At 54.1% G+C, this 69,193-nt stretch overlaps 2 protein-coding genes and 2 long non-coding RNA genes across 9 annotated transcripts; 3 read left to right on the top strand and 1 right to left on the bottom strand.

The window, feature by feature from the left end:
• Positions 1-10,126: 10,126 nt before the first annotated feature.
• On the bottom strand, positions 10,127-27,977 carry PARK7 (Parkinsonism associated deglycase). Of its 5 annotated transcripts, XM_089299329.1 has the most exons (8): positions 27,861-27,946; positions 27,154-27,261; positions 25,135-25,240; positions 21,713-21,814; positions 19,617-19,676; positions 18,774-18,843; positions 15,479-15,565; positions 10,127-10,468 (listed from the first exon to the last, which is right to left on the bottom strand). In XM_089299329.1, exons 3-8 carry the CDS (start codon positions 25,222-25,224, stop codon positions 10,308-10,310), a joined length of 570 nt encoding a protein of 189 aa, XP_089155455.1. In that variant the 5' UTR covers positions 25,225-25,240; positions 27,154-27,261; positions 27,861-27,946; the 3' UTR covers positions 10,127-10,307. The 5 variants fall into 5 exon arrangements, with proteins under 5 accessions (XP_089155455.1, XP_008264192.1, XP_002716191.1 ...); XM_008265970.5 differs by lacking the exon at positions 27,154-27,261 and having other exon boundaries at positions 27,914-27,977; XM_002716145.6 differs by lacking the exon at positions 27,154-27,261 and having other exon boundaries at positions 27,903-27,946.
• Positions 27,978-33,854: 5,877 nt separating this feature from the next.
• Positions 33,855-43,396, top strand: LOC149125853 (uncharacterized). Of its 2 annotated transcripts, none has more exons than XR_016210273.1 (3): positions 33,855-33,940; positions 39,054-39,169; positions 43,265-43,396. It is a non-coding gene; the product is annotated as an uncharacterized LOC149125853 (long non-coding RNA). The 2 variants fall into 2 exon arrangements; XR_016210274.1 differs by lacking the exon at positions 43,265-43,396 and adding an exon at positions 39,277-39,627.
• On the top strand, positions 34,156-38,025 carry LOC149125854 (uncharacterized). Its single transcript, XR_016210272.1, has 2 exons — positions 34,156-34,679; positions 35,197-38,025. It is a non-coding gene; the product is annotated as an uncharacterized LOC149125854 (long non-coding RNA).
• A 3,480-nt stretch (positions 43,397-46,876) lies between the features above and the next one.
• On the top strand, positions 46,877-65,312 carry TNFRSF9 (TNF receptor superfamily member 9). Its single transcript, XM_008265973.5, has 8 exons — positions 46,877-47,037; positions 48,202-48,380; positions 49,101-49,208; positions 50,583-50,720; positions 51,148-51,214; positions 53,051-53,169; positions 53,664-53,798; positions 64,023-65,312. The coding sequence occupies exons 2-8, from the start codon at positions 48,266-48,268 to the stop codon at positions 64,109-64,111; spliced, it is 771 nt and encodes a 256-aa protein (XP_008264195.4). The 5' UTR covers positions 46,877-47,037; positions 48,202-48,265; the 3' UTR covers positions 64,112-65,312.
• The last annotated feature ends 3,881 nt before the right edge of the window (positions 65,313-69,193 follow it).

Consider the following 69,193-nt stretch of genomic DNA (forward strand, 5'->3'; position numbering starts at 1 on the left):
GAGGCTGGGGAATGGGCGAGTGGCGCACTTACCTTTCTTTGGACCCAGTCCATCCTCATTTGGGTGGACTAAGACCCAGCAGAGGGGAGAGAGAGATCTTCCATCTACTGGTTCACTCCCCAAATGGCCACAGCAGCTGGGACTGGTCCAGGCTGAAGCCAGGAGCCTGGATCGCCATCTGGGTCGTCCGCATGGGTGTCAGGAACAGAAGCATTCAGGCCATCGCCCATTGCTCCCCCAGCCGCATCAGCAATCCGGCACTCATATGGGATGCCAGTGTTGCAGGAGGCAGCTTAACCTGCTGTGCCACAACACCGGCCCTTCCGTGAACTTTTTGAAGTATCCCGTATACCCCCCAAATAAAGAGAAATTTAAATCTACACCAAATGTTACATTTTGCTTCCTTAAAATCTTGCATGACATGAAGTATCTACTGTGGCTCCTGTATTTAACATCGTGCTAGGGATCCGAACCAGGATAGAATGGCAAGAGAAATAAAACTGCTTGGAAAGAGAGAAGCAAACTGTATCAGTTACAGATATGAGTATCTCCATAAAAAGGTCAAACTATTCTGTAACTAAATTATGGTAGAGAGTTTTTAAAGACTGGATACACGATTAATATATAAAAGCATCTGCATTTCCACATGTCAGAAACACTCAGAAAGCAGTAGTTTAAAGGTATGGACAATATTAGAAGGAGCCGGTGTTGTGGCGTAGCAGGTTAAGCCGCCACCTGTGATGCCAGCATCCCATAAGGGCCCAGGTTCAAGTCCTGGCTGCTCCACTTCTGATCCAGTTCCTTGCTAATGCACCTAGGAAAGCTACAGAAGATGACCCCAGTGCTTGGGCCCCTACACCCGTGTGAGAAGCAGCTCTGGTTCCTGGCTTCAGCCTGGCCCAGCCCTGCCCATTGCAGCCATTTGGGAAGTGAACCAGCAGATGGAAAATATTCATTCTCTCTCTCTCCCTCCCTCCCTCCCTCCCTCCCTCCCTTCTTCCCTCCTTCCCTCTTTCCCTCCTTCTCTCTTTGTATTTCTGACTTTCAAATAAAAACAAATCTTTAACAATAATAAAAAATACATAAGAAGAGAGAGAAAGCAAGGAAGGGAAACAGGGGAAGGGGACTTAATACATTGACAACAGATGTGCAAACCCTTGAGGGAGAAATTACAGATTTTATTGGAGGACAGTGGGTATTAAAGAACAGGTAAATGAATGGAGGGTATTCTCTATTCCTGGACAAGTTAGCTATCAGAAAAACATCACTGTTATCCAAATTCGCCTGCAGATGCAATGCAATCCCAATGAAAACCCCAGCAGTGTGTTCTGGTAAGGTTTGATAAGGCTACTCTAACTTTCCTCTGTAGGAGCTGAGGCCGGGAACCGCCAGCCGCTCCCTGAGGTGCCTCCAGCAGCTCTCGAAATCCGACTGCGCAGCGTTGCACCTTGCACAGCTTGAAAATCATAATCCAAAAGCCGATTCCCTCCACTGCAGTGAATTCATGGGAGAGGTCACCTCGGGGATCAGGCAGAAGGAAACCCAGCCAGTGCAGTCCTGGCGAACAACCTTGACCTTCAATGCCCAGCCGCGTTTTCACCAGATCTTCACACACTGTTTCACATTAAAGATTTTTCAGCAACAATTTAAAAGCTGAGACAGGTGTTTGGCCTAGCAGTGAAGCTGCTGAGCGGGACGCCCATGTCCCCCATCCAAGTCCCTAAATTCCATCCCTGGTGTGGGTCCCAACTCCAGCTTCCTGCTAATGCAGACTCCGGGAGGCAGCGGTGATGGCTCAAGTCGTTGGGTCCCTGCCAAGAACATGGGGCACCTGGGCTGAGTTCCTGGCTCCAGGCTCCTGCTGGCCCAGTCCCAGCCATGATGAGCAATTGGAGAGTGATCCAGCAGACGGGAGTTCCCCTCTCTCTCCCAAGAAGAAGTCAAAAGTCTGACCATAATCAGTATTGTTGACTGGGATGGGGAGCAAACTGAAGCTCAACTTGGTTCTATCAATCAAACATCAAGTGTGCCTGCTCTTTGATCCAAAGAACTCTCTAAAAATATTTACACTTGCAAAAAAAAAGTACATTCAAATTTGTCCCCTAATAGATTGTCCTGAATAGTGCAGCCTGTACAAACAACAATACTCTGTCAATATCAGCAACAACAAAACCCTGATTCAAAAATGGGCAAAGGACTGGGCTGAGCGTTTGTCCAGTGCGGGCACACACACAGCTGACAGCCGCAGGGAACGAAGCTCACCACCAGCAGCCATCAGAGAAACACACACCAAAAACCACAATGACAATGGCCACAGAGTCCTGTGACCCCACTTCCGGGTGTGTGCGTGGAAGAACTGCCAGGGCGGGTCTCGGACAGGTCTGCGTGTCCGTGTTCACTGCGGCATCATTCAAAACAGAAGGTGCAAAGCAAGTGTCTACGGACAAACACAAAGGCAAAATGGGGTTTCAGGGGTCTTCAAAAAGTTGATGGAAAATGCAGATCATGAAAAGAGTATGCATGGATTTCAAACGTTTTCTTTGCACCAAAATAAATCATCTTTAATTCCATTTTTCCAAAAACTTTTTGAAGCCCCCCATTTCCCTGTGCAATTGAATATTATTCAGCTTTGAATGGAAGGAAATCCCGATACATGCTACAACACGGATGGCCTAAAGACAATCAGCCAGTCATAAGAAGTCGAACGCCGCAGAATTCCACCTGACAAGGTGCAAGGGCAGCCGAAGTGGAGCAGAGGCCCTCGTCCGATGCCCGGATGTTGGCTTTAGAAGCCCCAGGCCTTTCCTTGGCTTGCAGCTCCTCTGAGCGAGGGGAGTGACAAAGGTAAGAGACTCTGATCCCAGGAGTCCAAGGGCTCCTGCAGGCGACACCTCCGTGCCAGGCTCTCTTTGAGAGCTTTGCAGGGACCCCCAGGCCCCATCAAACAAAGGCGCACCCAACCCGCCCCAGCCCCAGGCAGACTGGAGCCCACCTTTGCCATTCCAAGGGACAGACACTATGGCTGACCAAAGGCAGGCCACGTGTGCTGGGGACCACGCCCAGGGCCACCCAATCCCCAGCTCTGAACTGTAGGGTCACTGCCTTAGCGCCTCAGGGAGTCGAGGAACGGAACTGTAGCCACTGGCTCCCTGCTCAGCGCCTTGCTGTGCACACCTGCCTTCTGCTCTTGTCCGTGGGCCCTGTGTCACGGGCCCCAGCTGTGGCTGGCTGGGTGAGCGGACCCAGCCACTCCTCCCGCCAGCTTTGGGGGCGTCCCGTAGCAAAAGCAGAGCTGGCTGCCAGGAGCTGGGCAGGGGGAGCCGAGGAGTTCACGGACACAGGGTTGAGAGCTGAGAAGACGGATGATGGTGATGGCATCCATCATGATGTGCTTAAGGTCACTGTACACTCAGCACAGTAAATTGACTCTTATGTGCATTTTACCAGAATTAAAAATAACAATTTTCTTAAAAAAAAGTCATTGAAAAACTTGGATGAAATGCATTAACAGAGGATCAGGCAGGTAAGTGGCCATGCAGCCATGCAGCGGCCTCCTGCCCAGACACCGCGTAGACGCAGGCAGCGTGGCCTGGTCAGAGCTCCAAGCAAACTGTGCCAGAACCACTCGTGCCAGACAATTCCCACAGCTGCTTCCTCGTCATTTATTTTAAAACAACTGGTGAAAGCAGGATGCACAATTTCTGTGTAAGTGCTGTGACCTCATGTGTGCAAACACAGAGAAAACAGACTGGGGGAGGGGCGGCGAAGGGGCTCCTGGGAAAGGAGGAGGGGCTTGGAGGCCGGGCCTTAATGAGAACTTTCCAGGCTTTACCATATTCGTGTATCCTTGGCGTCTTTCCCAATGAGCAGGTACTGACGCATCTGTTGTATGATTAAAATTTCAGATGTGTTTCAGAGCCAGGTAGCACTGAGCGGCGTGCCCCACGGACTCACCGTCTAATGACATGGTATTAGGCCCCGCCGGAGATAATTGACGCTGGCGTAAGCATGCCGGGTGGCTGTCTTTCCCGGATCAGGGATGTGAAAGCCCAACTGAGCATTAGGGAGGAGGGTGCCCTCATCAAGCTTGCGCACCTGGCTCACTGGATTCCTGCACAGGTTTACTGCTCAAGGCCAACCCAGCGGCAGGTCGGAGGCACAGCCATCAGATGATTGCCACCATCCTCAGCCCGTCTAGCAAGCTATCTCTTACAAGCTTCCTCCAGGTGACCTGCTGTCCCCAGTGCCAGCACTAATGGCTGACCACCCATTAGTCAGGGACCCAGGCTGCAGGCCCATCAGCCCGAGGCCTCCAACCTGCACATGGCGAGGGCTGGAAGGATGAACCCCAAGGACACATGTGCACAGGACCAAGGGACAAGTGTGCACAGGACCAAGGACAGGTGTGCACAGGGCCAAGGACAGGTGTGCCCAGGGCCAAGGACAGGTGGGCACAGGACTAAGGACAGGTGTGCCCAGGACCAAGGACAGGTGTGCACAGCACTAAGGACGGGTGGGCAGAGGACCAAGGACTGGTGTCCCCAGGAACAAGGACAGGTGTGCACAGGACCAAGGACAGGTGTGCCCAGGGCCAAGGACAGGTGAGCACAGGGCCAAGGACAGGTGTGCCCAGGGCCAAGGACAGGTGTGCATAGCACCCAGGACAGGTGTGCCCAGGGCCAAGGACAGGTAGGCACAGGACCAAGGACAGGTGGGCACAGGGCCAAGGACAGGTGTGCACAGGACTAAGGACAGGTGTGCACAGGGCCAAGGACAGGTGTGCCCAGGGCCAAGAACAGGTGTGCACAGCACCAAGGACAAGTGTGCACAGCACCAAGGACAGGTGTGCCCAGCACCAAGGACAAGCACAGGGCCAAGGACAGGTGTGCCCAGGACCAAGGACAGGTGTGCACAGGACCAAGGACAGGTGTGCACAGGACCAAGGACAGGTGTGCACAGCACCAAGGACAAGTGTGCCCAGGGCCAAGGACAGGTGTGCCCAGGGCCAAGGACAGGTGTGCACAGGACCAAGGACAGGTGTGCACAGGGCCAAGGACAAGTATGCCCAGGACCAAGGACAGGTGTGCACATGGCCAAGGTCAGGTGTGCACAGGACCAAGGACAGGTGGGCACAGGACTGACAGCGGCCATGTCCTATCCAGGTCCAGAAAGCACAGCTTTCTCTTTAGTGAGCGTTGGGAAGTCATTTTCCCTTGGAAAGAAGAAAGCTGAGCCATGCACGGATCCTGTGGCGTAGGAGGGTCTTCCAAAGAGTTCCTGGAGGGGCTGGCACTGTGGTGTAGCAGGTTAACCACCACCTGAGACGCCAGCATCCCATACGGGCATCAGCTCTATTCCAGCTGCTCCACTACGATCCAGCTTCCTGGAAGTGTGCCTGGGAAAGCAGTGGAAGATGATCCAAGTCCTTGGGCCCCTGCACCTGGAGGAAGCTCCAGTCTCCTGGCTCCAGCCTGGCTCAGCCTTGGCTGTTGCAGCCATTTGGGGAGTGCAGAGGGGTGGACATTTGTCCTAACAGTTAAGATACCTGTGTCCCAAATTGTTCTTTACCAGAGTGCATAGGCTGGATACCCAGTTCCTGACTCCAGTTTCCCGCTGATGCACCCTGGGAGGAAGTGGTGACAGCCTCAGTGATTAGGCTCTGCCACCCACCAGGGAGATGTGGATTGAGTTCTTGGATTGCACTGGCTGTCATCCGGATAGTTAACAAGTGCTCTCTGTCTCTGCTTCTCTGCCTCTCAAATAAATAACATTTTAAAAATTATTAAGTTCACAGAAAAATTAAAAGTTTATTTTGGTGCAAGAATCTTTTTCAAATTTTTAAAAATTTACTTAGGGGCCGGCACTGTGGCATAGCAGGTAAAGCTGCCACCTGTGGTTCTGGCGTCCCACTGGGCACCAATTCAGAGTCCTGGCTGCTCCACTTCTGATCCAGCTCTCTGCTGTGGCCTGGGAAAGCAGTAGAAGACGGCCCAAGTCCTTGGCCCCTGCACCCGTGTGGGAGACCTGGAAGAAGCTCCTGGCTCCTGGTTTCCGATTGGCCCAGCTCTGGCCATTGCAGCCATCTGGGGAGTGAACTGGCTGATGGAAGATCTCTCTCTTTCTCTCTGCCTCTACATAACTCTGCCTTTCAAATAAACATTTTTAAAAAATTTATTTACTTGAGAGTTACAGAAAAGAGGGAGAGACAGAGAGAAAGGTCTCCTATCCACTGGTTCACTCCCCAAACAGCTGCAATGGCCAGAGCTGGGCAGATCCAAAGCCAGGAGCTGGGAACTTCTTCCAGGTCTCCCATGTGGGTGCAGGGGCCAAAGCACCTGGGCCATCTTTCACTGCTTTCCCAGGCCACAGCAGAGAGCTGGATCGGAAGAGGAGCAGCCAGGACACAAACTGGTGCCAATATGGGATGCTGGCACTGCAGGTGGAGGCTTAGCCTACTAGGCCACAGCTTCTGCCCCAAGATTTTTTTTTTTTTTTTAAAGATTCATTTTATTTATTTGAAGGGCAGAGTTACAGAGAGGGAGAAACAGAGAAAGAGAGAATCTTCCATCTGCTGGTTCACTCCCAAACAGCCACAACGACCAGGGCTGGGCCAGGCCAAAGTCAGGAGCCAGGAGCTTCATCCGGCTGTCCCACGTAGGCATAGGGGCCCAAGTACCTGGGCCACCTTCTGCTGCTTTCCCAGGAGCATTAGCAGGGAGCTGGATTGGAAGTGGAGCAGCTGGGACTTGAACCAGCGCCCATATGGGATGCTGGTACTGCAGGCAGTGGCTTAACCTGCTGTATCACAATGCTTGGCTCCCACAAAAAGATGTTTAAATATAAGCATACAAGGGGGTTTCAAAAGTTCATGGGAAATGTATGTTATAAAAAAGCATGGATTTTTGGTGTTTTTGCACCAAAACAAACTTTTAATTGCATTTCCTCACCAACTTCTTGATGTACCCTCGTATTTGCCTTGATTGGCTTTACCAAAGCCTCCCCCCCGGCCCCCCCCCCCCCCCCGGGCAGACACGTGGAGTCGGAGGCGGCCCACCCCCGCCGGCGGCGCTTACAACGCTCAGATGTTATCGCTGTCAACCCCAGGTGTGCGTCTGGAGGCTGCACCTCCGTCACCCACCATGTTGTCATCTTTGACAACAAACTTTCCATCCTCACGATTCTTTTCAGCCGCATAAAAACCTGCAGGGCTGGGCTGAATTAATACACAGAATTCTTTAACCAGGAAAATATGAACGTGTCCACACGCAGAACTGCAAAAACAAGACCGCTGTAAGCACCGAGCCACTGGGGCCCTGCAGGGTCTGGTGACTGCCGTGGGCCCAGGCCCGCCCCTGCGAGGGCAGGAAGTGACGATGGTGACCCTGTTTGCATTCCTTCCTGCGTGCTGGGTCCCACGTGAGCCTCTGGATGGCCCGGGACAGCAAGCACTGGGACCGTGCAGAGTTCACCCAGCTCAGGTGTGACCAACAGCTTCTCACAGACGGAGCCCCGAAGCTGGGAGCCAGGGCTTCCAGGGCGCCAGGGCCCTGCCGCCTCCCCTCACTCAGGACAAAGGGCACTTTCCACAAGAGCGCCCAGAGGACCGTGCAGGCCGAGCTGCTGGAGTTCACGCTCGCCCGGTTCTGAGCGCGTAGAACAGGCACGCACCCAGCCTGCAGGACGGGGCCGGCGGCACGTTCCTGCACGCTCCTGGCATTCCTGCTCCTCATTGGAGAAGCGCTCTTCCCCGGCAGGGCAGGACAGGGGCTGGGTTTTCCTCTTCCCTTCACAGCAAGCGCCACCTCCTCGGGTTGTGGGCCGGGCTAACCTGAGATGACGCAGCCCACACCAGCCCACAGTCTGCGCTCCCTGCTGGAGACAGAGGGGCGGGCTGTGTGATGTCACAGGGTCGCTTCTCTGTCCAGGAGACTGGCCCACCTGGTGAGGCGCTCGGAAGCCAGCAGGGGCTCAGTCGGCCCAGCCCCTTCCCTCTCCTCCCAGAGCAGGCTGGCAGGCGCTTCTCCGCCCGACCCAGCCTCAGCAGACCCTGGGGGGGGGGGGGGGGGGGCTGAGCTGCCCCATCCCGGCCGCCAGCTGCTGGGAGGCGCTGAGCCCTTGTTCCTGCGAGAGGAATTTGCCTGTTTCAGTCAGAGCAAGTTTTCGAGCGGCTGTCCTTGCTGACCGCCAGGAGCTGGGACTAGGGCCCGTCTCCCCCCCAGCCCCCACCACAGCGGGTGCTTTGGATGGCCCCAGGCTAGGAGGCTGCAGGACTCACTCCCAACTCCGAACCACCCCTGCAGTGTAGACAGCAGCCCCCTTCAGTTCCCTGCAGGTGTGGTTAGCCCAGGAAAGAGGCCTCAGACCAGAGCAGGGTGGAGACTTCGTAGAAGTTACCAGGAAAGGCCACAAAAGGCCCACGCCGCCACCCTTGGTGCCCAGGAACTGCCTCTTCCTGTCGTCCTAGGGGCACAGGAATTCCAGGTCTCCCTCCTGTCCCCAGCTCTGCACTGCAGGGCGCGGACTCCGGGGACTCCAGGGGCTGTGCTGGAACTCGGAGCTAATGTGGGAGGCTCACACTCGTCACTGCTCCCAACACGGCTCTCGGATCCACAGCAACCGTCAGCACAGGCCTGCAGACAGCTCCAGGCCACCAACCTCACCTCCAACTCACCCCTCCTCCTTCCACAACCCCGCCTAACCTCGTGCTCAGGCCTGAAGTGTGGGGGAGTCCTTGGCGCCCCTTCCTGCCATGCCCACCCTGAGCCTGGCACCTGTGGTGACAGATCCTGCCCGCCTGCACCCCCCGGGATCCCCAGCACAGCGAGCCTTCAATCACTCTGGCTTCCCCCTCAACCTGGTCCTCACACTTCCAGCAGCTCCTGCCTTGGGGCCTTTGCACTTCCTGTCTGGAATGATCTTAACAGCACTTGCCTCTTTCACACCCAAACTTCTTCTTCAGGTTCCTCTAACCATCATGCACAAAATATTTACCACTGCTTCCCTGCCCACTTCCTTTTTCTCAATGGAACACAAATATAGAATGTGCCACCTCTGTCCCTCTCCCACATCTCTACGTGGTGTGAGGACAAACACTGTGCCTGTCTCTCACCGGCTTATTCCCAGCACCAGGGCCGGGCACACAGCAGGTGCCAGGTACTTAGGGTCTAAGTGTCAATGTCACTCCTCAGAGGCCCATGCCACCTCTACCACACACATCTCACCTGGCATTCTCTGCGGTCTTCCACAGCGCTCGTCAAAACGTGCAATCCTGCCTTGATCATTACAAATTTACATCTCTTGGAGCCAGCGCTGCGGCACAGCGAGTAAAGCCGCCACCTGCAGTGCGGCATCCCACATGGGCGCCAGTTCAATACCCGGCTGCTCCTCTTCCGCTCCAGCTCTCTGCTGTGGCCTGGGATAGCAGTGTGAGATGGCCCAAATCCTTGGGCCCCTGCACCTGCGTGGGAGACCCGGAAGAAGCTCCTGATCAGCCCGGCTCCAGCTGCTGTGGCCACTTGGGGAGTGAGCCAGTGGATGGAAGACCTCTCTGCCTCTCTTTAACTCTTTCAAATAAATCTTTTTTTTAAAAAAAGCATTTATCTCTGCCTTGTCCTGGGACCAGCCAACTACAGCTGTTCTTTCTGCAGTGACCAGACGGCTGCTGACACTCCGGGGTCACAGCGCGGCCTCCTGGCCACGGCAGCCACTGTGCAGACGCCCCGGAACCAAGTCTCAGCCACTGGCTGCTCTCCCCTGGCTGCAGGCAGGCGGTGTGGGGGGCTCTGGGGAGCACAAGGAGTCGGTGCCGTTACCTGAGGAAGGAACAAATGGCTGGGCCAGCCCCGGGCACCTCTCAACTCCACCTGAGGCCTCTTTCCACAACGGAACTGGAGGCGGGGGCTGCCGGGACTCCCCCGCGGCCAGCCTCAGCGGCCTGCCCCGGCGCACTGAGCGGTGGAGGACGGGAGAGCACGGCGAGCTCGTCCATGCTGCCTCTGCCTCCTTCCGTGCCTGCACCGCCCACTGGGCTTTTACTACGCAGCTGCAGCCACAGTGAGAGCTGCAAGCAAGCGGGTAACGAGCTGGGTTCCACAAGACACGCGAGACAGGCGGGGCCCCCAGCAGCTTGCTACGCGCCTTGTTTATTGTGCGAACAGGGCTCAGAAATGTACAGACACAAACTGCAGGCCAAGAAGCCCGTCGGCCGTGACTCCACAATCCACGGCGCTTCTCAGCCTGCATGCGGGCCGGCTGTGGCAGGCGTGAACCCCAGCAGGGGGCGCTCTCGCCCACGCCACTCTACTGCTCTAATCTTTAAGCACGAGGGGAGCCTTCACTTGATCCGCCACCTCCTTGCCACTCAGCGCCTCGACGATGGCCAGAGCGAACTCGAAGCTGGTCCCCGGACCGCGGCTGGTGAGAATCAGGCCATCCCGCTCCACGCGGCTCTCGGAGTAGCTGTAATGACCTGTGACGATGAACGGAAAGGTTACGTCCTCACGGGCTGTGCTGGGTGACACGTCACCACTGGCTGGCTCACATCTCTAGGGGCTGGTGCGGTGGCGTAGCAGGTTCAGCCGCCGCCAGCAAGGCCGGCCTCCCATTGACTGCTGATCGGAGCTGCTCCACTCCCTGTCCAGCCCCTGCTCCTGCGACCGGGAAAGCAGTGGAAGACGGCCCCAGTGCTTGGGCCCTGCACCCGCATGGGAGACCCCCGAGGGAGCTCCAGGCTCCTGGGCTCAGCCTGGTGCAGCTCTGGCTGTTGAGGATACTTGGGCAGTGAACCAGCAGGTGTAGATAAGATCTCTGTCTCTCCCTCTCTCTGTAACTATGCCTTTCAAATAAACAAATAGAAAACAAACAAAACAAAAACACATTTTTAAAAGCTACCCCACTACTAGCTAGCCATCCAGAACATTCCCACGGCTCTTAGAAGCGCTCAGAAGTCCAGGAAGAAGTTGAGGGCTGAGGGCAAGACACTCTGAAATGAAGGTAAAAGCCGCTGGGGAGACGGCACGGGGCAGGGGCAGGGGCTGCAGAGCGCTAAGCACTAACCAGTCACACTTCTACTTTGCAATAAATGTTGAGAGACAGCCCTGTGAATGCAGGGGAGGGGGAAGGAGCTGCCTCACTAACAGGCAGGACCATCACAGCCCACGCGGTGCGAGACCTGCCTGTGGGGGCAGTGGCCAAGCTCGTTTCTCGGGGGCCATTCCCTGGGCACACCCAGCTGGTTACTTTTCTGGCAAACAACTCAGGGATTCTCCCACACCGACCTCCGCAGCTCTCTCCCTCCACTGCAGGCACAAGTGGACTCCACCCAGGGCCAGAGTGCTTTCTGCCTGGCCGCCACCCCTGCCCCACCTGTACCTCTGCTTCCTGCCCCTTCTGCCCCGGAACGTGTCCCGCCCCCCCTCCCCAGGCCCAGCAGCACGGCTGCCCCAGGACACCCGCGACCCCTCCCTACGGCAGGCCCTCAGGACCCCATCAGGGCACTGGCTCTGCCCACTGACAACCTGCAAATGCTGTGTTTCCTTGTCCACTTTCCAACAGGGCAGGGTCTTCCCCTGTCCCAGAACACTGACAACACAGAGGTGCCCTTAGGTGCAGCCTCCCCCTGCACTCGTCGCCGGCTGCTCGGAGACTGGTCTGGCACAGCGCCCCGTGGGCTCGGCAGAACCCGTTCACGTGCCCCCCAAGAAAGCTCTCACCAACCCTCTCCGGCCCCTGGAGTGTGGCCTTGGCACAAACAGGGCTGGGAGGGACAACAGGGGGAACGTGGGTCCAAGTGGGAGCTGGCGGCCAGGACAGGCTGGTGACAGTGGTCACCAAGAGGAAAGGGACACTTGCAGTGGATCTCAAGGAAAAGGTGCCCAGGACCCAGGAAGGACCTGCCTGGAGACTGCATGCCCTTACCCTCAGTGGGGGGACATGGGGACAGCAGGGTGGCTTAGGGCAGGCGAGGCTGTGAAATCCTGCTGCCCTCTGCTGCACCAGCCTCCGCAGTGACCCCAGCTCCGACCACCGTGCCCACCGCCGGATGCAGGGCACAGGGCACGCTCTGAAACACCTCAGGCCCGCCTTCATCCTGCTCCCTGCCCCGTCTGAGCAGCGGCTCAGGAAACGCTTGTCCAACCACCACACAGAGAACATTCAGCTCACGAGCCCCTCCCAGCAGAAGCCACAAGACCACGTCTTTTCAAAGTGGCCTCGGTCTTCCCCCTTCCCTAGCAGGAAGTCACCGCGGAGGACAGCAACACCTCCACAGGCGCACTCAGGAGTCAAAGGGGACCCTTAGTTGGGGGGAGAAGCTTTTCGTAACTGGACCTCGTCTCGTGATGGCTAAAGCACACCGAGACAACGGCACACGTGGAACCAAAAACCCAGCTGGGCCAGGGCTCCCGGCAGCCTGGCCTGGGACGGCGGGCAGCACGTGCTGAGTGTCTGCCTCACGCATCGTCAGGGGCTGAACCTGGCTACCCAGGGTTGCAGAGGCTGAGGCTCTCTGCAAATCCTCCACCAGGAAAAGCCAGAGGTCCACGCTGGTCCACGGCCCCCACCTGGTGGTGGCAATGGTGAACAGCAACGTGCAGGAGGCCATCCCACCCAGGGGCCACGCTCCCCCAAGCCAGGTTCTGTGGCTTTAGGGCCGAGATCACACGTGCAAACAGGCCTAAGGTGCTGGATAAATTTCTCTTTAATTTGAAAAAGGTTTCAAGTAAAACTCCCAGAGCCAGGCGGCTTTTCAGAGGGAAAGGAACTGCGGAACTTGGGTCGGCTCTGCAGTAGGCAGCGTGTGTCTTTGTGAACAGCGGTTCAGCACCAGGCCCCACCGCCATGTTCACAGCACAGCTGCTGTGCAGCCACGGCAGTCCCACAGCTGCCCAAGACCTGCAGTCCCAGGAAGCCTGGCAGAGTAAACTTGGTCCATCTGCAGCTCTCGGTTCAAACCCTAGGTCTGCCACTCAGCAGCCGGCTAACCTCCCAGGGCCTTCCTGTTCCCTTCTGTGAAATGGGCACGCCAGGAACACGAAGGACCGTGTCACGGCCACTGCGTTCCCAGCCTGCAGCCCAAGTGGGCGGTGGCGGCAGGGACGGTGCGAGGCCACACGTGAAGTCACTGGTACCTGCAGCAGGTACCTTTGTCAGCTCGTGTGACAGAGGGGGAGACTGAGACTTGGTGAGACTGACAAGCCTGCCCCTTCCGCAGGGCTGGTGGGGACCTGGGGCCACCCCTCTGCCCGGCTCTCCACTGCTCAGCTGGGACCAGCACACAGATGCTTCCCAAACAGGCAGAGCAGAGCACACACGCGACAGCGGAGCTGTGACGGACGCACTCAAAACCTGCGACGTGGAGGACTTTGGTCTTCAGGCTAATCGCTCATCCGAGGGAAAAATTTCCTCCTGATCCAAGGTCACACCAAGGCCAGTGGAGGGCCTCGGCCACAGCACACGCCGGGCGGCCCTCACAGCGGTTCTGAGGGGTCTGAGGGGCAGCACGTCCAGTCTCTCTACCTTGGAACAGGACTTAGCGGCTCGACTCCACGCCTGGACACGTCGATGTATGTGGGAGCCCTGCTATGACACGGGACAGGGACAGAACGACACAGGACCCGGGCTGGGCCCGACTCGGGGAAGTCGCCTCGCTTCTCTGAGCTTGTTCCTCATCCACGAGGCCAGGAGGAAGACGCCTGCCTGTCAGGCACAGGGACCAGAGGCGGCCCGGGGGTAAGGCAGGGGAACGCGCTCCCTACACTGCGAGTCCGGCTCTCTCTACTCCTCATCAGCCTCCCGGCTTAGGAGACTGAGAGAAGGCAGGCTGGCAGATGCAGGGCGCAAGTGCTCTCCCCGGGCCTTCCTCAACGGTTCACAGCCACCTGACGAAGCCCGGTCCTGTCCTGCCCATTTCTCCCCGACCCTCTAAAGCCCCTCTGTTAGCTCAGATTAAATTCCCATATTTAAAATGCTCTTTGGGGGCAGGCATTGTGGCACAGCAGGTGAGCGGCTACTTGGGATGCCTGGGTTGGAGACCCGACTCTTCCACTTCCCATCCAGCTTCCTGCTACAGCACCTGGGAGGCAGCGAGTGACTCAGTACTCTGGCCCCTGCCACCGACGAGGGAGACGGGCAAGGACTTCCGGGCTCCTGGCTTCCACCTGGCTCAGCCCAGGCTGCTGAAGACATTTGGGGAGCAGACCAGTGGATGGAAGTTCTGTCACTCTGCCTTTCCAAGTAGGTGGGGGTGGGAATCAGTGGTATAGCTTTTTTCTTCAAATATCAATTTTTCAAACAGTTTTATTGACAAGTTAATATTTTCCTACATATTTTCAAGCAAATACTAGCTTGGATCAAATTTCAGACTATGCAGAGCGTATCACAATGTAAACTACGGACTGTGGATACCAATGATGGACAGCATGAGGCCATGCATCCTAACAATGGACCACTCCTGTGTGGGATGCACTTGGGGTGCTGGGGGGACAATGCGGGCTGGGCACCTGCCAATTATCTGCATTTTCTCCTTTATGTTGCTGTGAACCTAAAACTGACCTAGAAAATAAAGTTTATTGAATATAAAAAAAGTAATATGCAATAATAAATAACGCATCACTTTACTTTAGAAGGCCCAGAGATGCTGAGAGACATTTAAGGACATTCACTGGATTCCAAAGACCAAAAGAAAAAAAGAAAAAAAAGCAGAACACTACCTCCGTGTCCCTCCTCGGAGAGCAGTTACGCATGTCATGACACATCAAACGCCGGGTTAGCTCACGGCACTTAGACGAAGCAAGTGCGTGTGCTGTGGGCAGTCACGTGAAGTATGCCAAGTGACAAAAGCAAGCTGCATAACCACACTTAGGTCCCACTAGAGTAAAAATACTAAGCTGAAAAGGATGACGAATATGTGCAGAGAAAATTCTAGAGGGTTACACAAACAACTTCACACGAGTTAACTCTGGGAGAAAGAAGGGGGAGGAGACAGGGAGAAGCAGCCTGGCCTCACTTCACCCTCCACCTGTACTGTCTGTGGATTTACCAGGAGCAGAAATTGCTCTGATAGTCAAAAACTGGTAAAGTTTAAATGTCGGCTTGATTATCTGTAAATAAACTTATCACTGAGCACCCGGGCCTGCCACTTGGCCATTCTCTGAATGCAGAGAGCGGCATTCGTGTCACTTTGGACTGTGGGCAAAGGACACTGTGAAATGGCTGTCAGGATTTCACATCGACCCTAATTACACTAGCACTGCATAATCACGTTGAATCTGTGACCAGAAGGAATCTGCTGGCCTTTGGTTATGACCCCAGCCCCCAGCACAGAACACACCACCCCGCAGCCCCTGGTGGCCACGCGTGCAGAGGAGCTGAGACTCCCCCAGCTGCGCGGACCGTCCCTGCCCAACGGCTGACACGGCTGGGAAATGCCCAGTCCGCAGGAGAAGCCTTTTTGTGCATCAACTTATAAGCAGATACTTACTCCCATTCATCATTTTGTCTTTAGCAAGTGGGTGTGTGGTGACTTTGCTTCCAAAACCTATCTCATGAGCCAGCAGAGCCGTGGGACCTGGAGATACAAGATTAACACAAGATGTAAGTGCAGGTACAGAAAACGCGTGCGTTAGAAACTGCAGCAGCCACAGCATCTTCAGAGTCAAGCGGCTCTGCCCAGAAGGGCGGCTTCTGAACCACGGGAGAGCTGAAGAGTATGTCTGTAAGAAACCATCTGCTGGGCACATCCGGCGAGACTTCAACTCCCTCCACAACCACGGAGCCAGGAGAATGCCCCCCGATGCCACGGGAGCGCCCCGCAGGACACCGACGCACCGCGAGTACCGGGACGGCTGCGCTCCCCTCTCACCGCTCCCAGCAGGAGGGACACACTAACACCATCGCACCTCTAGACTGCACGGCTGCAATTCTATTTTTCTACCAGAAAATGGAGTAGCAGATGAACATCCACCAACCCTCCCGTCCAAATTCACCGGCGGCAGGCTTCCTACAGGGACAGCAGGCCGCCCCGCCCGGGGGGAGACGGCCTGGCGGTGTCCGAGAGGTCACGGGACCCAGGCGAGCAGCCACGCGGAGGGCAGCCTGTGCCTCTGCAGTGAAGTCTCTGAACGATGCAGGCACCAACTTGAGATTTATCCACATTTATTCACCGAAAGTGGTCAACTCAGGATCACAAGCATATTTATACTCAATGGGCTCAAACAAGGACTAAAACCAAAAAGGCTTTTTACTTTTAATTGTTCCCTTACTTTAAAGGTTTGAAAAACGTTCACCTTTCTTCTCGAAGCCATACCTAGAGGAGCAGACTCCAGGGCAGCCTGCTGTGACAGCTGAGGGCAGGGGGCTGGCCGACGTCCCCTCGCACAGCCTGTGTTTGCTTCCACAAACCTGACGCCTTGGTCCTCCTGACCTTTCATTTTCCAACATGATTCCCAGGAAACGGTTATGTAACACACCTGCGGGCTGCTCAAGCCAGAGCTGCTGTAAACACGGACCAAACAAACTGCACCTGATTACATAAGCGCTCTACCTAACGCGAGCTGCTGGTGTCACTCCAAACGTGAGGTGCTGGTGTCACTCCAAGTTCTAATTTTTATTTCTTAGGTCAAAAGCCTCAAACACACGCGGGTACTTCAGAAAGGTTATGAAAAAAAAAAATGGAATTAAAAGATAATTTTGGTACAAAAATGTTTTGGAAATCTGTGCAGTGTTTCTATCACACACATCTCCCAGGAACCTTCTGCAAAGCCCCGGGCATGCTTTGGCCTTACTTGCATTGTACCAAATCTGCGCTGTCCAGTCTACCTGAGCGGACTCCCGAGGCACCTCTAATTCTTACACGGCAGAGCCGAGGGATAAGAGAGCCCCCGTCTCCTCTGTAAAGGGAGCGCAAGCAGAGCGGGCAGCGGGCGGGGCTCCAGCTCCAGCGGCCTGCTCCCCTCCCTCCCCTCCGGGTGAGGAAGCTGGGGAACTCCCCCACACCCTCCCTCACTCCCGGACGCCGGCACTTCCCGCTGGCTGGCCCGCCGTGTAAGTCCGTGATTACTGTCTTCTGGGGCTTCTGTCTATTTTGAAAAAGAGGCAAGGGCTGGTGCCACGGCTCACTAGGCTAATCCTTCGCCTGCGGCATCAGCACCCTGGGTTCTAGTCCCGGTCGGGGCGCCAGATTCTGTCCCGGTTGCCCCTCTTCCAGGCCAGCTCTCTGCTGTGGCCCAGGAGTGCAGTGGAGGATGGCCCAAGTGCTTGGGCCCTGCACCCCATGGGAGACCAGGAGAAGCACCTGGCTCCTGCCTTCGGATTGGCGCAGTGCCATTTGGGGGGTGAACCAACGGAAGGAAGACTTTCTCTCTGTCTCTCTCTCAGGGACACTAAGCAGCCCGACTACTAGAAATTCTGCGGGGTGAGAAAGCTGCCGAGTCAGCACCGCGGCCCTGGGGGAGGGGAGGACTAGCAGGAGGCCCCGCGGCAGCCAAGGGGAAAGCCACCAGCGCCACCTGGTGGTGACTTAGAAAAGGACACCTGGCCACTGCCGGTGTCTGAGGCCCTGCTTCCACCTGAAGCCAGTCAACTCCTCCGCCCGGCCCCTACTCAGAGCAAACCTCTGTCTTCTTTTCAAGACAGCCTCTCTTCTGTGTCCACCTTTCTCACGCAGTATCAGCGCCTAACTTGCATCTTTTCATCCAAAACCTGCACTTGTTGCACCTGCTCTGCTCCCCTCCACGGCCCTCACCTCACTGCCAGAGTCAGGGTGTGCAACAGGACGAACACGCCGCGAGAGCACGAGTACCAGACGAGGCCGATGCCGGGCCAGCTCGCTGACACGCAGCGCGCGCCTGCACCACGGCCTCGGGCCACAAAGCCGGCCAAACCCATCCTCCCTTCCTCTTCCCCAGCTCCTGGGGGCCCTTTGGCTTCATTTGGGCTACGTGACATCACCACCTGTCACGTGACCCAGTAGACCTGGGACATCTCTAGCACGCATGCCACGCCCACAGGACGGCACTGTCACACCCTGCTGTCACTTCTGAGAAGGAAAAAGGCCAATAACATCTTCGAAGCATCTGTTCTGACCTGACTCCCCAGAGGGAATGCTACAGTGACCAGTAAGGTCACGGGGATCCTCGCCTGTGACTTCTAAAGAGCCTACGCACTGAAGTAAGACGTCAGCGTACGATTCCAGCCAGCCAGCCATGTGGGCAAACATCTCAGAGACCTGCAGCAAGGCAGGCCCTGGGGAGGTCACACTACGGAAAAACGCAGGCTGGTGGAACATTATCCGATACCGGAGCAAGACCGGCTTGAAAACAGCACCAGAGGGCAAGACGTCACGTTTCAAAGATGTGGGGACCTCAGAGGAGCGTGAGCGAGCCTATTCTAAGTCACGTGGCCGACGATACAGTGCCCGAGATCAGAGCCCACTGAGAGTCGGAGATCGCCAGGGAGGTGGCGGGAGGCGGCGCGGGCCTCCCCTCTGCAGGGCAGCACAGGGCAAAGCTGCTGTTTCTGCTGACGATTCCTGCTGACGCTGCTGGCACACACGCTTCCTGGCGCCAGACCTGCCGAGACAAGCTGTTTACTGAATTCCAGAGGGCCTTCCTCTCCTCCGAGGTCAACCAAACACGGAAAATGCAGAGCTGCAGAACGGACGCCGGGGCAGAGAGGTGGCGCACAGCTGCCCCCTTCTGAGGGGACAGCACCTCCGTGCCCCCAGCTCAGCAGACCCCACAAGGAAGGGCAGGAAGGGCAGCCCCCAGGCACGGTACCTGCGCAGATGGCCGCTATGAGGCCCTTCCTCTTTTCTTGTTCCTTCAGGATCTCCTTCACGGCCGCAGACTGTCAAAGAAACCGAAACACGTCAGGCTGCCATGGGGCCGTTACACCAATCCCTTGCTTGGACACTGCGGCAGAACCTCAGTTGAGCTTAGCTCACGAGACCAGCGATCTACCGTCCTAGGACCACTGGTCCATCACTAACCTAACAGTGACCACATGCACGGTGTGTCTGGACCCCTGGCCCGACAGAGGGTTTGTCCTAAGGGAACCTTATCCCTCCACCTTCAAACACAGGAAGGAAAGAGCGACTTTGTTGGTTTGCCCCTTGCCTTCCTGTTTCCCAGGGTGAGAGTGGGCAGGAGGAGGCAATGTGGGGTCTGGGGTGCTTCCAGATGGCGGAGCAGTCAAGGCCAGCGGGAACACTGCTCTCCCGTCTGCTGGGCAGGCTGAGCCCCCGACAGTAGCGGTGCCAGCCCTCACGGCTCCCTGCAAACCCCAGGGTCGCGGGCGGCCGCACGGCAGTCCAGGCTGGACCCTTCGCCAACACAAAGCCCAGTGACTCTGCTGCTGGCGCGGGAAACAGGCATCTCACTGGGGGCTGCATTCACAGAACCTGTTCGTGAACAATCACTCCACCAGTTCAGTGCACTTCCACGGCAAGTATGACTAGAAATGCCGACTGCAGTAAGGCTAGAACACGCATGTTCCTCTGGGTGGTCTCCATTTTATCCACAGCCCCTCCCTGAAATAGCTGAGCTACAATGTAACCAACAGAGTGCACACTTCCTCAGTCTTCCCGCCTGTGTCCCCAGGCCCCGCCCCGCTGCTTTTACCTCAGACAAATTCTGTGCACCCAGGTTACCTCCCGGCAGGACGACCACATCATACGGGCCCTGAAACAGTTCAAAAAGGAGAAAAAACACGGTGACAATCTAACCACGCTTTCACATTTTACACGTGGGACTCGAGCAAAATACAGGCAGGAACCTGTGTAGGTACACCTGTCAGTGGGACCACAGTGAGATAACGGTGGCCCCGACACCGCTGTCGTCAGCAGAGGACACAGGCTCCTCATGGCCGGAACACGTAAGCGTGGCCACGCTGCAGAGCGACAGGTGCGGACAGTGTCACTTGCAATCAAACACAAAAACACAGGTAACCCACATGTATGGTCAGGTCTCATGTGTGTGCACACAGGGACTCAGATAAGACACAAACACATGTAATCTATGTGTACATGTGTATGAACATGATCCACCCGCTCGCATGTGCACACAGGTGCTCATACACAAAACACGGATAAAACATGAAATAAAACATGAAGTCTTTGTGCATGCATACCAACATGTACTATATGTGTACGTGTGTATGGACGTGACACACCTGCTCATGTGTGCACACAGGCACTCACAAAGGGATGTTCTGTGGGCTGGGTGGAGGGAGACGGGCAGGACGAGACGGGGACACCTGACACTCGGACTCTACCGTGTGAACTGTCTTCAACACGCATGTGCACAAGAGAAAATTTAAAAGGCATGGAAAAATATTTTTAACTTTATGAAAAATGGAACTTGAGGAGAAAAATGATGCGATATTTTAGTATCTCCGACACTAAAACACCTAGAGAGCTCATTAATGTCAAGCCCTGGAGACACAAAATGGAAACTGCTTGAACAACACTTGACGATGCTCAAAGTTTTAAGAAAATTGTTAGTCATTAAACAAACTACAAATGAGAACTTAGTATACACTCAGTACAACACACACTTTTTAGAACTAAGATCGTAAGCATCTTACTGTTGTTTTAAAACCAAACAAAACCCAAAAATAAAATATGTGACGTATAGAATTTTTCTGGAATCTGGAATGAACAATAAATACCTACGAAAGATACCTGCTGATGGGAATACCCGGCACGACAGGATACAAGAACACTGAGGAACAAAGCTACTTCTACTCAACAACCCAGCTGTGAGGACCAGTATTCTAACTCTTGACAACCTGGCGACGGACTACCTGAGGCCAGCTCCGCATGGAAGCAGGCCCCACCCCCCCTCCCTCCATGCAGCTGCTCCAGGAGGGCACAGCCCACCTCCTGTCCCCCGAACTGGGCAGGGAAACCAGCTCCATCGCCCTTGCAAGTTACAAACCATAATTCTAGATACTGAAAAAGTGACACAGGTTAAGCAGATCTCTTTACTTCTTCCTTAATCCCAACACTAATCAAGTCTGAGCTGCTCCACGTGAAATGAATCACAGGCCATCTGTGTCACTATAGAGAAAAAAGTAAAAGGTCGCTTAACAAAGGGGAGCAGAGAGAGGATTTAGTGCATTAAAAAGTTAGAATAGGGTGCTGGCATCGGGGCACAGCAGGCTAAGCCATGCCTGCAACGCTAGCATCCCATATCGATGCTGGTTCAAGTCCAGGCTGCTCTCCTTCCAATCCAGCTTCCTGCTAATTCACCTGGGAAGGCAATGGATGGCGGCTCAGGTCCCTGGGCCCCTGCCGCTCATATAGGAGACGGGCATGGAGTTCCGGCTTCAGCCCCAGCTGTTGCAGCCATTTGGGTAGTGGACTGGCAGATAGAAGATCTGCCTCTCTGTCTCTCCTTCTGTCACTCTGCCTTTCCAAAAACCAGAAGAGGAGGAAGGATGCCTGTGTAAGGAAAACGCTTCCTCCGGTGCCTCAGCAAGGCATCCCCCCCGCCCCCGCCCCCAACACGCCAAGCACCGTGGCATCAAGGAGTTCCACAACGACGGAGTGGAAAGGTGAAGCCCCTGCCCTCCCAGTACAGTTACTGGGAAAGACATTCAAGCAAAGTAAGTTTCTAAAGTACGTCTGTGCTACCAAGTCTTAGACGTATTCACAAGACATTTCAGGAAACTAGTAACAAAGTCAGATGAATCATTCCACAAATGGAGAACAAACCTCTTTTTTTGCATCTTCCAGACTGGCATCAGGACAAATGACAACGTCACGGCTACACTGTACAGGGTCCTTCCCAGCCAGACCGGCAACAGTGACCTTAATCTACGAGAAAGAAGTCATCACGATATTTAAGAACACCGACACATTTAGAATGACATTTTCACAGCTGCCCTACATTTTAAAATAACTTGACAGGAAATACTACAAGCCAACCACACTGAATTTGAGCTAATATGTTAGCTAAACGTATTTAATAACTAGGTCTATCCCCATTCCCTGACAGTCCCAATTTACAGCTGCTGTCCTAGCACCATGTCTGGCTGAACACCCTTTCTCCTACAAGCATTCCAGTTGGGCAATACATTATAGGACCGTCCCATTAATAACTCCTTCTAATAATCTTACAAGGTTACTATTGCCATTTAGAACTTTATGATTTCTTTTCATTTGAGATCGAGAGAGAGAGAGAGAGAGGCCACCAATCCACTGGTTCAAATGTCTAGGGGTCGGAAACTCAATCCAGGTCTCCCACATGGTGGCAAGGACCCAAGTACTTGAGCCACCACCTGCTGCCGCCTCCCAGGGCACAATAAGCAGGAAGCTGGACTGAAAGTGGGGGTGGGGCTCAAGCCAGGCACTCTGACACGGGACGCAGGTGTGCAACATCTTAACTACGGCACCAAACACCCACTCTTTCGTGTTATTTTCAAATAGAAATTGGGGATGGGCCGGCACCGCGGCTCACTAGGCTAATCCTCCGCCTAGCGGCGCCGGCACACCGGGTTCTAGTCCCGGTCGGGGCGCCGGATTCTGTCCTGGTTGCCCCTCTTCCAGGCCAGCTCTCTGCTGTGGCCAGGGAGTGCAGTGGAGGATGGCCCAAGTGCTTGGACCCTGCACCCCATGGGAGACCAGGAGAAGCACCTGGCTCCTGCCTTCGGATCAGTGCGGTGCGCCGGCCGCAGCGGCCATTAGAGGGTGAACCAACGGCAAAGGAAGACCTTTCTCTCTCTCTCTCTCTCACTGTCCACTCTGCCTGTCAAAAAAAAAAAAAGAAAGAAAGAAAGAAATTGGGGATGGCGCTATGGCGTAACACCACTGCCTGCAGTGCCGGCATCCCATATAGGCACTGGTTTGGGTCCCGGCTGACCCACTTCTGATCCAGCTCTCTGCTATGGCCTGGGAAAGCAATGGAAGATGGATGGCCCAACTCCTTGGGTCACTGCACCCATATGGGAGACCTGGAAGAAGCTCCTGGCTACTGATCAGGACAGCTCCAGCCATTGTGGCCAATTTGGGAGTGAACCATCGGATGGAAGACCTCTCTCTCCTCTCTCTGTGTAACTCTGACTTTCAAATAGATAAATAAATGAAAAGAGGTAGAAATCCAAGTTAAAGCAAGGAAATACTACTTTATCTTGTCAAAATGTAAAAAGCTGACAAGAGGAACTTCCTGTCCTGCTGGTGGGACCGCCAGTTGGTGCACTGGAAAGCGATTCGGCAGCATCCAGGAAGGGTGGTCCTCTGACCTCGCCATCCCCACTGGGGACACAGCCTGGGAACCCTCCTACAGGAGACTCACAGTGACGATGCATGACAAGGACGGCCAGGCTGTGCACCTGCATGCGGGGCAACACTGTGGGCGATTCTGAGCGAACTCAACAGACCTACGCACACCCAGATCTGAACACACTCTGGGCTCCACTGCTGGCTCCGGGTTCTACTGGCTTCTTTGGGGTCTCCATGCCTCAGTTTCTTTAGCTGTAAAATGAGGGTGGCAGCTTCCAACTCACAGGGTGGCTGGGAAGTTTAGTGAGAGCACTTGGAATGCAGCCAGGCCGAGCAGGTGCTGAGGAGTTTGTCCCCCCTGGCTGTTCGTGCAGACACAGTGTACACCCCTGTGGGAGCCTGCAGGGTGAGAACAGCCCAGCGCCACTCTAAAGACACGCATGGACGCACGGATACCAACGTGACAGCAGCGACCTCTAGGAAGTGAAGGCGGCACAGGACTGAGAAAACAGACAGGGCCGCGGGGTCATCTCTTTGAAGTGGCTGCTCTGTAAGAAATGGGTTTGTGGGTAGGAGTTTGGCACACCAGTTAAGATACCACTCGTGGGGGCCGGCACTGTGGCGTAGCAAGTAAAGCCGCTGCCTGCAGTGCCAGCATCCATTATGGGCGCCAGTTCAAGTCCCAACTGCTCCACTTCCAATCCAGCTCTCTGCTATGGCCTGGGAAAGCAGTGGAGGATGGCCCAAGTCCTTAAGCCCCTGCACCCACATGGGAGATCCGGAAGCTCCTGGCTCCTGATTGGTGCAGCTCCGGCCATTGTGGCCATATGGAGAGTGAACAAGCGGATGGAAGACCTTTCTCCCTCTGCCTCTCCTCTCTCTGTGTAACTCTGACTTTCAAATAAATAAATCTTAAAAAAAAAAAAAAAAAAAAAAAAAAGATGCCACTCGGGCACCTCGTACCACATCACAGTGCCTAGGTTTGGGTCCCTGCTCTGCTCGCCACCCAGCTGTCTGCTGGGGGTACCACGGAAGGCAGCAGGGCACGGCTCTGGTACAAGAAACCCAGGCGAAGTTACAGACTCGTGGCTTCACTACGACTAAGCCCTGTCTGCTGGGAGGACTTGGGGAATGAACCAGCAGATGGAAGACCTCTTTCAAATAAATAAATAAAAATAAAAAAATAGAAAGGGTATACATCGTGGTACAGTGCGTTGGGATGCCCACACCCCATACAGGAACGTTGGTTCTAGTCCCAGGTACTCTGCTTCCAATCCAGCTCCCTGCTAACGGGCCTGGGAAGTAGTGGGTGACCCAGGATTTTAGCTCCTAAACCTACATCAAGAGGCCCGATGGAGCTCCAGGCTCAGCCTGGCCTAGCGCTGGCTGTTGCAGGCATCTGGGGGTGAACTAGAGGGAAGATTCTGTCACTCTTTCAGGTAAGTAAGCAGATAGATCTAAAAAAAATATGAAATGGGTTTGAAAGAAATATGGCAAATGCTAACAAGTATTAAATATGGTAGTGGATAAACAAATGTTTATTGTTACAGTCTTTAATTTTGCATACACTTGAAATATTTAGTAAAGAATATTCAAAGTAAATTTTTAAAAATCTTAAAACTTGGGGCAGGCAAGTCCTGGGCCAGCTCCCTGCTAATGCGCCTGGGGAAGTCAGCAGAAGATGGCCCAAGGGCTTGGGTCCCTGCACTCACATGGGAGACCTGGATGGAGTTCCGGGCTCTTGGCTCTGGCCCTGCCCAGCCCAGGCTCTCACGGCCAGCTGGGGAGTGAACCAGTGGACGGTCCGTCTGTTTCTTCCTTCCTGTCTCTCTGCCTTTCATGTAACTAAAATACATCTTTTAAAAAAACCTTGAAACTCTGCACACAAGGAGGGCTAGGAGAGAACGGGGACTCACCCCAGCTCGCCTCATGACGTCCACAGGGATGACCGTCTCCATCTCCTCGGCTCCTTTGGCCAGGATGACCAGAGCTCTTTTTGAAGCCATTTTGGTATTTTTCAGCCTTAAAAAAATTAAAAAACCTTGCAATGCAACCCTGAAATTTTCACCTTGAAAACCTCAAACGTTGACGTTTAGGAACTTTCTCAGGCAACGGAAGGAGTGTTTCCTAGGCCAAAGGTTCTGACAGACATCGCGCAGTACATCCGGGGTTCAGACCATTTCCCACAGCGGAGGGGCACTGCTGTGTGAGACACACTCGGCCAGGCTGGTGCTAACGCTGAGTGTGAGACACAGTCGGCTAGGCTGGCGCTAACACTGAGTGTGAGACACACTCGGCCAGGCTGGTGCTAACGCTGAGTGTGAGACACAGTCGGCCAGGCTGGTGCTAACACTGTGAGTGTGAGACACAGTCGGCCAGGCTGGTGCTAACGCTGTGTGAGTGTGAGACACACTCGGCCAGGCTGGTGCTAACGCTGTGTGAGTGTGAGACACACTTGGCCGGGCTGGTGCTAATGGCGCGAGTGTGAGACACACTCGGCCAGGCTGGTGCTAACGCTGTGTGAATGTGAGACACACTAGGCCAGGCTGGTGCTAACACTATGTGTGAGACACACTCGGCCAGGCTGGTGCTAACACTATGTGTGAGACACACTCAGCGAGGCTGGTGCTAACGCTGAGTGTGAGACACACTCGGCCAGGCTGGTGCTAACACTGTGAGTGTGTGACACACTCACCGAGGCTGGTGCTAACACTGAGTGTGAGACACACTCGGCGAGGCTGGTGCTAACGCTGTGAGTGTGAGACACACTCAGCCAGTCTGGTGCTAACGCTGTGTGAATGTGAGACACACTCGGCCAGGCTGGTGCTAACGCTGTGTGAGACACACTCAGCCAGGCGGGTACTAACGCTGTGTGAGTATGTGACACACTCGGCGAGGCTGGTGCTAACGCTGTGTGAGACACACTCGGCCAGGCTGGTGCTAACGCTTTGAGTGTGTGAGACACACTCGGCGAGGCTGGCGCTAATGCTGTGAGACACACTCGGCGAGGCTGGTGCTAACACTGTGAGTGTGTGACACACTCGGCAAGGCTGGTGCTAACGCTGTGTGAGTGTGTGACACACTCGGCGAGGCTGGTGCTAACACTGTGAGACACACTCGGCCAGGCTGACGCTAATGGCGTGAGTGTGAGACACACTCAGTGAGGCTGGTGCTAACAGCGTGTGTGACACACTCGGTGTGGCTTGTGCTAACACTGAGTGTGAGACACACTCAGCGAGGCTGGTGCTAACGCTGTGAGTGTGAGACACACTTGGCCGGGCTGATGCTAATGGCGCGAGTGTGAGACACACTCGGCGAGGCTGGTGCTAACACTGTGAGTGTGTGACACACTCGGCCAGGCTGGTGCTAATGGCTCAAGTGTGTGACACACTCACTCGGCGAGGCTGGTGCTAACACTGAGTGTGAGACACTCAGTGAGGCTGGTGCTAACAGCGTGTGTGACACACTCGGTGTGGCTGGTGCTAACACTGAGTGTGAGACACACTCAGCGAGGCTGGTGCTAACGCTGTGAGTGTGAGACACACTTGGCCGGGCTGATGCTAATGGCGCGAGTGTGAGACACACTCGGCGAGGCTGGTGCTAACACTGTGAGTGTGTGACACACTCGGCCAGGCTGGTGCTAATGGCTCAAGTGTGTGACACACTCACTCGGCGAGGCTGGTGCTAACACTGAGTGTGAGACACTCAGTGAGGCTGGTGCTAACAGCGTGTGTGACACACTCGGTGTGGCTGGTGCTAACACTGAGTGTGAGACACACTCAGCGAGGCTGGTGCTAACGCTGTGAGTGTGAGACACACTCGGCGAGGCTGGTGCTAACACTGAGTGTGAGACACTCGGTGAGGCTGGTGCTAACAGCGTGTGAGACACGCTCAGCAAGGCTGGTGCTAACGGCGTGAGTGTGTGACACACTCACTTGGCAAGGCTGGCGCTAACGGCGTGAGCGCGAGGCTCCTTCGGAAAGTCAACAATGGAGAGTTTATCTCAGCACCAAAATGTCTGTAGTCCACGGGCGTGAAGGACGCTGCACATAGTGACAACGAATTGCAAATCCTGAAAAACACTACGCGTGGACTCCAAAACGCCGCTGGCGCCCACGTCAACTCATGGTCTCTAACTCTGTCCCCACGAACGCTCAGGGGCTCCTGGTTCCCCGTGGGAGTTTCCGTCACGTTTTCCTCAGTTTCTTCCCTCACGATCCACCGCAGAGCAAGCGCCCTCCACACGAACCCGACACGGCCCTGCGTGACCGCGGCTCTGCGTGGCCGCTCCCCGGGGCGGCCCGAGGGTCACGGCGGGCCCCGGCCACTCGCCCCCGGGGGCTTGGGACGGGCGGGGCACACTCAGCACGGGGGCGTCGCCCACGGCCCGGGCTCCCTGGCCGCGGATGCCCGGCGGACCGAGACGGGAACGCCCGCCCAGGACCCCTGCGCGCGCGGCCCGCCCCGCTCGGGACTCGACACCACGGACGCCAACACCGCGGGGCTAACGACCCCCGCACTGCGGACGTGCTCGGCGTGGACACTGCGGCCTCCCGGCGGCCGAGACGCGGTGCTGCGTCCGCCCCGGCGTCCCCGGCAGCAACGCCGCGCCCTCCCGCGCCCTCCCGCGCCCGGCCCGCACCCCATGTCTCTTCCTGCAGACGCGACGCCGCGGACCACTCACCCCGAGCCCACCTCAGGCAGACGCAAGTACGCGCACGCGCGCACGCACGTTCGCCGGGCCCCGCCCCTGCGCCCCGCAACGCGCAAGCCTACGTCGCCCTGCGTCACATCCGGCCGAGTCCATCCTGACGGCGACGGGGGGGTTCCATCTCGTCCGCTCCGCACGCCGCCCCCCTGCTGCGGATGGCACGGCCCTGCCCGCCCCGGCCGGGGTCACCTCGCGCTGTGCGCGCTGCAAGGTGGCGCCGTCCCGCGCCTCGGGGCGGCTGCGGCGCGCCTTAGGCCGGCGTTCTCGTAGTCTGTGGTTCTCTTTCCCGGGCTCGCCCCTGCGGGGGCCCGCGACCCCGAGTGGCGCTTCGTTCACGCGCAGTGACGTCATGGTGTCTCCCCGGCGGAGCTGATGTCGCGGCTGTCAATCCAACAAGCACGGAATGGGGTCGTGTAGGGTTTTAAAATGTCGGTTTCAGCCGAGACGGCGGGCGAGTGCGCTGCGCGGCCGTGCCTGTGGGTGCGACGCCCGCGGGGCGGCCCAGTGGGCTGTCCTGCGCTGCCCCGCACCTCGCCCGCACCCCGACGACAGGTGGATCAGGGCGCGGTGTAACCCCGCACGTGCGTGTGGGGGGAAGGAGGCCACAGCCCGAGGGAGGGAGGACGGCAGGACCCCCGCCCGCGTCCGAAATGCAGCCTGGGGGTCCGTTTCGGAAGCAGCCCTGGGGAACTGACCGGGGGAAGTGGGGCCTCAGCCGCGTGGACCGCTTCCCCGGTGCGGTCCCGGGACCCCGAGGCCCACCGGTGCTGTAAGGGCCAAGGCCAGGGGCACCGTGAGGAGCCTGGCCTCGGGGCTGTGATGCCCACCGAGCCCACCTCGGATTCCCACCGACAAGAGTGACTGGAGGGCAGAGCCCCCGGTGGGGGAATACATTGCCCAACTCCGTGTTCTAGAATAACGATCAAGCGATGTTCTAAGTATGTCGGCGTTTCTGTAAGGTTTCAATTTAGATATTAAAATCATGTTTATTTTCAAGAAATAACTGTTAGCTTACAAAAAATCCATGTATTCCGTTTGATCCTTACAAGGCAGTGAAAATGTTTAATAAAAAAAATTGTTAACAGTGTGGCAGGCGTTTGGTGCAGTGGTGAAGATGCCACTCAGGGAGTGGAAGCCACGGGCTGCGACCCTACATCTTCTATGGGCACCGGTTTGAGTCCAGGCTGCTCCACTTCTTTTTTCTTTAAGGTTGATTTATTTATTTGAAAGTCAGAGATACACAGAGAGAGGGAGGCAGAGAGAGGTCTTCCATCCATTGGTTCACTCCCCAACGGCTGGAGCTGCTCCGATCTGAAGCCAGGAGCCAGGAGCTTCTTCCCAGTCTCCCACGCGGGTGCAGGGGCCCAAGCACTTGGGCCATCTTCTACTGCTGCTTTCCCATCACTGCAGAGAGCTGGATCGGAAGTGGGGCAGCCGGGTCTCTAATCTATGCCCATATGGGATGTCGGCACTGCAGGCTGCGGCTTTACCCGCTATGCCACAGCGCAAGCCCCAAGGCTGCTCCACTTCCCATCCAGCTCTCTGTTATGGCCTGGGAAAGCAGTGGAAGATGGCCCGAGTCCTCGGGCCCCTGTACCCGCGTGGGAGACTGGGAAGAAGCTCCTGGCTCTGCTCTGACACAGCCCCAGCTGCTGCAGCCACTTGAAGAGATCCAGCAGGTGAGATCTCTCTTTCTCTCCGTCTTTCCCTGTAACTCTGCCTTTCAAACATAATAAATGAATCTTTTTTTAAAGATGCCACTTGGGATCCCCATTTCAGGAGTGCTTGGGTTCAAATCCCAGCTCTGCTTGATTCTGGCTTCCTGCTAATGCGAATCAGCACGGGAGGGCCCAAGTTCTTGCCACCCTTATAGGAGACCTGGATGGAGTCTCCCGGCTTCAGCCTGACCCAGCCCAGGCTTCTGGAGCCATGGCTATTTGGGAAGAGGACCAGCAAATGGGGAATCTCAAAATATTTTTTCAAATTAAATGTCTAAGAAAATTGAGTTTTCAAATTAAATAAATCAATCCTACAGCCGGCGCCGCGGCTCACTAGGCTAATCCTCCACCTTGCAGCGCCGGCACACCGGGTTCTAATCCCGGTAGGGGCGCCGGATTCTATCCCGGTTGCCCCTCTTCCAGGCCAGCTCTCTGCTGTGGCCAGGGAGTGCAGTGGAGGATGGCCCAAGTGCTTGGGCCCTGCACCCCATGGGAGACCAGGAGAAGCACCTGGCTCCTGCCTTCAGATCAGCACGGCGCGCCAGCTGTGGCGGCCATTGGAGGGTGAACCAATGGCAAAAGCAAGACCTTTCTCTCTGTCTCTCTCACTCACTGTCCACTCTGCCTGTAAAAAAAATAATAATAAAAAAATAAAATAAATAAAAAAAATAAATCAATGCTACAAAAACTCGAAAGGTTTTAGGCAGATGGAAGGAAAATCTGTCGTTCCCCATAGTAAACCCTTAAGGGGGTTTAGGGTAGTGGTCTGCTGGGGCAGGAAACAGCCACAGCACAGTACAGACGGCTCAGCAGGGAGCAGAACAAACCAGAGTTTACACTCCTGAGATACCGGCATCACCGTCAGGTCTGCAATGGATCGGGGTCAGTATTGCTTTTGAAATGATTATTATTTTGAGACATACAGAAAATAGAGTGTTCCCATCTGCTAGTTCACTCCCCGAATGCCCGCAGCAGCCGGGACTGAGCCGGGAACTCATATGTCGGTGACAGGAACCCGAGGATCTGGTCCATCACCTGGTGCCTACCGGGGCCTGCATCTGCAGCAGTCAGGAGCCAGGCATCACACCCAGGCACCCCTGTGGGACGCAGACACCAAGTGTCCGACCACTAGGCCACACACTCTTTCATCAAACGGATATGTTACATGTACTTTTAAAACTCCAATCATTGCATGTGGTAGACTGAATTATTTTTCAGAAATAGTCACTCTTTTCCCTCCCATCTGCATGGGTGAAGTGCGCTTCCTGTTGTTTAACTTTGGGTTTGATCTTGTTTTAGCTCTTGAAATGTTCTTAAAATTCTTCTAACATGTCATACTGTACATATTTATGTTGTACAGAGAGGTGCTCCAGTACATGTTCAGTGTGCACTGATAAAACCAGTATAATCACATTTCCATTCTGTCTGTTTTGAACCTTCCAGGTCATCCAGTCTCATTACTCATAAAACATACAGTAGGTTATTGTGAACTACAGTCCCCTACTGGGCTCTAAAAGACAGATACTTCTTTTTTTTTTTTTTAAGATTTATTTATTTATTTGAAAGAGTTACACAGAGAGGAAGAGACAGAGACAGAGAGAGAGAATATCTTTCATCTTCTGGTTTACTCCCCGAATGGCTGCAATGGCCAGGACTGGGCCAGACTGAAGCCAGGAGTCATGAGCTTCTTCAGGTCGCCCATGTGGGTGCAGGGCCCCTAGCACTTGGGCCATGCTCCACCACTCTCCCAGGTGCATTAGCAGGGAGCCGGATCAGACGTGGAGCAGCCAGGTTGGGAACCAGCGCCCATGTGGAATGCCAACATGACGGGTGGTGGCTTTACCCACTACACCAGAATGCTGGCCCCAGACAGATTTTCTTTAGAGACATTATTTATTAGAAAGACAAAGTGACAGGGAGACAGAAAGACTGGGAGACAGATATCCTATCTGCAAGATTCACATCTCAAATGGCTGTAATAGCCTGGGCTGTCCCAGGCTGAAGTCAGGAGCCCTCTTGGTCTCCCACATGTCTGCCAGGAGCTCGGGCTGAGCCATTATCCACTGCTTCCCAGGCAAACCAGCAGGGAGCCGGAGCAGTGGAAGAGCCGGACTTAAACAGAGCTCCAGTGGGGATACAGGCATCCCCAGGGGTTGCTTAACCTGGTGTGCCACAACACCCAGCCCTCGAACACTCAGTACAGTCCCACCACTTGTGTTTCAGAACCTGCGTCCCTCCTGCTGGCCAGTGGAACCTTCACAGAGGCCTGCCACGGCCTGGGAAAGTACTGACCTGCTGATCAGGCCTGCCCTCCTGGTTCCGAGTTGCCGTAGCGAGAGTTTCGCCCACGGCAGCCGGAGCAGCCTCTCCACCCGAGTTGAAGAAGGACACTCGGGGAACAAAGCTGCCCCAGCCAACCTGCACGGCCAGCGACCTGGAGCAGAGCGGCCATGGCGAACGGCACCTCACAGTGAAGCCTGTGTTGCCCAGCGGCAGCAAACTGACACGGCTCAGCTGGTGCCCAGAGCAAATATTTCCAACTCTAACTTATTTCTTCTGCTAACTATCTCAGTATTTTTTTTAAAAAAAATTATTTATTTTTAAGGCAGAATTAGAGAGACTGATTATCTTCCATCCACTGGTTCACGCCCCCAATGGCTGCAATGGCCAGCTGGGCCAGGCCAAAGCCAGAAGCCTGGTCCTCCATGTTGGTCTCCCGCGCGGGTGCGGGGCCCCAGGCACTTGGGCCATCTCTGCTGCTTTCCCATGCACATTAGCAAGGTGCTGGATCAACATGGAGCAGCGGGGACTTGAACCTGCACCCGTACGGGCTATCCACTTCTCTCTGCGCTACGATACCAGGCCCTTTCTTTTTTCAAAGAGCATGCTAATAATTGTCATCTTGCCTACTGCCTTCAGCTGCTGTGCGCTGGCCGTCCGGCAGGTATTACGGTAACTGGGCTTCAGCCGCTGTGCGCTGGCCGTCCGGCAGGTATTACGGTAACTGGGCTTCAGCCGCTGTGCGCTGGCCGTCCGGCAGGTATTACGGTAACTGGGCTTCAGCCGCTGTGTGCTGGCTGTCCGGCAGGTATTACGGTAACTGTCGATTCAGAGGTGAAGACAGGTCCAGCCGGGTGCGAGGACTCGAGTCCCCGCAGGCTTGGTCCAGCCCAGAGACCCTGACCCAGGCTTCACACTCCGCCCACCCGAAATTCTTCCTCACTACCAGGTAATTAGCACTTCTGACTCTCCTTACAGTTCACACAGATTTCTCAACACACGTGTCTAGGACTAAGTCAAGAAATTCAGACCACGTACCAAGAAGCGTTGCTTGAGTCCCGGCAATGAGGACAGCTCATGGCTCAGCCCGTTTCCAGGCAGAAGCGCCCGGGCCGCCCACTCCCTCCAGTCTGCCTGCTGCGAGACGCACAAACTACCCTGGGTTAAGGAATCAGGGTCCGCGGCAATCACATTTCAGACGCTCAGCACCCGACAGCGGGCTGGCCGCTGCCACCCACAGCCTCCTCCCGGTTCCGAGGCCCGGCTGCCCCCAGAACCACCGGGGTCACCCCGACCCCCGGCCCCAGGCCTAAGTCAGGCTGCGGCACGTCCGTGCGCCTGCCCCTTGATTTCACGGGCAGCACTTTGCCTCCGGGCATTTTCTGGCCCTGTGAAGCCCGTGGACCCCTCCCGCGTGTCGCTGCCCGACCCCCGGCAGGTGCTCAGGAACCACTCAGTATTCTACTCTGAATATTGCTACACGTTAACGCTTTCGTGTTTTTTTAACCAACTTCTAATCCTAATCTTAGCTCTGGTACCTCACTCGTTTCACCGGACGAGGCACCTGCGTTCCAGCCTCACCGGAGAGGTGGGACTTAAACCAGACTTGGGGGGCACTAACAACGTACTTCTCGACACCCCACAAAAGCTGGGTCAGGACCCCCCCCCGGAGGTCCCGCGACACTGAGAATTTCCACTCGGCAGCACCTCAAAGGTTAGGTCGGCGGCACCGGAGAAGAGTGGGCGAGCCCTGACCTTTCGAGGCGGTGCTGGCGCGAGGCGGGAAATTCTGACCCTGCGGTCTGCAAGGAGCCCCGAGAACGACCCGGCCTCGGCTGCCACCGGGCGCGAAAAGCCCCCCGAGCGTGGGCCTCCCAGCACCACTCCCACGGCGCTCCGCGCGCCGGAAGCGGACTGGCGGGCCCGCAGTGACGTCATGCTCACTTCCGGCGGCGCCCGCGATTGGCCGAGCCCGGCCGCAGTGGGCGGGGCGGAGCATGCGCGGCAGAGCCGGTGGGTGCGGCGCGGGGGTCGCGGCTGGGCGCAGAGGAGAGAACTGGAGCGCGTGGAGGGTTGCGTTGTTCAGGGCGGAGCGTGAAGGGCGTTGCCGTTCTGTGGTCCCGCAGACTTCCCCCGAGTCCGAGGAGAGCGTGCCTGGTGCGGGGCCGGCGCCCCGAGCGCCTCGCGGTCGGTCAGCCCCCGCCCGCCGGGGTCTTTGGCGTCCGGAGGCGCCGGCCAGTCTGACGCGCGGCTCCCCTCGGCGGCGCCCTCTGGAAACTGGGCCTTGGGCAGCGTGTTCGCTTTGCGTGTCCCTGCCGGGCGTGTGTGGTCGTGGGTGTCGCGTGTCGCGGTGAGAGAAGCCGAGCCCCAAGCAGACCCCGCCGGGTCCCGGCCTCCCCTGGGTTTACTGAAATGGGCTGAGTTGAGGCTGTAGCGCCCGGGCCGCCCTCCACGGGCGACGTCGTGATGCCAGGCCCACTAGCCCACTGTGCCCTCGTTTGTTTTATTTTTGAAGGATTTGCCATCACAGAAAAGTCCCAAACTCGGTACTGCAGAGCAGCCAGGGACCTGCCGTGCGCTGAGCACGCACCTGTAGCCCCAGCTTTAGTCTGTAAGACCCTTTGCCCGGAGCCCCTCAGGCAGCCTGGGACGTCAGAGGGAGCGGCCTGGCTCCACGCTGTGCGATTTGCAATAAATACCGACTCCCCCCACCCGCACCCCCCGTGTCAGCAGTTGCTCTGCAGCCTATCAGGTGAGCGGACGGAGTTGCGGGAGTTCAGGAGTAATATCCGATTATTTAGTTTCGATAAGAGGTCCTCCAGCCTGCCCTGTGGCTCAGTGCGTTAAACCGTCCGCATCCGGTGTAGACAGCCCGTTGGTTTCTTGATTGCTCCGCTTCCGATCCAGCTCCCTGCTAATTCGCCTGGGAAAGCAGCAGAAGGAGGCCCAAGTCCTAGGGCCCCTACACCCATGTGGGAGACCCGGATGACGCTCCTGGCTTCCACGTGGCCATTTGAGGAATGAGCCAACAGAAGGATGCCCCCCCCCCCGCTTCTACCTCTCTAATTTTGCCTTCCAAATAAATAAATAAATCTTTTTAAAAATATGGGTTATCAAGCTTTTAAATACTTCGCACTTGCAAGATGGCAATGGCTATGGCTGCCCAGAAGTACGCAGGACCCCCTGCGATCGCAGCTGAAGCACTGGGCCCCTTCTCAGTACTTCTGTTGCAGCCCTGAATTCTGACTCTGCTCTCGGGATGTTTTCAGATCCCAAAGCCTGGAAGCAGCAGGAGCCACAGCAACAGCCTCTCGGTGGGCAGAAGGATTCCTCTCCGCCCAGCGGCACACACTGGAACCCAGATTCCTCTCCGCCCAGCGGCACACACTAGAGCCCAGCGGAACTTCCTCGGCCCCACCGCGGCTGCCTTTTAACTGTGCTGGAGGTGTCTCTCATCTCAGTGCAGCCGCCCCCAGGCTGAGGACCAAATATTCTGGTGGTTTTGGGTGTCTGCAGCGAGCGGGTCTGCTGATCTAGGCTGTGAGGCCCACGTCGGTGGTTAACCCCACAGTGGGTATGCGACCACGTGGGCATCTACCCAGTGCAGCTCAGTACGCTTTCCTCCTGGCTGCCACGCTCTTACCTGCTGTGCCCTCGTCGTTCTGTCTGCTGGGCGAGGCCCTGCCGTTTCCTCTGCTGTGTCGCTGGACTCCTGCCAGTCCCTCCTCACACGCGCCCTCCCATTACAGAATCAGTGACTTCTGTGACCAAGGCTGTGACAGCTCTTGGGTGGTGCCGCGGCTGAGCCTCACGGGGCTCAGCCTTTGGTTTGAGACGCCTTTGTTGCTCTCCTGGCGCTGCTGTGCGTGCCGGGGCTACCTCAGTGAAGAGTCCTGGCTCTCGGAGCTTCTGTCCGGTGGGGGAAAGACAGACAGTGAACAGGTCCACTCACAGACCCCTGCCAGGCGGCGATGGGGGCTGTAAATGAAAGATGGAGGGGCAGGAGAGAATAAAGGGTGTGTGTGACCCTTCGTGTTCAAGGCTTGCTTTTTGTCCAAAGGAGGAAACCCAAATAGGAGGGGACAAGTCACAGCGAGAGGAAGAGCGTCTTGGGCGAGAAAACCAAGTGAAGGCCTGGCGCAGGCGTGTGCCTGGCATCTTGGCAACAGCGAAGCCGGCTTGAGGGGAATGATGGATGCAGCGCGGGAGTAAACGGGCACACCTCGCAGCCTTGCACGGGGCGTTCAGGAAGTGCTGTGCAGTTTGATGCCTTGGCAAGAGCTAGAGGCTAATATAATGACAACAATGAAACAGATTGCTTGAGGAAGCATGTAACAGAGCCTGTAGATATGTATATCTGTGTGCGTGTGTGTGTGTATAAAACACTACAGGGTCATGTGTGTGCATGTGCATAACCACAGGGTCATATGTGTATGTGTGTATGTATATAACCATAGGTCATATACGTGTGTGTCTATAACCACAGGTCATACATGTGTGTATGTATAACACCACAGGGTCATATGTGTGTATGTATATAACCACAGGTCATACGAGTGTGTATGTATAACACCACAAGGTCATATGTGTGTATGTATAACCACAGGGTCATATGTGTGTATGTATGACCACAGGGTCAAATGTGTATATGTATAACACCACAGGGTCATATGTGTGTATGTATATAACAACAGGTCATACGAGTGTGTATGTATAACCACAGGTCATACGTGTGTGTATGTATAACACCACAGGGTCATATGTGTGTATGTATATAACAACAGGTCATATACGTGTGTGCATCTATAACCACAGGGTCATATGTGTGTATGTATATAACAACAGGTCATATACGTGTGTGCATCTATAACCACAGGGTCATATGTGTGTATGTATATAACCACAGGGTCATATACGTGTGTGCATGTATAACCACAGGGTCATATGTGTGTATGTATATAACCACAGGTCATAGACGTGTGTGTATGTATATAACCACAGGTCATAGACGTGTGTGCATGTATAACCACAGGGTCATATGTGTGTATGTATATAACCACAGGTCATTCGTGTGTGTATGTATAACCACAGGGTCATATGTGTGTATGTATATAACCACAGGTCATACGTGTGTGCATGTATAACCACAGGGTCATATGTGTGTGTGTATGTAACAACAGGTCATACGTGTGTGCATGTATAACCACAGGGTCATATGTGTGTATGTATATAACCACAGGTCATATACATTTGTGTATGTATAACCACAGGTCATATGTGTGTATGTATGTAACCACAGGTCATACGTGTGTGTGTATGTATGACCACAGGGTCATATGTGTGTATGTATATAACCACAGGGTCATATGTGTGTATATAACCACAGGGTCATACATGTGTGTGTGTGTGTATGACCACAGGGTCATATGTGTGTGTATAACCACAGGTCATACGTGTGTGTATAACCACATGTCATATATGTGTGTATGTATGACCACAGGGTCATATGTGAAGTCTTTACAACTTAACAGGAACTCTGGAACTCTCAGCGCAGCAACATTTAACTGGAAAAGGAATCTTAATGAGCGCCAATGGTTTACGCCACGCTCTTCCATCATCCTGGGAACCCAAGAGAACAGGAGACAGGTTTTGTGGAAGGAGAACCAGAATGATTTGTGAGTGAAGTTACTCGGTAGCTGATAGTGGTTACTGTTTAAGATATCACAAAGAAACAAAGTGCGTCTCCTGATGTTGTCTTCTTATGTGGAGGAGTAATACTGAATGTTGGGGCTGCTGTGGCACAGCTGGATAAGCAGCTGTGGTGCTGGTTCAAATCCCGGCTGCTCCACTTCTGATCCAGATCCCTGCGAACGCACCTGGGAAAGCAGTGGAGGATGGACAAGTACCTGGGCCCCTGCACCTACTTGTGAAAAGCTGATGAGTGTCAGGCTCCTGGCTGTTTTGACAATTTAGGGAGTGAACCAGCAAATGGAAGGCGCGCTCTCTCTCTCTCTGTCTCTCTCTCTCTCGTTTCCATCCCTCCCTCCCTTCCTCTCTGACTCTGCCTTCCAAATAAATAAAATAAATCTTTAAAAAAATACTGAGTGTTAGCTGACAAAAGCTGCGTTCATGAAGCAGTTGGATACGATTTGCGTACTTACTGAAGTTAATAGCACTGCCTTCCGGGTGCCCCAGATGAATGCCAGGGGTGGGGAGCTGGTACCCCACAGGCGGAGCATCTGCCCAGTCACGTCCCTTTGGGGGTGATACTGCTCTGTCACGAGTGTCCCGGGCAGCCCAAAGGAGGCATTCCCCTGTAGCAGCGTGTGTCCCAGCTCTCTCCAGAAGTTCCCAGTACAGAAGACTTGCTGATTTAATAGTTTTGGGTTTGTTTGCACGTACATGTTTGTTCGTTTTTTTTTTTTTTTTTAAGATTTATTTATTTGAAAGTCAGAGTTACAGAGAGAGAGGAGAGGCAGAGAGAGAGAGACAGACAGACAGACAGACAGAGAGGTCCTCCATCCGATGGTTCACTCCCCAGATGGCCGCTGTTGTTTTAAGGTTAGCCTATGGGGCTGGCACTGTGGTACAGTGGGTTAACGCCCTGGCCTGAAGCGCCAGCATCCCATATGGGCACAGATTCGAGACCCAGCTGCTCCACTTCCAATCCAGCTCCCTGCTGTGACCTGGGAAAGCAGTAGAGGATGGCCCAAGTCCTTGGGCCCCTGCACCACATGGGAGACCTGGAAGAAGCTCCTGGCTCCTGGCTTCAGATGGGTGCAGCTCCGGCTGTTGCTGCCAATTGGGGAGTGAACCATCGGATGGAGGACCTCTCTCTCTCTCTCTCTCTCTCTCTCTCTCTCTCTCTTCTCTCTCTGTGTAACTCTGACTTTCAAATAAATAAATATTAAAAAAGAGAGATCCGCCTAGTACCCTCTAAAAGTGGTTACTGGAAGGCTGTCAGTTGTGCTGCTTGTCACATATCTCGAAGGTGACCTTGACCTTGGGTCTCTGGCAGTCATTCACATAGATGAGATCCGGTGTGGTTTCCCACTCAGCTCCCCGACCGCTGCCTTCAGTCTCATTCATGGCGGCTGACTCAGCACGTCTTTCTATTCATTCACAGGAACCAACCACGGGGAGTAGCTTCTGAGTCAGTCGTAGCTCCTGGCCGCGTGTTCAGGCGGCTGTGGAGGGAGAAGACCTGGGTTCCAGCCGTGGCCTCTCTCTGCCCAGGAGAAGGTGGGTGGGAACGAGTATCCTCTGCCCCCAGCCCATCTGGGTCTAACCCAGGTATGGCCCACGCCAGCCGAGTGAGCCTGACACCCTGTTTCTCCCTGACGTCTTAGGTCCCCCGTCTGCAGACAGGGCTCACAGGACCTGCGCACCTCAAAGGCTGACTGTGAGGTGGAGGAGGCAGGGGAGGCAAAGCCTGTATAGACACCGATGCTTCCACTGGTCCTTGCTGGGGTCCTGGAGTTCCCTCGGTTTCTCTTCCCTCCAGGTTAGAACAGGAACCGTTCTGCCTCACAGAGAGAAGAGGCAAATCAAATACGAAGTGTTCGGTGTGGCGTCTGCAGGGCAGCCCCTGTGGATAGCTGTTGCCAGAAAGCCCAGAGGGGCGTCGCGGTGAAGGTGAGGAGGGGAAGCTCGGGTGTAAAAGGGGCCTTTGTCTGAAGATAGAGGCAGTGACAGAGTCGGAGGCAATGAAGTGGAAGTAGCTCTTCCTGGAGGGAGACCGAGTTCCCAGGGCTGACACCACTGGCAAACGCACTAGCAGCCGCTGACTCCATCTGGGGCTTGAGCCCGCGCAGTGCCCAGGCGCCCGGGCAGGCACAGACAAAATTCAGGCATCCTCTGAACTGGGACGAAAGGGGCCGCCTTTGATTTCACTAACCCTTACGAAATCTAGCGTTTTCTGCCCCTTTGAATGCAAAACTCACAAAGCGCAGCCGAGGCTATGGTACACGCGGCTTCCCCCCCCACCCCCCCCACCCCCCCAGAAATCAGTCACCGTCACATCACTTTACGGTTCTCACAGGGACTCCAAAAATGCCACTTAGACTCGAGTAATTTCAAGTCATGACAGGTACGTGTTAATGAAGAAGTTCATGTATTACCACATGATGAGTTGGTTTTAAAATTGCTGTTTGATAGGGGCAGGCATTTGGCACAGGCGTGAAGACGCCACTTGGGATCCCTGAATCCACATCAGGTCTGGGTTCCAGTCTTGGCCCCACTCCTGATTCCAGCTTCCTGCTACTTCACACCCTGGGGGGCAGCCGGTGATGGCTCCAGGGCTTGGGTCCCGGCCACTCAGGTGGGAAACTTGGATGGAGTTCTTGGCTCCTGGCCTCATCCTAGCCCAGCCCCGGTCATTGTGGGCATTGGGGACTGAATCAGCAGATGAAAGATCTGTCTCTCTGCCAACAAATTTTTTTTTTTTTTTTTTTTTTTTTTTGTGACAGGCAGAGTGGACAGTGAGAGAGAGACAGAGAGAAAGGTCTTCCTTTGCCGTTGGTTCACCCTCCAATGGCCGCCGTGGCTGGCGTGCTGCAGCCGGCACACCGCGCTGATCCGAAGCCAGGAGCCAGGTGCTTCTCCTGGTCTCCCATGGGGTGCAGGGCCCAAGCACCTGGGCCATCCTCCACTGCACTCCTTGGCCACAGCAGAGAGCTGGCCTGGAAGAGGGGCAACCGGGAAGAATCCGGCACCCTGACCGGGACTAGAACCTGGTGTGCCAGCGCCGCAAGGTGGAGGATTAGCCTATTGAGCCACGGCGCCGGCCGCCAACGTATTTTTTAAAAATTTAAAATTCTATTTGGTAGTTGATTCCCTTTGTATTATATTTTACATTTATTTTTAAAACTTATTTTATTTATTTGAAAGAGTTATAGAGACAGACAGAGACAGAGAAAGAGATCTTCCATCTGCTTGTTCACTCCCCACATGGCCGCAATGGCCAGAGCTGAGCCAATCCATAGCCAGGAGATTCTTCCAGGTCTTCCACGTGGGTGCGGGAGTCCAAGCACTTGGGTCATCTGCTGCTGCTTTCCCAGATGCATTAGCAGGGAGCTGGATCAGAAGTGGAGTAGCGGCCAGCGCTGCAGCTCAATAGGCTAATCCTCTGCCTGCGGCGCCGGCACACCGGGTTCTAGTCAGGGCGCCAGATTCTGTCCTGGTTGCCCCTCTTCCAGGCCAGCTCTCTGCTGTGGCCCGGGAGTGCAGTGGAGGATGGCCCAAGTGCTTGGGCCCTGCACCCCATGGGAGACCAGGAGAAGCACCTGGCTCCTGCCTTCGGATCAGCACGGTGCGCCGGCCGTAGCGTGCCGGCCGCGGCAGCCATTGGAGGGTGAACCAACAGCAAAGGAAGACCTTTCTCTCTCTCTCTCTCACTGTCCACTCTGCCTGTCAAAAAAAAAAAAAAGAAAGAAAGAAAGAAAAATAACTTTAAAAACAAACATGAAAAACAATTTTTCTTAAGATCTACATATTTACATTCATAGTTTATATTAAATACATATAAATTCCGTATATCTGTATATATTTGATGTAACTATATTTTATTTTTTAATTCTTTGTCATTACTGTCCACAAAACACAAATTATGTGATACTCTCCATTATAACACATGAAATGAGAGTGAGGAAGATGACTGTACAGAGCAAACATATGGTAATTGAGGAGTTCTGTGTGTTTTTATCCCTGAGACATTGTTAGTCCATGAAGGATCATGTACAGGGACAGACTCTGCCTGAATGGCTAAGCTGCCTGCGCCCCACCTGGCTTCAATCCCGGCTCAGGCTCCTGACTCCAGCTTCCTGCCAGTGCAGACCCTGGAGGCAGCAGTGGGGGCTCCAGTAATCGGGTTCCTGCCACCCCTGAGGAGTCCCAGGTTGCAGTCCCTTCTCCTGGCTTCCACTGGCCCAACCCTGGCTACTGCAGGCGTCTGAGATGTGAACCAGCAGACAGGAGTGCCCTTTTTTCTGCCTTTCTCTACCTCTCAAAAGTATTTTAAAGGAGCATGGGTACATCTGTAATCAGAATCAAATTCGGTCATACTGTTTTTTTTTTTTTTTTTTTGACAGGCAGAGTGGACAGTGAGAGAGAGACAGAGAGAAAGGTTTTCCTTTGCCGTTGGTTCACCCTCCAATGGCCGCCGCGGCTGGCGCACTGCAGCTGGCACACAGCGCTGATCCGAAGGCAGGAGCCAGGTGCTTCTCCTGGTCTCCCATGGGGTGCAGGGCCCAAGCACTTGGGCCATCCTCCACTGCACTCCCTGGCCACAGCAGAGAGCTGGCCTGGAAGAGGGGCAACCGGGAAGAATCCGGCACCCTGACCGGGACTAGAACCCGGGGTGCCAGCGCTGCAAGGCGGAGGATTAGCCTAGTGAGCCGCGGCGCCGGCCCAGGACAGCTCTTTAGAGAGGCTGTCTCTCTTCCTCCTTGCAAGTGTCTTCTTTGTCATGTTTGCAGTTTAGGGTCAAGTGTATTCGCTGGAGAAACTCAACATGAGGCCCATAGTCCCTAAAAACTGGACAGAATCTGCTCCTTGGTGTGGACTGGGGTGTTGAGAAAGTGATGACACAGATACAACTCATGCTGCTGAAGTGTTGTTGATGGCTTGTTGGGATTGTGTCATCTCATTTGGGAAGGTTTTCTGGAAGGGATGAATTTTTGCTTGCGCTTGAGAGATCAGAGCGCTAAAGGGGAAAATGCAATGTCATATATATATATATATATATATATATATATATATTATTTGATGGGTAGAGTTACAGACAGTGAGAGAGAGAGACAGAGAGAAAGGTCTTCCTTCCATTGGTTCACTCCCCAAATGGCCGCCACAGTCGGTGCTGCGCCGATCCGAAGCCAGGAGCCAGGTGCCTCTTCCTGGTCTCCCATGCGGGTGCAGGGCCCAATCACGTGGGCCATCCTCCACTGCCCTCGTGGGCCACAGCAGAGAGCTGGACTGGAAGAGGAGCAACTGGGACACAATCCGGCGCCCCGACCGGGACTAGAACCCGGTGTGCTAGCGCCATAGGTGGAGGATTAACCAAGTGAGCCACGGTGCTGGCCCCGTGTCACACTTATTTTGAAACAAATGAAAATCATACTAAAAGAATTTCACACCCGTTGCTAGCTTAGACAATAGATAAATCTGGGTAGCCATAGAATTTGCCTTAGCTGACCATGATGGTTTTATCACACAAAATTCAGCAATGTGAGCTCTTTAAAAGCCTACATGTGGTCGAGCGCTTCCTTGGGTAGAATAATTCAGAAGTGGTTGCTTTCGTCTTACTCTTGGCTGGAAGATCTAATCTTGAGAATCTCCTAGCTCAGTGAAGACTTCTGTGGCACTTGGCGTACAACCTTGAGAAAGTGAAGTAATTGCTGTGCTGGGAAATGAGCTACGTCACCTGCAGAGGAGGAGTCGCTCTGCCCACAGCCTATCCAGAAACGTGGATGAGTGAGTAGCATGCGGTTAAATATTCAGTCTGTGAAATGGCACGTTGCAGTATTAAACACAGGATACCACATGTAAATGAGGTGGTCCCCTGGTTAGATGGTGACGTTGAAAGTGTTAGAAGATGATCAGCGGTCTCTTTTTTTTTTTTCAAAAAGCTTTGAGTTTATTTTTTATATGGGAGGCAGAGAGAGGCAAACCCCTTCCGTCCACCGGCTCACTCTCCAGATGTCCCAGTCCAGGTCTCCCGTGTGGGCAGCAGGGACCCAAGTACTTGTGCTATCTCCCCCTGCCTCCCAGGGTTTGCATCAGCAAGAAGCTGGAATTGGAAGTGGAGCCAGGACTGAATCCAGGCTCCGTGATGTGGGATTTGGGCCTCCCACGTGGCAGCCTCCGTTCTGGGGGGCAATGTTCTTCCAGTAGCCCATTCTGTCCACGCTGGGGATGGGCACCCCGAAGTGGCCTAGGTAGAGGGACTCTCAGCAGCCCTCACAGTGTGAGTGCATTTCCCCTCCTGCGGCCCTCCCTGCCCCGCCCTGCCCAGCCTGACTGACCGCCAAGGGTGGGAAGGGACCTTGAACACACGAGGTCTCGTCGTAGCAGTCGCTGTTGTCTTGAGAGCTGCGTACCAGGCAGTGAGCTCAGAGCTTAAAGTTCATTGTTTCACTCGGTCGTCACTAAATGGGGTGGCTTACGGTGTTCCTGTTCCTGTGAGGGTCGGAAAAAGTGAGCCGACAGAGGTGCAGACGCCTGCTCAAAGGTTACCCAGCCTCAAATGGCAGAGCCTAGATTCAGCCTAGGTCTGCCTGTGTGGGCTCCGAACCACAGTGCTAAACCCTACTGCTTCTGGTACATAGGGCACGTGCGTGCCCATGTGTGTGTGTGTGTGCCCACGCGTGTGTGCTCACATTGTGTGTGTGTGTGGTAAAACCAGGGATTAAGGGTAGCAAGTCAAAGCCACCATGAAATCCCACTTCATACCCACTGAGGTGGCCAGGAGTTTTTTTTCTAATGGGAAAGTACCAAGTGTTAACACGATGTGGGGAAATTTAAACCCCGTTCCTTGCTGGTGTGAATGTGAAATGGTGCAGCCGAGTGGAAAACAGCCTGTGACTGCCTGCAAAGTGAACACAGCCACGCTCCTCCCCCGTGCTGCCTCTGAAAATGTATGTCTACACAAAAACGTGCACTCATCTGTCCACAGCGATGTTATCCGTAACAGCCAGAGGGCGGGCGTATTTGAGCCTGGCTTCGAAGCCCGGCTCCCCTCCTGAGTCCAGCTGCCCACTGACGTGCGCCCTGGGGAGCAGCAGGTGGTGTCTCAAGCGCTTGGGTTCCTGCCGCCATGTGAGAGATCAGATTCCGTGCGGGGTTCCTGGCTTCAGGCGGGCTCTGCCCTGGCTGTTGCAACCACCTGGGGAGCGATCCAGTGCCTGGAAGAATCTCTGTCCGTCTCCATCTCTCTTCCTTTCAAATAAAATGAAAAAAAAAAAAAAAAGTAGCCAAAGGTGGAAATAGTCCAAATGTCCATCAGTTGAGGAATGGATAAACAATATGAGGTTTATGCACACAATGCACTATTTATTCAGCCATGGAAAGGAATGAAGTACTGACAGACCACATATTATATGACTGCGTTTTTAAAAAGATTTATTTATTTATTTGAAAGGCAGAGTGACAGAAAAGAGAGAGAAAGAGAGAGATCTTCCATCCATTCGTTCATCTCTCAGATGGCGGCAATGGCCAACTCTGGGTCAAACCAAAGCCAGGTGCCAGAAACTCCATCCACCTTGGTCTCCAACATTGGTGACAGGGACCCAAATACTTGGGCCATCATCTGCTGCCTTCACAGGCACATCAGGTGGAATCGGAGCGGCAGGGACTTGAACTGGCACTCCAATAAGAGATGCCAACGTTGCAAGCAGCGGCTTAGCGCAGCACCACGAGACTGGCCGCGTGTGACTGCCTCTTTATGAAATGTTCAGAACAGGCAAGGGACAGGAAGCAGATTAGTGGGCGTGGGCGCCGGGGGACAGGAGAATGGGAGTGACCGCTGACGGGCATGGGATTTCTTTTTTTTTTTCCTCTTTTTTTTTTAACTTTTATTTAATAAATATAAATTTCCAAAGTACAGTTTATGAATTACAATGGCTTTTTCGGGATTTCTTTTTGACCGGTGGAAAAGTCTGGAATTGGATAGGGGTGGTGAACACACTAAGATCCACCCAATTGCGCACTTTTTTTTTTCTATTTTAGATTTATTTATTTATTTATTTGAAAGGCAGGGTTACCGAGAGGTAGAGGCAGAGAGAGAAATCTTCCATCCACTGGTTTATTCTCTGAATGGCTGCAATGCCTGGAGTTGAGCCAATCCGAAGCCAGGGGCCAGGAGCTTCTTCCCAGTCTCCCACACAGGTGCCAGAGCCCAAGGACTTGGGCCATCTTCTACTGCTTTCCCAGGCCATAGCAGAGAACCGGATCGGAAGAGGAGCAGCCGGGACTAGAATGGCGCCCATATGGGATGGCCGTGCTGGTGGTCCTGACGGTCTTGGCCACTCGCACTTGACAGGTTCCCCTTTGAGTCCCTGAAGCAGCCTCCCCTTCCTCCTCCCCTTCCTCCTCCTCCTCCTCCTCATCTTCTGCCTTCTTTCTGGCCTCTTCTTCCTCCACATTTTTCTTTAAAAACATCTGAGAGCAGTAGGTGTTTAGCCTAACGTTTAAGGCCCCTGCATCCCACATCAGAGCCCCTGGGCTGACCCCTGCCTTGAGCTTCCGGCTCCAGCTTCCTGCCATGCAGACCCTGGGAGGTGGCAGAGGGGGCTCCAGTAGCTGGGTGCCTGCCCCTCACGTGGGAGACGTGGCCTGAGCTCGCAGACCCAGCGTTGTGGGCACGTGGGGGTGAACCAGCACACAGGAGCTCACTTTCTTATGTGTCTGTCTGTCTGTCTCTCAAATGCAGATATTTTAAAATTTGAGATCGTGACTTTCTAAAAATCCCTCGCAGGTTTCCCCCACTCAGTCATGTAAATGCTACTCTTCCCTCGCCTCTGTCTCTCCATCTTGTGCCCCGGCCCCTGTCTCCCCTGCACGGCAAGGAGCACAGTGAACAGGATCGGGCTGTCCAGGGCCCCGCGGCTCTGTCCTGCTGTCTGAGCAGACCTGCAGCCTCAGTTTGCTCGCATGTGTAATGTTGCCCCAGGAGTGACCACAGCAGGACCTGGGACCTCCGCTGTACCTAAGGGACGCTCGCTACGGCACCGCTGGGATCATGGGGTTAGTACGGCAGGTTTCTTCTCTTGATTCTCAGATACTTTAAGGACATTCTACAAGCTTTGCACAGAGAGCTACTGTCAGCAACCGATTTCCATTCCCGAAGTCCTCTGGACAATGTCCCAGTGACAGAGATGATTCCAAGAAACGGTCAGAAGTGCCATTATCAAGAGGGTGCAGGGGCTCTGGGGGATTTCAGGGTCAGAAAATATCAAACAAACCACTTCACAGGAGGAAATCGTGGCGGGGACTTCCCACGAGGCTCCGCCCCGGCTGAGTCACTGGTCCCGGGGTCTGACCTGCAGCCGTCCTCAGCAGCAGAACACCCTGGACAGCGAGGAGCGGAGCGTCCTCGGAAGCCCCGGGGTCTCCAGGTTTGTCCGTCTGGGGTGGACGGGGGTGAGGGGACTGGGTGGGGAGAGCGCAGTGGCTGGGCTCCCTGACACATCTCTACCCTGCTTCTTCCCTTCTCGTGGTCACAGCTCCTCTTAAAGATCGAGACCCTGGCTGAGGAGACGTTCACATTCCTTAGTTTTGCTGGAACACGGGCTTCAAATGCCGCAGCAGGCAAGCCTGGGTCTCCATTTAAGACAAATGTGATGAGCAGGAGAGCCGAGAGCTCAGCTAGGGGAGCAGAGGTCACGACACTGCTTCTCACCGAAGGGGGCCTCTGGGGGCCACCGAGACCCTCTCCTGAGGACTCCCTTGTGGGGCAGCTGGCACCCTTGCCGTGGTTATTTCTGCATTTGGGCAGGACTGCTGGGAATCGCACTGGCTGGCAGGCGTGCACGAGGCTACAGGTCGTGTCTATACTGGCAAGCCTGCACGAGGCTACAGGTCGTGTCTATACTGGCAAGCCTGCACGAGGCTACAGGTCGTGTCTATACTGGCAAGCCTGCACGAGGCTACAGGTCGTGTCTACACTGGGAGGCGTGCATGAGGCTACAGGTCATGTCTACTGGGAGGTGTGCACGAGGCTACAGGTTGTGTCTACACTGGGAGGTGTGCATGAGGCTACAGGTCGTGTCTACACTGGCAGGCGTGCACGAGGCTACAGGTCGTGTCTACACTGGCAGGTGTGCATGAGGCTACAGGTTGTGTCTACACTGGGAGGTATGCACGAGGCTACAGGTCGTGTCTACACTGGCAAGCCTGCACGAGGCTACAGGTCATGTCTACACTGGCAGGCATGCACGAGGCTACAGGTCGTGTCTATACTGGCAGGCGTGCACAAGGCTACAGGTCGTGTCTACACTGGCAGGCATGCACGAGGCTACAGGTCGTGTTTACACTGGGAGGCGTGCATGAGGCTACAGGTCGTGTCTACACTGGCAGGCGTGCACGAGGCTACAGGTCGTGTCTACACTGGCAGGCATGCACAAAACTACAGGTCGTGTCTGTGAATTTGCTGCTTTTCTGTATCATTCCGTCATCGTCCGAGTGATGGTCCTATGGAATATGAGAACAGATCGTGGTTGGAATGCAGATAATTCTGAAAGGAGAAACCACCTCAGCCCTGGGATTTTTGCCTTTTGCAGAGGGACATTTGTGAGACCAACTCCTTTGAGTGGAATCCTCTGGGGCTCTGCTCGTGTCCGCTCTATGCAAGACTTCATCATGGGAGGCAGCTACTACAACGTGGTGGCAACCGTGCTGCTGGTCATGAACGTGGAGAGAGCGAGATCGGTGCAGGGACCCTGTGCTAACTGCCCAGCTGGTGAGTACCGGGCTAACGGGCACCCTGGTCTGCTCTGGGGAGAACGTGCGTCTGTCAGTGCCCAGGGCTGAAGCCCTCCTGTGCCGTGACCTTTCCTTCATTCACTTGTACGTGTGTATGGGATGCTGCACACTGGTTGTGTGAACACAGCCACATCGGTGAACCTCCTGTGCCTGGGGATCACGAGAGAACCTGTCTCTTAGGACCTCAAGGAAGGTCCCCCGAAAGGGGAGCAGGGCACACCCCAGGACCTCGATGAACGTTGGTTCTGTGTCCGAGCCCCTGTGCTCAGACTGTGGGCACGGCAGGGGGCCGGCAGGTGCAGAGGGCTTCACGGTGGGAGAAGTCAGGCACGTGTCATTTCCAGTGAACCGTCCAGGGCCATTGGGCTCCCCTTGGACCCACTCATGGTGGGCTCCTGGATAGTCAAGAGAACCATTCAGTTTTACTCATAGATGGTGAAAACATTCCCTCGCAAAATTGATTTTAAATTGTATGTATCTATATATGTGTACATACATTGTTTCTAAGTCTGTGATTACGCTAAGCAAAATCTTGCAAATGTGTAATTTCAAAAAAGCAGTCAACAAAATGTTTATCACTGTGACCTACAGAAAAGGAATCTTTTTATTTTATTCTAATTTTCTTGAAATGTCATAATACTTTGAGTGACGGTCATCCATTGTCAAACATGCACAGCTGTTTTCTGCTTTTTTTTAGGTACTTTCTGTGGGAAAAGCAGGAATCCGATTTTTGTTCCCTGTCCTCCCAGTAGCCTCTCCTGTGGCAGTGGACAGCGGACCTGTGTGCTGTGCAGGCGCTGTGAAGGTACGATTTCAAAAGACGTGATGCTGTTCATCAGGAAAGAGAAGTGTTTATTCCCTGCTTACTGACTGGTCCCTACTGAAAATCTCAAGCATCAGTGATATTGATTCCCCTGTCAATGGGCAGTTCTAGCAAAATAGAATAATGCAATTACTTATAGATTGAGCTTGTTAAATATTAGGGGAAACATTTGTTTGATGAGAGAAGTTCTTTTTTTAGTGGAGAATGAATGTTTTGGAGATTTATTTACTTACTATTTGAAAGGCAGCGTGACAGAGAGAGAAAGAGAGATATAGATTGATAGATAGATATCTTCCACCCATTGGTTTACTCTCCAGATAGCCACAACAGCTAGGGCTGGGCTAGGCTAAAGCCAGGAGCCAAGAACTCCATCTGAGTTTCCCATGTGGGTGGCAGAGACTCGAGGACTTGAGCCATCATCTGCTGGTTCGCAAGCACATTAGCAGGGAGCCGGATTGGAAGAGTAACCAGGACTCGAACCATCACTCCAGTATGGAATGCAGGCATCCCAGGTGGTATCTCAACTCACTGAACCATTATGCCTGCCCTGGGAATGAAACATTTTAAATTATTTATTTATTTACTTCCGAGGCGGAGAGAGAAAAAGAGAGCTAGCTTTTTAAAATTTTTTTTAGATTTTATTTATTTATTTATTTGACAGGTAGAGTTACAGACAGTGAGAGAGAGACAGAGAGAAAGCTCTTCCTTCCGTTGGCTCACTCCCCAGATGGCTGCAATGGCTGGAGCTACGCCGATCTGAAGCCAGGAGCCAGGTGCTTCTTGCTGGTCTTCCATATGGGTGCAGGAGCCCAAGGACTTGGGCCATCTTCTACTGCTTTCCCAGGCCACCGCAGAGAGCTGGACTGGAAGAGGAACAGCTGGGACTAGAACCGGCGCCCATATGGGATTCCAGCACCACAGGCAGAGGATTAACCTAGTGTGCCAAACGCTGGCCCTGAGAGCTAGTTTTATACCCTGGTTCACTCCCCAAATACTTGCAGCAGTCAAAAGTAGGCCAGGCTGAAAGTGAGAGCTAGAACTCAATCCGTGTCACTCCCCTGTGGCAGGCAGGAATCCAACCCCTTGAGCCACCCCCACTGCCAGGACGCTGGAGTTGGGAGCAGAGCTGGGCCTCAGGCTCAGGCACTCTAGTGTGGGGTGTGGACATCCCCCCCCCCACCCCCAGGCCAAACACGCCTCCTGCGACAGAGGCTTCTAACTGCAAAAGTCTAAAAAGGTCTTCAGTAAATGTTGCATTCAGAAGTCACCAGGAAGCTATAAGGAGAGTGAGCATCACGCATCAGGATGTATCCGGATTGGGAGGTCGAGGGTCACAGTGTGCTTGGGGTTTTGCAGGTGTTTTCAGGACCAAGAGGCCGTGCTCCCCGACCAGTGACACCGAGTGTGAATGCATTGCCGGGTTCCACTGCCTGGGGCCGGGATGCAGCATGTGTGAACAGGATTGTGAGCAAGGTCAAGAGTTCACAAAGGAGGGTAGGTTTGTTCCTCGTAATCTGGCCCAAGTTCATATATAAACACGTCATTAGCTTAGGTCTTCATCCTTTGAACAGAAAGTAAAAAGTAGATTTGTAGAGCCTTAAAGTAATAAGTAATGAATCATTGCGTTGAGCGCCTGGTAGTAATATCATATTTTAATCAGGAAAACATTTCCATTATTTTCCTATGTGGAAACCAGAACATTGATTAATGACCAAAACCATGCATCTTCACATATTCTAGACACATAAAATGCTCGAAGGAAGAATAAAAGCCAAGAATCTTAGGGTTTTATTTTAAGAATTGTTGAACAGTTTGTGCAGGCTGTAGCATGTTAGCGACTTTACTATGTCCAGTCCATTGCAGGAGCAGTTTTGAAATGGAGAAAATGCTTATTTTGTTACTGTTTTAATTTTCATGCAAGGTTGCAAAGACTGTCCCTTTGGCTCCTTTAACAACCAGAAAGGTGGCATCTGTCAACCCTGGACAAAGTAGGTATTACTTCCTTATGTTAACGAATGCCAATTCCCCTCTGCTTACATGATAAAGGCTCTGAGTCAAACTTTTTTAAAGAACCGGAAGAACTGAAGCTCTAGACCTATAGGACGCACTATTAGGAGTGTTGGGGCAGAGTAGTCACTTTCCCCAGAACTAACTCCCAAAGCACTGAGATTTCCCAGCGAGGGTCTGCCCCCTCCACCTCGGCTGGTCTCTGTTCTGTTTCCTTCTCGCTTTCTTGGCTGCCTCTTGCCTTCCCCGCTGACTAGCCCATTCTCATGTGTTCACTGGGAGTGACACAGAAGGGTCAAGTATGCCTCTTACTTTCTGACTACGCCATGCATCCCGGTGTACCCGGCCACCACAGAAGGTGAAAAGCTAGGACAGCGTGACTGCTGGCTTGTGGGATCTGCACCGCAGCTGCTCAGACTGTGCCCTGAGGACAGGTGCTAGCCTCGGGCCCTGTGTTGCCCCTCCGAGGCGGCACCGGTACAGGTGTGAAAAGTGAGCGTAAGGAGACCTTTTGGGCAGATTAGTGCAGCCCTGCGGTCGGTCAACACTAGTTCTAAGAATTTGGGCCTCATGTTTTCTATGCCTTTGTTGTTTTTCCCTTTGATTTTCTTACTAGAAAATAATTTTTATTATACTTTGCAAATGGGTTGGTTTATAACAGACTGGAGCTGTTCAGAGGGCATAGGTGAGCCTGCCTGAGAGCGGGTGAGCTGGGCTTTAGAGGACAGCTAAAGGGCAGAGGGAAGGCCTAGCAACAGCACTGGTGAGGAAGATGATGGTGAGTGGGGTGCTGATGGTGGTGAGGATGGTTACGATGGTGATGTTGGTGGTGATGTAATGATGCGATGGTGATATGATGGTGATGATGGTGATGGTGGTGATGGTGTATGATAATGCCCATGGTGACGATGAAGGTGATGATGGTGATGATGGTGGTGATGATGGTGATGATGGTGGTGATGATGGTGATGATGGTGGTGATGATGGTGGTGATGATGGTGATGATGGTGGTGATGATGGTGGTGATGGTGGTGATATGACGGTGATGATGGTGATAGTGACGGTGATGATGGTGATGGTGTATGATAATGCTCGTGGTGACGATGATGGTGATGGTGTTGATGATGGTGGGGGTGAGAATGATGTTCATGACAATGGTGATGATGGTGATGGTGATATAATGATGATGATGATGGTGATGTAATGATGAGGTGATGGTGATAGGATGATGATGATGGAGATAATGGTGGTGAGAGTGATGATAACAGCTACCCTCTATGGAGTGTGTCGGCCATATACAAATATGTCACTGGGGTTCATTCATTTGTCTTTCACCATGGGCCCAGGAGCAGGGGCAGGCTTTGTTTTGTAGATGAGTGACATATCACAGCTTGCCCAAGGTCACTTGTCAAGTGGCAGGCCCAGACTCAAATCCTGATTTTTCTGAAGCTAATACCAGAATCCATAACTTACACATTCCTTCATGTGTACCAGAGATGGTCAAATATGAGTGAGAAGTTGGAGGTGAGAGACTCCAGCCTTCATTCTGTCGTCATGGAAACAGAAGGAGCCCAGTATGGCTACCAGGACTGGAAAGAAGGAAGGACCCAGTTAGGAGGTCGGGTGGGGTGAGCCGAGTGGAAGCTGAAGGAAGCCAGACACTCGCGTGAAAGCGTTTCAGAATGTCCTCCCGTGGCCTGTGACCCCAGGCCCACAGATCTTTGTCCCAGGCTGCCTCATCGGTAGGTGATGTCAAAGGTTTCACTGGAGTCTTCCGCACGTTGATCACTTGCACTCTGTTCCTTGGCCTCTCTAAGCTGTTCAGGTGGGAGGCCTGTGCTTGCGAATGGGACCAAGGACAGCGATGTGGTCTGCGGACCGACCGCGCCCGGCTTCTCTCCAGGTGCCTCCTCCACCACTTCGCCTCCGCCTGCAGGTGAGCCCGGAAGCTGCCTTACTGCTCCAGTCAGAGCGGGTGTGGCACGGCTGCCCCTGGTGATGTCTGGCATCTCCGCCTGCGGTGTGCACCCCGATGCACCTTCTGGCACTCTGCCTTCAGAAATCCACCTGGTCTCTGGCATTTGCCGTTCAGCCTGACGTACACACGAGGAAGCAGCGTAAGCTGAGACTCAGCCCAGATGGGGTCCAGGAATGTGAATGCAGGGCCCCACTTTATTAATTATTAATAAATGTCATTAGGGGATTATCGAGCCCCATACTTACCTTAGAAGGGCAAAGCCGCTTAATTTTTGTGGGCTTCCCAGAAACCTATCAAGTCTTTTTAAAAACTTTTCAAGGTCACTAAGTTAGCAGGTTGGAGATGCCCACGGCGCTGCCTCCTAGGGCGCTTAGGAGTCTCCGGTGTGGGTGCAAGCGTGCGTGCGTCGGCTGGAGTGCGTCTGCACAGCTCTCCCCTCTGCTCTTTCGCAGGGCACAGTCCACAGGTCATCCCCTTCCTCCTGGCGCTGACGTGGGCTGCGGTGCTGTTCCTGGTCTTCTTCCTTGTGCTCCATTTCTCTCTGGCCAAGCGGAGCAGGAAGAAACTCCTGTACATCTTCAAGCAACGTAAGACGCGTGGAGCTCTGCCCAGGCAGGGCTCTTCCTAGCGTAAAGGAAAAATGTTCTTCTAAGCTCCAAAAAGGTCATGAAGCAAGATCAGCTTCACTCCCAGGGCCAGGGCACATTTGGCAATAGAGACAATGACAGTGGTCACAGTTATGGAGGTCACGGAGGGACATCTGGCAGTGGGAACGGTGATGGTGGTCACCACTCCGAGGTGGGGGCAGTGGAAGGGCGCCATTGGCATCTAGTGGGTGGGGCCTGGGATGCTGCCGCACCCTAGTAGTGCACAGGACAGCGCCGCTGCCAACAGTGCTGGGGCAGAGAGCCGGGAGGTGGCCAAGCGTATGCCAGGGTTCGGGGGCAGTGACAACTTAGGGCCACTGATTGATCAAATGGCTGCATGTGCCTGTGTGCGTGTGCAGTTGTGTCTGCAGCACACTGGCCAAGAGGAGTCAGCCGAGGCCGGTCACCCGGTCTACACCGCTCCTCGGGTGGTGAAGGACCTTAACCTGAGTCTAGACTTGTACTTGAGGAAGGCACAGAGCGCTAGGAGCGAGTTTGAAGTGGGTTTACTCCAACACAATGTGGATTGAATGAAAAGGTTCAGCGTGGATTTCATTCATTCGTTCAAGCAGGATTCTAGTAAGGAACACAGCGAGGCCTGGAACGAGGCAGGCCTGCAGGCAAAAGCTGTTGATGTTTGTCCGGCAGAGTTCATGGATGGCAGCAACCCGTTTTTATATCTTTGTGGAGAACAAAGGACGAGATAACAGGCTAGATTTGGTAAGAGAGATTCCCATACAGGAGTCGCTTTCAGAGGGCAAAATTGTGCCCCAGACTTCATAATCAGACCAGTGAGTGATATTTGGAGATTGTTTACACTGATTGGGAGGAAAACATTAGTGAAATCTTATCTGAAAAGGTACGACACTAACTTGTTTAAAGCTTCTTTGAAAAGCACTATAGGCCGGCGCTGCGGCTCAATAGGCTAATCCTCCACCTGCGGCACTGGCACCCCGGGTTCTAGTCCTGGTCGGGGCGCCGGATTCTGTCCCGGTTGCCCCTCTTCCAGGCCAGCTCTCTGCTGTGGCCAGGGAGTGCAGTGGAGGATGGCCCAAGTCCATGGGAGACCAGGAGAAGCACCTGGCTCCTGCCATCGGATCAGCGCGGTGCGCCGGCCGCGGCGGCCATTAGAGGGTGAACCAACGGCAAAGGAAGACCTTTCTCTCTGTCTCTCTCTCTCACTGTCCACTCTGCCTGCAAAATATAAAAAAAAAAAAAAAGAAAAGCACTATAAGACTGTTCACACTGTGCTGTTTACAGAGCTGAACTAGAGCTCAGCAGACTGCTGTGGGGAGGGCGTTCAGCCCAGCGCTGAGGTGCCCGCGTCCCACAGCAGGGCACTCGGCTCACTTCCCTGCTCTGGCTCCTGGCTCCAGCTTCCTGCTGTGCAGACCCTGGGAGGCAGCAGTGACGGCTCAAGTGGTTGGGTTCCTGCCGCCCATGTGGGAGACCTGGATAGTGTTTCTGGCTGCTGGTCCCAGCCCAGGCCAGCCCAGGCCAGCCCTGTCCTCTGTGGGCATTTGGGGAGTGAACTAGCAGGAGGCAGCATGCTCATTCTCATAGTCTCTGTCTTTTTGTTTCTCAACTAAGTAAATCTTAAAAATTAAAAGAAAAGCGCCCCCCCCCCCGAACCCCTCACAGTAAGGTGAACACCTGCCTGGCCCCACCCAGGTCGGCACGCAGCGCATGACCTGCTCTGGGCAGCCCGTGGCGTTCCACTTCCAGGTCACGGCCCTCGCTCCCCACAGCTGCCAGCCGCACCCAGAGTTCTCCAGTATCCACTTCCTTGCTCCTCTTTGTCGTTTTGCTGCCCAACAACACAGCACCCTGGGCAGCCGTGCCTGTCACAGCTGGCGTCACCACCAGGCTGCTGTGGGACTCCACTGCCTCTGCCCTCTGCTGAGTGAGTGGATCTCGTGGTTCTCGTTCTGCTGGTGGTGGACACGGACTTGTTTCCAGGTTGGGGCTGTTACAGAGAGCGATGGTGCGATATGTTTGGGTATCTCAGGACACATGAGCCTGTCTGTGTGTCGGTTTGTTTTGGAACCTAGGAATAAAACTGCTGAGACACGAGGAGCGCGTGTTGTGGTCCCCGCTCCACGTTCCTAACACTTGGTATCAGCAGACTCTAAAACCTTTTAAATCAATTTTTATTTATTTGAAAGAGAGAGAGAGAGAGAGAGCGTGAGAACACTTCTTTCTGCTGGTTCACTTCCCAAAGGCCTACAACAGTTGAGGCTGGGTCCTACCAAAGTCAGGGGCCCGAAACTCCGTCTGGGCCTCCCACGTGGGTGGCAGGAACCCAAGCACTTGGGCCATTTCCTGCTGCCTCCCAGGGGCATTGGCAGGAAGGTGAACTGGAAGTAGAAACAGGCTCGAACCCAGGTGCTCCAGTATGGCATGTGGGCATCCCAAGGGGGTCCTAGCATCTGCACCAGACGCACACCCCCATCAGGCTATTTTTGTCTGTCTGATGGGAGGATATAAGTAGCTTGTTGTAGTTTTGTATATTTCTTTTAAATAACTTTTTTTTGAGAGGCAGACACGTATACACAGAGAGAGAGACAGACGGACACACACACACACACACAGAGCTCCTACCTTTTGCTTTCCTCCTGAAATGCCTTCAATGGCTGGCGCTAGACCTGAGCTGGACCCAGGAGCCAGGAGTGGGAGGCCAGGGCAGCTGACAGTCCCTTGAGGCACCGTCTGCTACTGCTCAGAGCCTACATTAGCAGATGGCTGGAGTCAGGGGCCAAGTCCATGCACTGAACCCAGGTACTGCGACGTGGGGCTAAGCTACATGCCACCCACCCCTTTACAATTATTAGTTTTTATTTATTTGAGAGGCAGAGAGACAGGGGGGCGGGGAGAGCGAGCGAGAGGGAGAGAGCACTCCCATCTACCATTTCATTCCCCAAATGCCAGGCCTGAGCTGGGCTGAAGCAGAGAGCTGGGGACTTAACCCCGGTCTCCCAGGCGGGTGGCAGGGACACAGCGCTTGAGCCTCACCTGCTGCCTCACAGGGTGTGCATCAGCAGGAAGCGGGAATGGGGAGTGGAGCAGCAGGCGCTCTGCTACGGGATGCAGGCGTCCCAAGTGGCTCCTTAAACGCTAGGCCGACTGCGGCCCTAACTGTGGCCCGGGCTCTGCTGGCTGTTTGCATTTCCTCTTTTGAGAAGCCCCTAATGGCCTGTTGAGCACTTCCCCCGGGTTACCCGTGCTCCCCTCCGGATCTGTAGCTCCTCCGTCCGCGGTGCGTGTGCTGCCCATGTCTTTTCCTGGTGCTGCTTTGTGCTCCCATTCTTCTGTGAGGCCCCACCTCTAATGTAAACCCCAAAGCTGTCACTGAATCCTGGTCTGCTGCGTTATCCTCCCATCTCACCCCAGAATACAGCAAAGTGCTTTACAGGAATGCTTTTCAGAGCATAAATGGGTAGTTAGGGAGTTACGATGGAACTGTAATCCACTGTTTAAAATTTTAGGTATTTTAAAAAAGATTTATTTATTTGAAAGACAGAGTTATGGAGGGGGGAGACAGAGAGAGAGAGAAAGACAGAGACAGAGACAGAGAAAGAGAGGTCTTTCATCCGCTGGTTCACTCCCCAAATGGTCGCAATGGCCAGGGCTGTGCAAGGCTGAAACCAGGAGTCAGGAGCCTCATCTGGGTCTCTCATGTGGGTACCGGGCTCAAGGACTTGGGCCATCTTCCGCTGCTCTCCCAGGCGCATCAGCAGGGAGCTGGATCAGAAGTGGAGCAGCCAGGAATTGAACCAGAGCCCATGTGGGATGCTGGTGTCACAGGCAGTTGGCTTTACCTGCTACGCCACAATGTCGACCCCTTTTAGGTAATTTTTAAAAGCTAATTTATTTTTATTTATTTGAAAAGCAGAGCGAGAGTGAGATAATTTTCTACCAGCAGGTTCACTCCCCAAATGCCCGACAGCCAGGGCCTGGACCAAGCTGAAGCCAGGGCCACGAATTCAATCCTAGTCTCCGTGTGGGTGGCCGGGACCTGCTGTTTCCAGGATGCACGTTAGTGGGACTGGATAGGAAGTGGAGGTAGAACTCGACTCCAGACACTCCGATACGGGTATGGGAAGCCGGGCTCCCAAGCTTGTCCCGCTGCACCACGGTGCCTGCCCAAGGCCATTTAAAAAACTTTGTATTTCGCAATATAGTTTTCCAGGAAATTGCAAATACAGTAAAATCTTAAATAGTACAACATCAAAGCCAGGAAATTGACATGGCACATTGTGTGCATAGTTGTAGGTCATTTTATCATGTGTGCAGGTCTGTGTAAACATCTGCACAATCAGAACACAGAACCATCAAGCTCTCCCTCTTGCAGCCCCTCCCCTGCCACACCTGCCCCCTCTTCTCCCACCCTGCCCCCCACCTGCCCCCACCGTGCTCCCCGCCCCCCCACCTTGCCCCCTGCCCTCCCACCCCGCCCCCCCACCTTGCCCCTCCCCTCCCACCCCGCCCCCTACCTTGCCCCCTGCCCTCCCACCCCGCCCCCCCACCTTGCCCCTCCCCTCCCACCCCGCCCCCTACCTTGCCCCCTCCCCTCCCACCCCGCCCCCCCACCTTGCCCCTCCCCTCCCACCCTGCCCCCCCCGTGCCCCCTCCCCTCCCACCCCGCCCCCCACCTTGCCCCCTGCCCTCCCACCCTGCCCCCTGGCCACCAGCAGTCTGTTTCCCCTCTATACTTTTATCCTTTGGGGAATGCTACACAAATGGGATCAACTAAGGACACTTCAAAGAGTTTGTGGAAAACAGAATTAAGAGACAGATGCATTTATTTTGATGCAAAAATTTGGAATTCATGCAGTTTTTTTCATGACATCCACTTTCCATGAACTTTTTGAATACTCCTCATGTGCTTGGATTTCCAGGTTTTTGGCCCCCAAATACACTTATTTTTTTTTTTAAGATTTATTTATTTATTTGAAAGGCAGAGTTACATAGAGGCAGAGGCAGAGAGACAGAGAGAGAGAGAGAGAGAGAGAGAGAGGTCTTTCATCCGCTGTTTCACTCCCCAATTGGCTGCAATGGCCAGAGCTGCGCAATCCAAGGCCAGGAGCCAGGAGCTTCTTCCGGGTCTCCCATGTGGGTGCAGGGGACTAAGGACTTGGGCCATCTTCCACTGCTTTTCCAGGCCACAGCAGAGAGCTGGATGGGAAGAGGAGCAGCTGGTACTCGAACTGGCGCCCATATGGGATGCCGGCACTGCAGGTGGTGGCTTTAACCCGCTGTGCCACAGCACCGGTCCCCTTACTCATTTTTAATTCCATTTCCCCCACAGACTTCCTGAAGTCCCCTGGTCGCTCTGTGGCCTTTTCAGGTTGGATTTTCTCCTGCAGCGTCCCGCCCTGGGGGTCCACTCGGGTTGGTGTGGGCCTCAGCAGCTCCCGCTTCTCACTGCAGAGTAGCCTTCCACAGTGCAGCCAGGCGCAGTCCGCCCCAGCCGTGTTCTGGTTGTTTGCAGCATTTGTTACATAGAAGGCGGCTGTGGACACTCGTGGACAGGGCTGGGGGGACAGAAGTTCCCACAGCTCTAAGATACATGTCCCAAGGTGCAATTGGTTTGTTTCATTTTTTAATAGAGGAATTGTACCATTTTACACTCTCACCAGCAGTCCTTGGGAGACCCAAGTTCTCTGCATCACTGCTGGCATTTTTTTTTTCAAAGTAGACATCCTTGTCTTTTTTGTGATCTTTTTTAAAGATTTGTTTGTTTATTTGATAGGAAGACTTACAGAGAGAGAGAGAGAGAAAGAGAGAGAGAGAGAGAGAGATCTTCTTCCATCCACTGCTTCTCTCCCTAAATGGCCACAAGAGCTGGAGCTGGGCCAGCCTAAAACCCAGGAGCCAGGAGCTCCTCCCAGGTCTCTCATGTGGGTGCAGGGGCCCAAGGCCTTGGGCCATCTTCCACTGCTTTCCCGGGCGCATGAGCTGCACTCTAACCTGTGCCCATGTGGGATGCCAGTGCTGCTTATCCCGCTATGCCACAGTGCCGGTACCACTGCTAGCATTTAAAAATTGCTTATTTATTTGAAAGATGGGGGAGAGAGAGAGAGTATTTGAGCCGCCACCTGCTGCCACCCAGACACGTTAGCAGGAAGCTGGGTTGGGAGCAGAGTAGCTGGGACAAATGGGCACTCCCATACAGGCTGCCGGTGAGGACGCAACGACGGCTGTTTGACCCACGAGCCACGGCACTGCCCCTTGCAGCACGCTGTCACGCAGTCTCTAATGTCAGACGTTCTGCCGGGCGGCGGCGATAGCTCACTGGCCTTTCGTCTGCACGTGCCTGGGGCGAACGTCTTTCTGAGGGTTTATTTTCCAGTTTGATATCTTGGCCAGTGAACAGTTCCTTCGCGTCTTTTGCCCATTTTTCTGACTGGATTATTTGTTATACTATTGAGATTGGAGAATTTTTTTTTTTTAACAGGCAGAGTTAGACAGTGAGAGAGACAGAGAGAAAGGTCTTCCTTCCATGGGTTCACCCCCCAAATGGCCGCTACGCCCCAATCCGAAGCCAGGAGCCAGGTGCTTCCTCCCGGTCTCCCATGCGGGTGCAGGGCCCAAGCACTTGGGCCATCCTCCACTGCCTTCCCGGGCCACAGCAGAGAGCTGGCCTGGAAGAGGGGCAACCAGGACAGAATTGGCGCCCCGACCGGAACTAGAACCCAGGGTGCCGGCGCCGCAGGCGGAGGATTAGCCTAGTGAGCTGCGGCGCCGGCTTTTTTTTTTTTTTTTTTTTTTTTGACAGGCAAAGTTAGAGAGAAAGGAAGATCTGAGAATTCTTTGAGTCCGTTGTATCTGTGGTTTGTAAATACTCTGTCCCTTTCCATCCTCTTCATGGCTTTTCCAAGACAAGTGTGTGGTTTCCATAAAGTCTGATTCATGCCTTTCCCCGACTTAGGGAGTCATGTGTAGGAACTCCACCGAGCCCCAGGCCCCTAGGATGGAGAACCTTCCCGTGTTATTTTCTGAAGGCTTGCTAGTCTTGGGTTGCAGATTTTTTTAAAATAATTTTAAAAAATTTATTTGACAGGTAGAGTTATAGACAGTGAGAAAGAGACAGAGAGAAAGGTCTTCCTTCCATTGGTTCACTCTCCAAATGGCCGCTACAGCTGGCGCTGCGCCAATCTGAAGCCAGGAGCCAGGTGCTTCTTCCTGGTCTCCCATGCGGGTGCACAAGCACTTGGGCCATCCTCCACTGCCCTCCCAGGCCACAGCAGAGAGCTGGACTGGAAGAGCAGCAACCGGGACTAGAACCTGGCACCCATATGGGATGCCGGTGCCTCAGGTGGAGGATTAACCAAGTGAGCCACTCTGCCGGCCCTGGAGCCTGGAGCTTCTTATGGGTCTCTTGTGCAGGTGCAGGGGCCCAAGGACTTGGGCCATCTTCTACTGCTTTCCCAGGCCACAGCAGAGAGCGGGATCAGAAGTGGAGCAGCTGGGACTTGAACCTGTGCCCATATGGGATGCCAACACTCCAGGCAGAAGCTTAGCCCTCTATGCCACAGCGCCAGCCCCTACTTTCAGTTCTTGAAAAAAAACACAGTGCTACTTCCTTCTGGCCAATGTGGTTTCTTTTCTTTCCTTTTTAAACTGAAAGCTATTTTATTTATCTATTCATTTTAACTTTATTTGAAAGGCAGGGAGACAGAGAGAAAATGTCAGCGAGATCTTCCATCCACTGATTGACTCCACGGATGTCTGGGGGTGGGCTGATCTGAAGCCGGGAGTGGGGAGCTCCATCCAGGCCTCTCACGTGGGGGCAGGGACCCAAGCTCCCCAGCCTTCATCTGATGCCTCCCGGGGTGCACGTTAGCGGGAAGCTGGATCAGAAGCAGAGGAGCAGGGACTCGAACCCGGGCAAACCAATGTGGGGTGCGGTGTCCCCAGTGGTGTCTTGGCGGCTGCACCGAGTGCCCGCTCCTGTGTGTTTCTGATCAGGAATCTGCTGTGGTCGGCCCTGGCTCCCCTCCACCATGACGCTGGCCTCCCTCTGGCTGCTCCCGAGAGATCCGCCTCCATCTTTTGTTCTCAGCACTTGGCTCTGAAGTGCATTGCTGTGGGCTTCTCCGGGTTAGTTCTGTTTGTGTTCACTCTGCTTCTGGATCTGTTTGTGTTCACTCTGCTTCTGGAATCTGCAGCTTTGTGGTTTTTGTTTGTTTTGTTTGTTTGTTTGTTTAATGGCTTTTGCCAGGAACATTTCAAATATGAGTTCTTCAAATACCCATCGTCAGGCTGAGTCTCCTTCTCCTCCCCTGCTGGGACCAGGGACGGGCCCCAGCCTGGGTCCCAGCCCCGTGCGCCCCGGTGCACGTCCTCAGGCTCCCCTCCAGGTTGGGTAACGCCTCTGCCCTTGCTCCTCTTCATTCTGCAAATGAGTCCATGGAAGAAATGTCGTTTCCAGGTTGACACTTGATTCTCTTCTGTATTTTTAAATTCTTTTTCATTTGTTTCAAACGTGTTCCTAATCGCTGGTAGAAGCATTTTTACGACCAGTAACTTAAATCCTCTCTTGTAATTCCTCCATCTGCGTTGTGTTCTCCTCTGTCAATTGTCTTTTCTCGTTCAAACTTCCTTCCTAATACTAAAACAATAGATTTTTTATTTCTTTTTTTTTAAGATTTATTTTTATTTATTTGAAAGGCAGAGTTAGAGAGAGAGAGAGAGAGAGAGAGAGAGAGAGAGAGAGAAGTATTTCATCTGCTGATTCACTCCCCAAATGGCCACAAGAGCCAGGACTGGGCCAGACCAAAGCCAGGATCTGGAACCCCATCTGGGTCTCCCAATTGAATGGCAAGGATTGAAGCACTTGGGCCATCTTTGCTTTCCCAGGTGCATTAACGGGGAGCTGGATCAGAAGCGGAGCAGCTGGGATTTAAACCAGTCCTGTAGCTCAGGAGAGCGGCCTCTCTGGGTCTCTGCCTGTTGGCATCTCTAGGATGCTGGCTTCTCTGGTTCCTGGTCTGTGGCGTTGGAAGCAGAAAGTGGACCCAGGAAGCTCACTGCCAGGTTGTTTCTGGGGCCCGGAGCCCTAGCTGGTGTGCCGTCTTCTTGGCACCTCTCAGAGCCTTCTTGTGGGTGCTGTGCGGAATGGCCGGGCTTCTCCATGGTGCTGAGCAGGAAGGCTGTGGGGACGCGTGGCAGCTCCCTCTTCACAGAGGCACCTATCCACCCTGCAGTTCATCTCTGGCACGGCTTCAGAAGATACCCGTCGCTCTCTCTGACAGTCATGCTGCCCTTTTATACATTCTGGGACATGGTGTGGTTGGCTGGTTGTGCTTACAGTTCTATTCTTTTGAGACAGAGAGAGTCAGATTGATGGAGAGAGAGAGAGACCCCATCCAGTGGTTTACTTGCTAGACCCCTGCAGTGACCTCTGCCTGGGGCTGAAACCAAGAGCCAGAAACTCCACCCGGCCTCCCACGTGGGGGCAGGAACCCAAGGAGTTGGGTCACCGCCACTGCCTCCTGGGGTGTGCAGCGGCCGGAGCTGGATCAGGAGCAGTGCCAGGTGTCGCGATCAGCCTCTGTGACAGGGGGCGATGACAGCTTAACTGCTACACCTAGTCCTTGCCCCTGAGTTTGCTTCCAGTGGTAGCAAGCATGAAAATGGAGGAGGGCCTTCTGCTTTGTTGGGCTACAAAGAAAAACTTGCTTAGGGTTGACAGTTGCTCAGCAGGGACACAAATACTTCACGTGAACAGCAGACCTGGGAGCTGACGCACAAACCAGCTGCTTACTGGTGGGGGTTTCCGTACAACCTGGAAGCCACAGTATCCCGTTCACAAGAAAGGTCTGTAGTCTGAGTCGCCGTCGGGGCGGAAATACGTGCTGGGCATGGAAATTTCAGCTGTGTTTGGGGCTGGCTAATAGTGGTGTGCGCTCAAGGCTTTCTCTAAGCCATCGTAGAAAATGAGGAAAGGTTTTTAATAGAAGGCTTTGGTGGGTGGAAGAAGTCTTAGATAACCCAGAGGGGGGCTCGTCTCGCTGTCTGCCTCGGGGAGGAGTTTATTGACGCTGAGGGAGGGAGAGGGTGCTCCCTGCTGAGACGCCCCTCGGCCACTGGGTGTGGAAGGCGAGGGTTGCGTGCTGCACACAGACAGCAACACGCGCGCACTGTTCAATTGTTTTCCAGCGTTTATGAAACCGATACAAACTGCCCAAGAGGAAGACGCCTGCAGCTGCCAGTTTCCGGAGGAAGAGGAGGGCGGATATGAACCGTGAAGTGGGAGCCCCACGGGAAGCACGGGTGATTGCGTCTCTGATGTGAAAACCACCTGACAGGACAGCCACGACCACCTTGCCCAGTTTTTTCTGAATGCCAACCAACTGGCCGTCAAATTTGCACCACCCTTAGCAGATGCGGGGGACAGAGGGGGCATTTTCTAGAATCTTCTTCACAGGAGGGGCTAATTTTGTTTTGTTTTTAAATCCAAAGAAAATGAGAGTTTGACTTCTACCGCATGGGCTGATGGTTCGGCTAACATGGTCATCACGATTCAGGGCAAGTTGTGTGCTGACGTGGCACGTGACAATCAGCCATAAGATGTGGACGGGTTCCTGCTGTTGCCCCTCATTCTGTCTTTTAACACAATGACCCCCTCCCCTGGAGGGTCACGGCGAGGTCAGGGGGTCATCAGTGTGCTGGTCCCCTCGTCTTAGGAATTTTGATTGTTTTCCTTGTTCTGAAGCAGTCTGTTGCCGTGAGTGGTGATCAGGAGCCCCGGAGTTCAGTTTTGCGTCTCTGAGCTTCATGAAATCCGTGCGGTCCTGCAGACTCCCGCGGCCTGCTCTGGTCTCTCAGGGTTGTCTCTAGAAGGCCCAGTCGTGTTGTCGTCTGTGACTTGATGCATTCGCTTTGCATAATTTATTAACCCCGTCCCTGTCAAGGGATCTTCAGGTCGTCTCAGGCGTTTGCAGTCATGAACAGTGTCGCTAAGAATGTTCTCTTACGCGTCTCTAGGAAAACTTCTGGAGTTTCTGGATCACGTAGGGCACGTGAGCGCCCAACCTCAGGGGCTGGGCGTGCCTCAGCCAGGACACACCAGGACCACAGCCACATGACGCCATCTCTCAGGACGCCGGCCGCTGTGGGTCCGGTGGCCCCACTCTCCTGCCATGAAGTTCAAGGGCAATCGCAAGCCTTTCTGATGAGGTGGACAGCTCAGCAAGATGCCTGAGGGGCTGACTCTGAGTAACAGTGAAGCAGTGTCGTTCACAAAGCTCCTGCCCCGAGCCCTGCTAGCTTGGAGACGTGTAAACCCGTGTAAACCCGTGTAAGCTTATGTAAACCCGTGTAAACCCGTGTAAGCCAGTGCCTCTGCCATCCTGCGTGGCCCTGCCACAGCTGCGCCCAGGCTGCGCGCCCGCCCTGGTCTGGAGTCCTGAACGTAGGTCGCCCTAATAAACTCCATTCTTAGCTGGGGTTCCTGTGTTCGTTTCCGGCCCCAGGATTCCTGCTCCGTTGGGGGAACGTCCGTGCTCTGACAAGACAGACATACTGAATGGCCCCCAAATCTCATAGGTGACAGCACAGCAAAGGTCATTTCTTGGGGCCATGGGTGCTGCTGCAGACTGGCTGTGGCTCTGTCCTCTGAGTTCACCCAGGGGTGAGCGGGGGGAGCAGCTTGTACTCAGAACGCTGACCCTTTGTAGTTCTCCAGTTGGCTGATGCCAGTGTCTAGAGCGAGTCACGCAGCCACGCCAGGCATCCTACAGAGGCAAGGGGTCGTCATGGCACAGGGAGGGGCTGAACCAACGGTCCTCGAGTGTGCACCTCCAAAGGCAGGAGCCAACAATCAGTCTCTTTCGTACGTAGCTTCTTTCGAGCGTCTGTTACCGTGACAAGACACCAACTCATGCAGTGTGCTGTTGATCCACGTCGCCCCCTCCAGTATACCAGACGCCCTTACTCTGGGTCATCCAGTGGGTATAAAATGGCATCGCAATGTGGCATTGTTTTGAATTTTTGTTTTCTAATGAGTATCACATGTTTATATACCAGTTATGCTTCTTTTTTATGAAATATTTGCTGATCCCTTTTTTGGCCTGTTTTTAAAAATTAGTTGTCTATGGGGCCATTGCTGTGGCGTAGTGAGTAAAGCCGCTGCCTGCAGTGCCGACATCCCCTAAGGGTGTCCGTTGGAGTCCCAGCGGCTCCACTCCCCATCCAGCTCTCTGCTATGGCCTGGGAAAGCAGCAGAAGATGGCCCAAGTCCTTGGGCCCTTGCACCCTTGTGGGAGACCTGGGAGTAGTTCCTGACTCCTGGCTTCAGATCGGCGCAGCTGCAGCCATTGTGGCCATCTGGGGAGTGAACCAGCAGATGGAAGATCTCTCTCTCTCTCTCTTTCTCTTTGCTTCTCTATAACTCTGCTTTTCAAATTAAAAAAAATTCTTAAAAATATTAGTTGTCTGTTTCATATTCATTAGGATTATATATTCTAGACAAATAGTCTTTTAAAATCTTTTTTTAAAATTTATTTATTTGTTAGAGTTACAGAGGTAGGTAGGTAGGTAGAGAGAGAGAGGTCTTCCATCTGCTGTTCACTCCCCAAATGACTGCAACGGCCAGGGCTGCGCTGATCTGAAGCCGGGAGCCAAGAGCTCTTCCGGGTCTCCCATGTAGGTACAGGGGCCCAAGCACTTGGGCCATCTTCTACTGCTTTCCCAGGCCACAGCAGAGAGCTGGACTGGAAGAGGAACAGCCGGGACTAGAACCGGCTGGATCGGAAGTGGAGCAGCTGGGACTCGAACTGGTGCTCGTGTGGGATGCCAGCACTGCAGGCGGAGGCTTTACCCGCTACAGCACAGCGCCGGCCTCTGATCTTTATTTTTGAATTTGAGAAGCATAGAGAGAGAGAGAGAGTAGAGAGAGTGAGAGAGAGAGAGGACGCTCCATCCAGCACTTCAGTTCCCACGTGCCATGGCAGGAGTGGGCACTGATTGCAGGTCTCCCAGTGGGTGGTAGGGTCCCCGTGACTCACGCTATCACTGTCTTCCGGGGTGGGCATTAGCAGGGAGTGGAGGCATGAGCTGGAGCTGCTTATTGAATCCTGGGACTCCAAATGGGCTGCGGGCATCTTAGCCAGTGCAACTGCTGGGCCAAACAGCTGCCCCTACGTAATAACCTTTGGTCAGTTGTAAGTCCAAGGATAATTCAAAAAGTTTGTGGAAAATAGAATTAAAATATAAGTTTATTTTTGTGCAGATTTAAAAAAATATTTATCTATTTGAAAGAGTTGCAGAGTGAGAAGGAGAGTCAGAGAGACAAATCTTTCATTTGCTGGTTCACTCCCCAAATGGCTGCAATGACCGGGGCTGGGCCAGGCTGAAGCCAGAAGCCAGGAGCTTCTCCCAGGTCTTCCATGCGGGTGCAGGGGCCCAGGGACTTAAGCCATCTTTCCGCTGCTTGCCCAGGTGCATTAGCAGGGAGCTGGATCAGAAGTGGAGCAGCTGGGACTTGAGGCCGGCGCCGTGGCTCACTAGGCTAATCCTCTGCCTTGCGGCGCTGGCACACCGGGTTCTAGTCCCAGTCGGGGTGCTGGATTCTGTCCCGGTTGCCCTTCTTCCAGGCCAGCTCTCTGCTGTGGCCCGGGAGGGCAGTGGAGGATGGCCCAAGTACTTGGGCCCTGCACCCCATGGGAGACCAGGATAAGTACCTGGCTCCTGCCATCGGATCAGCGCGGTGCGCCGGCTGCAGCGTGCCGGCTGCGGCGGCCATTGGAGGGTGAACCGATGGCAAAAGGAAGACCTTCCTCTCTGTCTGTCTCTCTCACTGTCTACTCTGCCTGTCAAAAATAAAAAAATAAAATAAAAAAAAAAAAAGTGGAGCAGCTGGGACTTGAACTGGCGCCCATATGGGATGCTGGTGCTGCAGGCTGCGGCTTTACCTGCTGCACCACAGCGCCGACCCCGAGTTGTATGTTTTGTGTTTTGTCTCTGAGTTTAGACTGTCAGGGATTGGTTGTTGGGTTGTGCACGTGGGTCACGCGCACCCCAGCACCGTGTATTCAACACTGTGTCTTCTCCCTGTGGCCCTGCAGGTGTGGGGCTGCTCCGGACGCTGTTCTGCTCCATTGTCAGTTTGCTCATCCTGTGCCAGTGCCACACCATCCCTGTTACACTCCCCAATGCCCAGAACCAGCCAGAGCTAAGCCAGGCTGGAGCCAGGAGCCAGAACTCCGTTCGGGTCTCCTATGTGGGCCCAAGCACTTGGGCCATCTTCCACTGCCTTGCAGGACGTGCAGCAAACTGGACTGGAAGCACGGGGTAGCCACGACTCTGATCTGGGGTGCGGGCGTCTCCAGTGCAGCTTAACCACCGCACAGCGCCCGTCCCCAGTGCTTATTTCCCCGGCGCGGCCTCCTGCCTCACGGATGGCCCGGCCTCCAGTGCCGTGAGAGTCTGTTTCCTTTTGCACGTGATCTGTTGGTGGTTTTTGAACTAAGCTTGATCAGATTACGACGTTTTCTTCTATTCCTGGCTTGTGAAGAGGGCTTCTTTCTCTTTTTCTTCCATGAATGGGTGTTGAGTTTTATCAAATAGCTTTTTGGAGGAAACATACATTGGAAGGCAGAGAAAACAACTTGTTCGTGATGCTAAACGTTCTCAAATGGTTTCTCTTGGCTTTGGCGGGTGGCCACGTGGAGAGAAAATTCTGACCTGGGGAGGCTGAGCTTATGGCACAGGCTGCGTGACGCCTTTATCACGGGATTTGAGGGCACTTCAAAGATGCAGGGGGAATGGAATGAAAAGGTAAGTTTATTTCGGCACAAAAATTTCTGAAATCTATGTGTTTTTTCATACTACACATTTTCCATGAACTTTTTTGACGACCCCTTGTATTGTATTTTGATAAAATGTGTGTAAAAGTTACAAATGAAAAACAGGAACATGGGCCTGCGCCGCAGCTCACTTGGCTAATCCTCCACCTGCGGCGCCGGCACGCCGGGTTCTAGTCCTGTTGGGGCACCGGATTCTGTCCCAGCTGCCCCCTTCCAGTCCAGCTCTCTGCTGTGGCCCGGGAAGGCAGTGGAGGATGGCCCAAGTGCTTGGGCCCTGCGCTCACATGGGAGACCAGGAGGAAGCACCTGGCTCCTGGCTTCGGATTGGTGCAGCGCCGACCGTAGCGGCCATTTGGGGGGTGAACCAATGGAAGGAAGACCTTTCTCTCTGTCTCTCTCTCTCTCATTGTCTAACTCTGCCTGTCAAAAAAAAAAAAAAAAAAAAAAACACAAAAACCAAAAAACAGGAACATGGAGTATGAGTCATCTTTTCCCCAAAAGACAGTTAAAAAAAAAAAACTG

The sequence above is a fragment of the Oryctolagus cuniculus genome, chromosome 7, assembly GCF_051225735.1.
Source record: "Oryctolagus cuniculus isolate XC-2025 breed Fujian yellow rabbit chromosome 7, ASM5122573v1, whole genome shotgun sequence".
NCBI lineage: Eukaryota > Metazoa > Chordata > Mammalia > Lagomorpha > Leporidae > Oryctolagus > Oryctolagus cuniculus.

What these genes read in the sequence shown, in the direction of transcription:
- PARK7 (XM_051856888.3), bottom strand. An exon ending in GTGCACAGAATTTGTCTGAG is followed by an intron (nt 18,844 to 19,616) that starts GTAAAAGCAGCG and finishes TTTCTTTGACAG; the next exon opens with TCTGCGGCCGTGAAGGAGAT. An exon ending in CATAGCGGCCATCTGCGCAG is followed by an intron (nt 15,566 to 18,773) that starts GTACCGTGCCTG and finishes TTGTATCTCCAG; the next exon opens with GTCCCACGGCTCTGCTGGCT.
- TNFRSF9 (XM_008265973.5), top strand. Translation starts at nt 48,266, where the DNA reads ATGCAAGACTTCATCATGGGAGGCAGCTACTACAACGTGGTGGCAACC. An exon ending in GCTGTGCAGGCGCTGTGAAG is followed by an intron (nt 49,209 to 50,582) that starts GTACGATTTCAA and finishes GGGGTTTTGCAG; the next exon opens with GTGTTTTCAGGACCAAGAGG. An exon ending in ATCTGTCAACCCTGGACAAA is followed by an intron (nt 51,215 to 53,050) that starts GTAGGTATTACT and finishes GGCCTCTCTAAG; the next exon opens with CTGTTCAGGTGGGAGGCCTG.